At 41.2% G+C, this 72,089-nt stretch overlaps 1 pseudogene; it reads right to left on the reverse strand.

Moving 5' to 3' along the window:
* Positions 1-19,759: 19,759 nt before the first annotated feature.
* LOC103218298 (heat shock protein HSP 90-beta pseudogene) lies at positions 19,760-42,706 on the reverse strand (annotated as a pseudogene).
* Positions 42,707-72,089: the final 29,383 nt, after the last annotated feature.

Genomic DNA, 72,089 nt, shown 5'->3' on the forward strand with positions numbered 1-72,089 from the left:
GGTGAAGAATTATGGAATTTTTGAGTTATTTCTGTGACAAGAAAAAGAGAAAAATCTTCCATCCCACTACTTAAATAACACTTCATGGAATTTCATCATTCAGAAACATTTAAAATACAAGTATTTGGCAAACCTTCTATACCCAGTCTTTTTTTGATTCAGACTGCAATCTGATGAGTGATCAAAGCTTGCAAAATGTGAATTCAGGTTTCCAAATCTGGCTGCATCTTACCTGAGGTAAACCCTATTCTGAGACAGCTTTTTTAAACTGTCAGAAGAATGCATGTCTTCAGTAATGGGAGGGTCTCCTTCAACCAAAGAGAGAACTCAGGCAGGAGAATGCATTTGCAAGGTTCTACATTAGAATTCTGCAGATGTGGTGGGATTCAGTGCCATTCTCTATCAGGGATGTTGCTCCGTTAGACGGGGATAATTCTGTAATAGCTCACCCACATGGATTATCTATTCCTCTAACATCTTAGGTAATTTAAGCACTACTTCTATTTTAAAAGAAATCATTCACTTTATCAGCAACACACAGGTGACTTGACCTTAAACTTAGGTAATTATAATAATGAAAGAGCTAATACCACATTCACAAGCATGTGCAGACCCTCTCTCATTGCCTATTGTCTAGAAACCATTATGCTGCGTGTAGCTCTCTTTCTGTTCCCCGTTTCCTTGGCTCCCTTCCAAGATTCAGTCTGTTATTATTGAAACTCTCTTTGAATGTTGGTATGTTGGTATTTTTGTGCTCTGCCTTGTATGACTTATGGATTTTTTTCCCTTCTTGGTAAGATATTTTCCATATCCATTCACAGCCATTATTCATTCCACATGCTGCAAATATAATGCCCACCTAATCAATCACCACTTCTGCATTTGAAAATAAAACCATCCTTTCTTTATTATATTAGGCAAATTAGTCAAATGAGTGTTTTCTAAAACTTGCTGCCTTTTTAGGGCCCTTGGCTCTCAGCCTGCCTTTCTCTACTGCCTCCTCCCCCTTCCTCCTCCTCCTGTTTGCAAACAGTATCAATTCCCATTTGCTGGTGTTCAGGGTGGATTCTGATCCTCCTGACTTTGTCATTGGCTTTGAAGATCAGACGTCCTTCCTTTGGAGGACCCCTGAGTGGGTGGTGAAACTGTCAGGGAGAGAGGCTCATCTCCTTCTCCCCCGGTGATGCAGCAGTGAAGTCCCTTGAATGAAAAAAGAAACTGTCTCCTGTCTGGCTAGTTTTACTTTCAGAAAACACAGCAACCATATAATCAATATTAATCACTGAAAATGACAAAATGCCATTGTTGATGGTTTGTTTGAAATCTAATAAAGAAAAGAAAAAACTCCAAAGAATGAAGCAGCTTATGAACTTAATTCTTTCCTTACTAGTTCTCCCCAAGTCCACATTTTCCTTGGTTTTTCCATTTTAGCTTAAATTTAAGAGGGATTTCTTTGTTTTAAGAAACGAGGGTCCTTTTGTGCCAATCCTAACATTTTTGTCAATTAAGCCTCTTTAAGGGAGAGAGAGAGCATAGTGAAGCATCTGCTACCACAAGAAGTCTTTTGGCCAAAGCTTGTTACAGGAAACTCTGTCTAACTATTGTCCTGGCAAAGCAAATGGCTCTTAGAATCGTGGTTCTTTCTAATGTATGTGTTTATGAGCAATTAAACTCCAGTTTTAGGGAAGACTTGCTAACAGCATACATTATTTTAATAGACATACAGTACTACTTTAAACCGTCTTCGCCATCTGCTCATCATGATTATAAATGCAAAATGAACATATTTTACATTAGCATCAGAAACTAGTGCGATATTAGGGATTGAAATGCCCATATATGCTCTTTGTACAATACCGAATGCATCTGTGCTATTTTCCTTTTCTTTCCACAATGCAAATTAGAGAAAGAAGATGCTTGTTCCTTGTGGACTATTTCCTGACATGGAAGATAATTTCCAGGATGGAAATTCATTAGGAGGGGATTTTGACTTACTATTCAACAAAATATGCCTTTAAAACTATATGAGCTGATGTGTCTGGCTCTTGCTGGGCCTATTTGGCTATCTTAGCTCCTAGGCAATGAGGGAGAAAAAACAATACATCAAGGGCAGTGAATCTACTGTAATCTTCTTTAATGTCCATCAGGGATACAATGTATAATGTATAATGGGGCAAGTGTTTCCTCTCTATAAATAAAATTTAAAATACATGGGATGCACATGCATTGGTGGAACACTTAATAGAGAGTTGGAAAAGCATCTGGATAGGCATACGCTGTCTTTTTCATCTGCGTCTTTATGGCTGGATGGTCTTTCTAAATGGAGAATAATACCATCATAATGTTGGAGGAGGCAGGGATGAAACACTCAGTTCTGTTTTCTTAGCTGGTCTAGTCAAAGCAACCATAAAAACATATTCATGTCAAAAGAAATGGTAGAGATGAATACATTAGGCTCCCCACCAAGCAGGGTTTTTAGCCAGAGTCTGGAAATGTAGGCCAAAGGAAAGGATGCTTAGAACGAGTTAAAAGACGTTTAGTAGTAGAGTCCACTTGAAATAATTTGTCCCCTCCTTCAGGAGCAAACTTGATTTATCATTTGCTTGAAGAACTCAGTTCACACTGCATTTCCAGTTCAACAGAGTTAAGATCAAAGGAGAATAACCATTCCCTCTGGGCTTATTAATTGTATTTCTGGGTTTTTGTTTTGCATTTTGGTCATGTTGGTTGGCACTGAATGATAAGGGCACGGATTGTAGGATGAGAAATGTTACGTACAAGGAAAGATGAGCTGTATGTGTTCGCTGACAACCAGTGATTATAGCTGTGATCAACTCTATGCAACCAGGTAAACATCACCTCAGATGACTGCCCCCAGGTGACAGAACCAAGACCTGCACTGGTCACAGATAGAGTTCCCAGAGGCAGAAAGCCATCACTGTTCTCTCTCCTCAATTCTAGGTTAAAAAATGTAATGCTTAAAATATGAGATGCTACAAGGAAATATTTGGTTTCCCTTGGAGTAGCCCAATCTTGTAATTCTGTGGAAGACTGCCTCCTGGCCTTGGCTGATGTTTTTTGTGTAAGGGCTCAATTTTCGAGACTCTGCCTCTTAAGTGTGTATAATGAACTAACACAATGTTAAGACCAGCTTCTCTCAAGTACCACATTCTCCCCATTACTCTGATCAGAAGTACTCAGGGGTATCCACAGCTCATGTTTGAGGTCCCTGCTGAGGTCTCTGTTCACAAGACCCACCACCTTTTCATTCTAATCCCAAGACTTGTCTGATCTATTCCATCTCTCAGCCCTCCCATGCTTCCCATGGGATCATAAGAGGTCTTCTGGATCTCCACATGCAGCCTGTGAGGATGTGAGAGACTCTATCTCAGACCTCCGGTGGTTACCAGTACAGTTACATGCCACACCATTGTATTCTCCTGCAGCAATGCTTGTTGGTTTAGGGACCTGCAAGGTGGTCTCTTCCCTTAATTTCAATGGAAAACAAGACCCAAGCCCTCATTAGTGTATCTTGGGTTTCTGTCATCTTGCATGCTCTCTAGCCCAGGGCCAAGAATGAGACACCCAGGTCTTTCTTATAGGTGTAATTAGTGCTCTAACCCCAGGGTTGTCTCCTCCGTACTCCTCCCTCTCCTCTGCCCTCCCCCTCCTTGTCATTTTTGAAAGGACTTTTCTTCTTCCAGGGTTTTAAGAATTTTCCTTACACCGTACACTGCATGCCATCCTCCCACTGTGGCAAATTGTAAAAACTCTGCTCCTCTCACTTAGGATCCTTGAAATCCACCAATCCTTTCTTCCTTCGGCAAAGGTTGGCTCTCACAAATGAAAGCCTGGGCTTTCACAATTTTTAGACCTGAAACAGGAAGGAGGAAATAGCATCCTCCCCAAATTCAGGGCTGTATTATTCCCTTCCCTAGAAGAAGGATGATTTCAGCTTCAATGGATGGAGAATTGCAAAGTAGAATTTGGGTGAATAAAAATTACCTAAAATAACACTTTAAAGTAGTATTTTCCTACAAAATTAGCCAGGTGTGATGGCACATGCCTGCAATCCCAGCTACTTGGGAGGCTGAGGCAGGAGAATTGCTTGAACCCAGGAGGTGGAGGTTGCAGTGAGCTAAGATTGCACCATTGCACTCCAGCATGGGTAACAAGAATGAAACTCCATCTCAAAAAATAAATGAATAGAGGTGGCTGGCAAGATGGCCAAATAGGAACAGCTCTGATCTGCAGCTCCCAGTGAGATCAGTGAAGAAGGCAGGTGATTTCTGCATTTTCAGCTGAGGTACCTGGCTCATCTCATTGGGACTGGTTAGACAGTGGGTGCAGCCCACGGAGGGCGAGCAGAAGCAGGGCGGGGCGTTGCCTCACCCGGGAAGCACAAGGGATTGGGGAACTCCCTCCCCTAGCCAAGGAAAGCTGTGAGGGACTGTGCCATGAGGGATGGTGCATTCTGGCCCAGATACTATGCTTTTCTTACAGTCTCTGCAACCCACAGACCAGGAGATTCCCATAGGTGCCTATACCACCAGGGCCCTGGGTTTCAGGCACAAAACTGGGTGGCCATTTGGGCAGACACCGAGCTAGCTGCAGGAGTTTTTTTTTTTTTTAATACCCTAGAGATGCCTGGAAAGCCAGCAAGATAAAACCATGCACTCCCCCGGAAAGGGGGGCCAAAGCCAGGGAGCCGAGTGGTCTAGCTTAGCGGATCCTGTCCCCACAGTCCCAGCAAGCTAAGATCCACTGGCTTGAGATACTCGCTGCCAGCACAGCAGTCTGAAGTTGACCTGGGATGCTCACACTTTGTAGGGGAAGGGGCATCTGCCATTACTGAGGCTTGAGTAGGCGATTTTCCCCTCACATTGTAAGCAAAGCTGCCGGGAAGTTTGAACTGGGTGGAGCCCACAACAGCTTGGCAAAGCCTCTGTAGCCAGACAGCCTCTCTAGATTCCTCCTCTCTGGGCAGGGCATCTCTGAAAGAAAGACTGCAGCCCCAGTCAGGGGCTTATAGATAAAATTCCCATCTCCCTGGGACAGAGCATCTGGCGGAAGGGGCGGCTGTGGGCACGGCTTCAGCAGACTTAAATGTTCCTGCCTGCTGGCTCTGAAGAGAGCAACAGAACTCCCAGCACAGCGCTCGAGCTCTACTAGGGGACAGACTGCCTCCTCAAGTGGGTCCCTGACCCCTGTGCCTCCTGATGGGGAGACACCTCCCAGCAGGAGTCAACAGACACCTCATACAGGAGAGCTCTGGTGGCATCTGGTGGGTGCCCCTCTGAGACGAAGCTTCCAGAGGAAGGAGCAGGCAGCAATCTTTGCTGTTCCACAGCCTCCCCTGGTGATGTCCAGGCAAACAGAGTCTGGAGGGAACCTCTAGGAAACTCCAGCAGTCCTGCAGAAGAGGGGCCTAACTGTTAGAAGAAAACTAACAAATAGAAAGCAATAGCATCAACATCAACAAAAAGGATGTCCACGTAAAAATCCCATCCAAAAGTCACCATCATCAAAGACCAAAGGTAGATAAATCCATGAATATGAGGAAAAGCCAGTGCAAAATGGCTGAAAATTCCAAAATCCAGAATGCTGCTTCTCCTCCAAAAGATCACAACTCCTCGCCAGTAAGGGAGCAAAACTGGATGGAGAATGAATCTGATGAATTGACAGAAGTAGGCTTCAGAAGGTGAGTAATAACAAACTCCTCTGAGCTAAAGGAGCATGTTCTAACCCAATGCAAGGAAGCTAAGAACCTTGATAAAAGGTTGCAGGAACTGCTAAATAGAATAACTAGCTTAGAGAAGAACACAAATGACCTGATGGAGCTGAAAAACACAGCACGAGAACTTCGTGAAGCATACACAAGTATCAATAGCTGAATCGATCAAGCGGAAGAAAGGATATCAGATATTGAAGAATAATTTAATTTAATAAAGAGTGAGACAAGATTAGAGAAAAAAGAATAAAAAGGAATGAACAAAGCCTCCAAGAAATATGGGACTATGTGAAAAGACCAAACCTATTTTTGATTAGTGTACCTGAAAGTGATGGGGAGAATGAAACCAAGTTGGAAAACACTCTTCAGGATATTATCCTGGAGAACTCCCCCAACCTAGCAAGGTAGGCCAATATTCAAATTCAGAAATACAGAGAACACCATAAAGATACTCCCTGAGAAGAGCAACCCCAAGACACATACTTGTCAGATTCATGAAGGTTGAAAAGAAGGAAAAAATGTTAAGGGCAGCCAGAGAGAAAGGTCGGGTTACACACAAAGGGAAGCCCATCAGACTAACAGCAGATCTCTCTGCAGAAACCCTACAAGCCAGAAGAGAGTGGGGGCCAATATTCAACATTCTTAAAGGAAAGAATTTTTAACCCAGAATTTCATACCCAGCCAAACTAAGCTTCATAAGTGAAGGAGAAACAAAATCCTTTACAGACAAGCAAATGGTGAGAGATTCTGTCACCAACAGGCCTGCCTTACGAGAGCTCCTGAAGGAAGTACTAAACATGGAAAGGAACAACTGGTACCAGCCACTGCAAAAACATACCAAATTGTAAAGGCCATCAACACTATGAAAAAACTACATCGACTAATGGGCAAAATAACCAGCTAACATCATAATGACAAGATCAAATTCACACAAAACAATATTAACCTTAAGTGTAAATGGGCTAAATGCCCTAATTAAAAGACGTAGACTGGCAAATTGGATGAAGAGTCAAGACCCATCGGTGTGCTATATTCAGGAGACCCATCTCATGTGCAAAAATACATATAGGCTCAAAATAAAGGGATGGAGGAATATTTACCAAGCAAATGGAAAGTAAAAAGAAGCAAGGGTTTCAATCCTAGTCTCTGATAAAACAGAGTTTAAATCAACAAAGATCAAAGAGGAAAAGAAAGGCATTACATAATGGTAAAGGGATCAATGCAACAAGAGCAACTAACTATTCTAAATATATATGCACCCAATACAGGAGCACCCAGATTTATAAAGCAAGTTCTTAGAGACCTACAAAGAGACTTAGACTCCCACACAATAATAGTGGGAGACTTTAACACTCCACTGTCAATAGCAGACAGATCAACAAGACAGAAAATTAACAAAGATATTCAGGACTTGAACTCAGCTCTGGACCAAGTGGACTTAATAGACATCTGCAGAACTCTCCACCCCAAATCAACAGAATATACATTCTTCTCAGCACCACATCACACTTATTCAAAAATTGACCACATAATTGGAAGTAAAACACTCCTCAGCAAATGCAAAAGAATGGAAATCATAACAAACTGCCTCTCAGGCCACAGTGCAATCAAATTAGAACTCAGGATTAAGAAACTCACTCAAAACTGCACAACTACATGGCAACTAAACAACCTGCTCCTGAATGACTACCGAGCAAATAATGAACTTAAGGCAGAAATAAAGAAGTTATTTGAAATCAATGAGAATGAAGACACAACATATCAGAATCTCTGGTACACATTTAAAGCAGTGTGTAGAGGGAAATTTATAGCACTAAGTGCCCACAAGAGAAAGCAGGAAAGATCTAAAATTGACATCCTAACATCACAATTAAAAGAACTAGAGAAGCAAGAGCAAACAAATTCAAAAGTTAGCAGAAGACAAGAAATAACTAAGATCAGAGCAGAACTGAAGGAGATAGAGACATGAAAAACCCTTCAAAAAATCAATGTAGCCAGGAGCTGGCTTTTTGAGAAGATCAACAAAATAAGTAGACCACTAGCAAGACTAATAAAGAAGAAAAGAGAGAAGAATCAAATAAACTCAATAAAAAATGATAAAGGGATGTCACCACTGATCCCACAGAAATACAAACTACCATCAGAGAATACTATAAACACCTCTATGCAAACAAACTAGAAAATCTAGAGGAAATGAATAAATTCCTGGACGCACACACCCTCCCAAGACTAAACCAAGAAGAAGTTGAATCCCTGAATAGACAAATAACAAGTTCTGAAGTTAAGGCAGTGATTAATAGCCTACCAACCATAAAAAGTCCAGGACTGAGTGTATTCACAGCCAAATTCTACCAGAGGTACAAGATGAGTTGGTACCATTCCTTCTGAAACTATTCCAAACAGTAGAAAAAGACAGACTCCTCCCTAACTCATTTTATGAGGCCAGCATCATCCTAATACCAAAACCTGGCAGAGACACAACCAAAAAAGAAAATTTCAGGCCAATATCCCTGATAAACATCGATGCAAAAATCCTCAGTAAAATACTGGCCAACCGAATCCAGCAGCACATCAAAAAGCTTATCCACCACGATCCAATCGGCTTCATCTCTGGGATGCAAGGCTGTTTCAACATACGCAAATAAATAAATATAATCCATCACATAAACAGAACCAACGACAAAAACCACATAATTATCTCAATAGACGCAGAAAAGGCCTTTGATAAAATTCAGCACCCCTTCATGCTAAAAACACTCAATAAACTAGGTATTGATAAAATGTATCTCAAAATAATAAAAGCTGTTTATGACAAACCCACAGCCAACAACATATTGAATGGGCAAAAACTGAAGTATTCCCTTTGAAAACTGGCACAAGACAAAGATGCCCTGTCTCACCACTCCTGTTCAACATAGTATTGGAAGTTCTGGCCAGGGCAATCAGGCAAGAGAAAGAAATAAAGGGTATTCAAAAAGAAAGAGAGGAAGTCAAATTGTCTCTGTTTACAGATGATATGATTGTATATTTAGAAAACCCTGTCTTCTCAGCCCAAAAACTCCTTAAGCTGATAAGCAACTTCAGCAAAGTCTCAGGATGCAAAATCAATGTGCAAAAATCACAAGCATTCCTGTACACCAATAATAGAGAAACAGAGAGCCAAGTCATGAGTGAACTCCCATTCACAATTGCTATAATGAGAATAAAATACCTAGGAATCCAACTTACAAGGGATGGGAGGGACCTCATCAAGGAGAAATACAAACCACTGCTCAAGGAAATAAGAGAGGACACAAACAAATGGAAAAACGTTCCATGATCATGGATATGAAGAATCAATAATGTGAAAATGGCCATACTGCCAAAAGTAATTTTTAGATTCAATGCTATCCCCATCAAGACACCATTAACTTTCTTCACAGAATTAGAAAAAACAACTTTAAATTTCATATGGAACCAAAAAAGAACCCACATAGCCAAGACAATCCTAAGCGAAAAGAAAAAAGCTGGAGTATCATGCTACCTGGCTTCAAATTATACTACAAGGCTACAGTACCCAAAACAGCATGGCACTTGTACCAAAACAGATATATAGACCAACGGAACAGAACAGAGGCCTCAGAAATAACACCACACATCTACAACCATCTGATCTTTGACAAACCTGACAAAAACAAGCAATGGGGAAAGGATTCCCTATTTAATAATGGTGCTGGGAAAACTGGCTAGCCATATGCAGAAAACTGAAACTGGACCCCTTCATTACAACTTATACAAAAATTCACTCATGATGGATTAAAGAATTAAACCTAAGATCTAAAACCATAAAAACCCTAGAAGAAAACCTAGGCTATGCCATTCAGGACATAGGCATGAGCAAAGACTTCATGACTAAAATACCAAAAGCAATGGCAACAAAAGCCAAAGTTGACAAATAGGATCTAATTAAACTAAAGAGCTTCTACACAGCAAAAGAAACTATCATCAGAGTGAACAGGCAACCTACAGAATGGGAGAACATTTTTGCAATCTATCCATCTGACAAAGGACTAATATCTAGAATCTATAAGGAACTTAAACAAATTTACAAGAAAAAAAACAATGCCATTGAAAAGTGGGTGAAGGATATGAGCAGACACTTCTCAAAAGAAAACCTTTGTACGGCCAACAAACATATGAAAAAAAGCTCATCATCACTGTCATTAGAGAAATGCAAGTCAAAACCACAATGAGATACCATCACATGCTAGTTAGAATGGCAATCATTAAAAAGTCAGGAAATATCAGATGATGCTGGAGAGGATTTGGAGAAACAGGAACGCTTTTACACTGTTGGTGGGAATGTAAATTAGTTCAACCATTACAGAAGACGGTGTGGCGATTCCTCAAGGATCTAGAACCAGAAAACCATTTGACCCAGGAATGGGATTGCTGGGTATATACCCAAAGGGTTACAAACCATTCTACTATAAAGACACATGCACACATATATTTATTGCAGCACTATTCACAATGGCAAAGACTTGGAACCAACCCAAATGCCCATCAATGATAGACTGGATAAAGAAAACGTGGCACATATACACCATGGAATACTATGCAGCCATAAAAAAGGATGAGTTCATGTCTTTTGCAGGAACATGAATGAAGCTGGAAACCATCATTCTCAGCAAACTAACACAGGAACAGAAAACAAAATACTGCATGTTCTCATTCATAAGTGGGAGTTGAACAATGAGAACACATGGACACAGATAGGGGAATATCTCACACCAGTGCCTGTTGGGGGTGGGGGCCAGGGGAAGGATAGCATTAGGAGAAATACCTAATGTAGATGATGGATTGGTGGGTGCAGCAAATACCATAACACATGTATACCTATGTAAGAAACCTGCATGTTCTGCATATGTATCCCAGAACTTAAAGCATAATAAAAATAAATAAATAAAGTAATGTTTTCCTTCACATGCATTAAGATTGACCCCAAATTCTATCTTTTCTAATCAAACAGATTAGAAGCAATTTCTACTACCTTCTACTCTTACAGCATGTAGCCGTTTCTCTCTTATCTCTCTGAAGAGACTGTAATCCTATTATTCTTCACCCGCCTGATGCTAGTAGTTTTTACATCTGTTTAATTAGGGAATGGGTGACTGGTACTTTATATACAAGCAGAAAGGAGCTACACAGCAGTAAACATAGTTTCAATAAATATTGTCTCCTTGCTCCCTATAGACAGCCTTCTGGTGTCTTCCCAGCGGCAATCTCTGTCATGAAGTGAGTGGCAGGGGATGCGGATACAGCAACGAGAAACACTGGGGGTGCGTCTGTGACTGGTCCACGCTTTGCCTTTCCACTTCGCCTGGTCTTTGGACTCTTAGGTGCCTTGATATCTAGTGGCACATCAGTACCTCACTGCCAGCCAGCCTATGAACTTGATATTTGGACACTGAGTAGAATTACGCAAAGGAAAAGATTTGACGTCAAGAGAATGGACCCCTAATGAATGCAGTCTTCCAGTGCCTCCAAATTTGAAATTCAAAAGGAGGATGAAATGAATGAATACAGTTCACTGGTCACAACATAAAAGTAGGCAATCTTTTCTCTAAGAGATTTTATAGTGTTTAATATAGACATTACAAGTAAAACATTGTTTAAAACACTCTAAACTATTATTTTAATTTGAAAAATAATTCCTGCATCTGGCCATTCAAAACTGAGCAATACAAAGATGAGATGCAAAAGGCAAATCTCTCTCTCCTTCTGAAGTCCTTTCTAGTTCCTCCCCCAGAGACAATTACTCTTAACAGCTTCTTGTTCATCATTCCAGAAAATTTCTATGCATATATAAGGTGTATATATACAGGTGAATATGTATATGTGTATGATTGCCTTTTTTCCCTCACAAGTGAACCTTCTCTCTGTGCTGTTCTGAATCTTGCTTTATTCACCCAAAATGAATCTTGTCCACATACCTACGTCAATATGCACAATTCTTGCTTATTCTTATGAGTAATTACTATTGCATTGTCTGAATGTTCCATCATTTATTTGACTAATTCTCTACTGAAGAATATTTAGGTTAGTTATATAAACAAGAATCTCTTTCCTAAAATTCCTAAGCAAATCTGATTCTGAGAAACCAAGTCTCAGGTTATGCTCAATTTCAGTGGGCTCAAACCACCACACCCTTCACCTCCATAGGACCCTTGTGAGGGAGGAGTTACTCGCCCTTCCCTTCTCTGTGCAGGAGGAAACCATAGTGGAGGGGCAGCTCTTTACCCGCTAATGAGGAACATAGAAGCACTCAAGTCTTCTATGTAGCCTCATTCTATCTATGCTCACTGTCTAGAGCTTGCTTAATTGGGTTTCTAGCACTGGTTCTCTGATGCAGCCCTCCACTTGCCCGGGCCTGTTGCATGAGTGTGACCTGCCAACTCTGTCCTCAGACCATCTGATGCTGCTCGGCTCCCTGCTCAAGCCTGTCTTCTCAATCCACTTCTTGTGCCTCACATTTTTGCATCCAGAAGGCTTATTTGGCCTCTGGGAGCTGGCCACTCTCTGCTTTTGGGGACAGTATCTTCCCTAAGAGTCTGAGACTTCCCTCCCCGGTGTTTGGTCTCTATCTCTCTAACCAGCTCCTTTGCTCCTCCTCCTCTTCCCAGCCACATTGTGTTGGAAGGCCCTAAGGCACTGAAATCAGCAATAGCCACTTCTCCAGCCACGCTCCCTCCGGGGGTGACTATACCAATACCACTCTCTAACATGGTTGAACAAGGAAAAACTCAGGAATCACCCTGACTCCTCTCTTTTTCTTATATCGGGGTTCATTAGGTCCCATCAGCTCTACAATTTACTTCAGGAGTGGAAATTACACTTGTCTCTTGTCTGAGCCTTTTCATGAGCTGCATTAGCCTGAATATAAGGAAAATCAAGGAAACAACAAGCCCAAGGAATAAAAATGCGGTTGGCACTGATAACATGAAATCTGGAGTGTTTCACATGCTTTCAAGTTCTAATTTGCACAAAATCCCATTGTACCACTGGTCTTTTTGCTCCAGCTAGGGAAGAAAGGGCAAATAAGTAGAGAAGTGACCGCTCATGGCACATCCAGTCATTGCCTGTTGCTGCCCCCTGTAGTCCACCGTCAGAGGTATCAATCACAAGAAGCTACTGGCCAAGAGGGCAATGAGGTGGGCCTAGAACCTAGAACTGTGCTGCCAGTATTGGTAGCTAGTAATCATCCATGGTTGCTGAGCACATGGAATGCAGCTTCTCCAAATGAAGATGGGCTATAAGCATAAAATGCACACAAAATTTCAAAGACTTAGGACAACAGCAAAAAAGAATGTAAAAACATCAATAATTTTTTAAGTTGACTATATGTTGAAAAAAAGTTTTCGCATATATGGGTTTAGTTAAAGTTGTTAGCATTTTATCAAAGTTAATTTCACCTGTTTCATCTTTTTAAATGTGGCTACTACAAAATTTAAAATTACACAAGCAACTTGCGGTGTATTTCTATTAGAGAGCACTGATCTAGAAAGTCTGATAATTGGGGTTTTAAGAAATCTGACAAAGTTTTACAATTTCAATGACATGTTGTCCTGTGAACACTAATTCCTGAGAAGTTTCCATTGTCCAAGAAATGTTCAAGGAATGAAAACCCTACATTCGAATAGTCTTCCAAGTCCAGAGACCTCATGGGGGAACATCTTTGTCCTCTAAGAGTGAATTTAGGCCGGGCGCGGTGGCTCAAGCCTGTAATCCCAGCACTTAGGGAGGCCGAGACGGGTGGATCACGAGGTCAGGATATCGAGACCATCCTGGCTAACACGGTGAAACCCCATCTGTACTAAAAATACAAAAGACTAGCAGGGCGAGGTGGCGGGCGCCTGTAGTCCCAGCTACTCCGGAGGCTGAGGCAGGAGAATGGCGGGAACCCGGGAGGCGGAGCTTGCAGTGAGCTGAGATCCGGCCACTGCACTCCAGCCCGGGCTACAGAGCAAGACTCCGTCTCAAAAAAAAAAAAAAAAAAAAAAAAAAAAAAAAAAAAAAAAAAGAGTGAATTTAATTTCCTAAACTCTTTGCTCATTTATTCAACAAACATCTATTGAGCACTTACTATGTGTCTGATGCAGTTAGACGGTGATGCATGTAGAGGGGAAAATGAAAATCTCATCTCAAGAAGTTTATTACACTGGAGAAATAGATACAGAAATAAATATCCAAAAAATTATCCAAATAGGAGGGTATACAAAGAATGAGGACTGTCCATTCATTTGGAGTTGGACTTGATGAATGAAATAGATGACGATGAATGAAACAGATGATTGATGAATGAAATAGATGATTGAGTTAACGTTCAAAGGAAGGTATGAGTAACTCTACAGGAATCACACTGATTGTCTTTTACAACTTCTAAACAAGATGGATCAAAATTGTGAGAAATGGCAGCTCTAGTGTTCCAATAAGTGTGTCATTTAGCCAGCCAAGGTGCCCACTTGGAAAGGGACAATGCTTATTTTAGCTTTTAAGTATTCCCATATTTGTACAAATAAAACCCTACAGCTTTGTTCTGCTCCAGTGCCTCCTGCTCAGCCCAGTGTTCCCATGAACCAGCTAGACTGACTCTGGGTGAGTGGGAGGGATGACCAGGGGTGGAACCTTAGGAGACAGCTGTCAGGGATTAGGACATCTTGTACAAGATCCTTAGTGGGCTGGAAGGGGAACCAGCAACGTCTGCCTCTGTACTTTCTTATTCTCCTTAGAGAAATGTGGGAATAATATCCAAGGGTCCTCTAATCTAGGCCATGGCAACCTGTCCTATTGGACAGTTAGGGAATTTCTCTTATCCCAATACTCAGTGTATGAAATTCATTCTACATAGACTTCTATTGTGTGCCTCATAATCAGTTCTATTTAAATTAAAATGTTTTGAAAGAGGAATTACTTTGGTGATTAGGACAGACTAGGGAATGCCTCTGCTAATTTTTATTCCAGTATGAGACACAGCTATAACTGAGGGCACTGACTGAATGGGTAAGAGAAAGCAGAACCAAGTTTCATGGCCTGAAATTACAGACTTGTCTGGCTGATGTTCGGTCACACAAACATTTTTTCACACCGGTAAATGTCGACATCACCCAGAGGGTGCCTGGTCAACTCCAGTGCAAACCGTTAACCACATTAGAGAAAATAGCCCTGGAGAGGTATCCCTCAATGGTTTTAACTTCAAAAGATGTCACGAGAAGAGCCACAAATTATTATTGCTGACAATTTGTACAATTTGTCCCTGGTGAAATGTGTGTGTCCCTACACTGCACCATTTTACATAACAATATGAAATATTAAAAGGGAAAAACGTTTTGTAATAAACAGCAGTTTTGCTGATTGCGGCTGATTATGTTAAGCAGCTTGTACTGTGGGTGTCAGAGGAGACTTAATAGCTCCTATAACTAATTTCCACGACTGACCTCTCCCCTCCGCTGATGAAGCCTATTCAAAAACCTGCTGCCCTTTGCTCATTTTCAGATCTTATATTTCTGAACTGTTTGGATCGTGCATATATTTGCTAAAGTTGTTGTGTACAGGATGTGTGTGTGTGTGTGTGTTTTTAAAAATATACAATCCGTGAAGAAAGATTCCTGCCAGGGCTGTCTTATGTATTATTTAAAAAAGGAACAAACTACACAAACAGTAAGAACAATGCATATTTACAACATTCATATCAGATGCCATGTTATTAATTACAGCTTAAGACTGTTCCCGTATTGAGAGAAAGTGTGTGAGGAAATATAGGGCCAACATTTTTTACTCCAACTTTAAAATAAAGGGTAAAGGATGTCTTTCTGGGGAAGAGCATCATCTGGGCCATTTCATCAGCCTCGATGGCTGGTACTTAGAAGCAAAGTGCTGTTCAATCATGAAGCAATTTCATTTTTCTGATAAAAGTTTTTGATTTAAATGGAATTTCATAGAGAACATTTCAGAGTATAGAGAAATCCTCCATCAGTAAGTGCAGATAAACATGTAAATGCATATGTGTAAGTGTCTATAATTCACAGTTTGCTCTTCCTCTGTTCCCCAAATCCAAAGATGTTTACAAAGCCACAGGGGAAATGTGGAGGTTGGTAAGAGCAGCGCTTTAAAGAGCAGAGACGTCAATCCTCCCCACACTATTCAAATGCAGCCATCCTGGGGAAATAAAACCAAATAAAGACAAAAGAGGGAGGGAAAAAATCAACAATTCAAAAAGTAAAGTGTATGAATCTGACTTGCTAGAGAAAGGGGTGGACTCACTACAACAAGGTCACAAAAAGGTGCAGCCTTTGATGAGACAAATACTGGCTGAAGCCGGCTGATAAATATTTCCTGTAGGATTTGAAGCAGGTTGCCACCAGCAAAACAAAAATCCCTAGGGGGCAGTACATAATTAACAATTTGAAGATGTGACCGCGTGTCATTGTCTCAAAAGGAGCCAGGGAATCCTGCCCCCAAAAGCACAAAACCCGAGTTCCCATATTAATCTTACTATTTCCCTATAAAAACAACATCAGTGTTTCCCCAGAGGCTCAGAAGATGCCTTTGCTCTGGGCTGGCAAATGTCTCCTGACTCATAGTGTCATTTTCCTGTGATTTTATATCAGCACCACCAAACCTGTTCCTCTAGTCTGAGCAAAATCACACATCATGTTTAGGAAAGCAAACAAGTATTTTTTTCTATTAACAAAGACATGAATAAAATCGGTACTGAGAGAAGGAAGCTGTTTAGACAGGGTGCCTGAACGTGTGTTTAAAAACCTTTAGAACAGGGACTCTCTGAAAACAACTGACCTTCAATTAAATTGCACCCACACACCATAACAAAAACTCGGGAAAGATTAACAGAAGTCATAAAGAAGTTTTGGCGTGGCTTAAAAATTTCTTCGGTTTATTTCAAGACAGGTTGGAGTTTGGAGGGAGGAAGAAGTTAATTGCCAAAGGGAAAGGATAGAACAAAGAAATACTGAACTTAATCTTGGGGTGGTTCTGGCATTCACTTAAGAGAAGTCAGCAATATTTCCCAAGGGGTAGATCCAGGACAATGCCAATTTTGAGTTTGTTGTGCTGCTGAACCTTGGAAGCAGTGTGGACTACTGCTCAGAGCAACGAATTTGGAAAATGGAGACCTGGGCCACATTCCCACCTGTGACTGAAAGTGGGTGCTTCTTGGGAAGTTTCTCAGATTCTCTGTGTCTTGGTTCCTTCAATTGGTAACTGAGTTCAGATCACTTGCCACCTGCCTACCTAATCAGAATATTGTGAGTGTTAATGAGATTGCACTTGCAAAGTGATTGCCTCATCATATAACTCCAAAGTATTATTATTCATCATAAAGACACAGCTGCAATATTGTATATTGTTATGTACCAGACACCATGCTTCTATTTTTAGCAACCTAGAAATGAGAGTGTCTTAGAATTATACAGTGGGAGGGGCCTGGCAATGTTACCTGCCCCAAGCTCTGTTCTGGGTCAGGTGGGTGTCTAACCAACCAAAGATGACTGCTGGCTGTTTAGTCTCACTATATGTCTAAAGGAGGAAACTTTTCAGCTCACCTTTCAGAGAAAATTCCAATGTTCTCATTCTGATGGTCAAGAGTTATTGCTTAAGTCTGAATTCTCCCTGTTTCAATTAAAATAACCTTTTTCATGTATTAATATGTATGTGGGTCTCCTTCATGTAGTGATCTTGAGGGGCAGAAACCATGTCCTATGCATTTTTATATTCTTTAAGTCACCTCCTGGTAAGGCAGTACATAGTAAACACTCAAGAAATGCATCTTGGATTGAATTCAGTTGTTTGTAACTATGTGGGCAGAAAGAAAAACATTGATAATACATTTCATACTAAGAGCATGGGTCCTGCAGTCCTAGTCCCCTGGAGGCTCAGGCTGGAGGATGACATAAATACAGTTCTGGGATAACAGGTGGTTTAGCTATGGTGTGTGTGCTCACATTTGGAAAGGAAGTTGTGCTTCAACTTTCTTTTCCCTAGGACTTTCAGAAAGCCCTATGGTTTTGCTATGACCTGAGTGTTTGTGTCACCTCAAAATTGATATGTTAGAATGCTAACCCCCAAGGTGATGGTAGTAGCAGGTGGGGCCTCTGGGAAGTAATTAGGTCACGACGTTGGAGGCTCCATAAATGGAATCAGTGCCCTTATAAGAAGACATGAGAGAGCTTGCTTCCGCTCTTTCTCTGCTTTCTGCCCATATGAGGATGGCAAGAGAAGACAGCCATCTGCAAACCAGGAGGCAGGCCCTCACCAAACACCAGATCTGCTGGAGCCTTGATTTTGGACTTCCCAGTCTCCAGACTGTGAGAAATAAGTTTCTACTGTTTATAAGCCATCTGGTTTATGGTATTTTGTTACAGTAGTCCAAACAGACTAAGACAGTTTACCTACTAATGTTTTATGCTCTTTGATACAGTGACTAATGAATGTTTCAATCAAATTTTCCTGGTTTTCAATGCTGTCTGGTCTATAATTACTACACTAATTCATCCCTATCTCCCATTCTCCCCTCTTCTTTTAAACATTTATTTTAGATTCGGGGTCTATCTGCAGGCTTGTTATATAGGTAAGTTGTGTGTCACAGGGGATCAGGTAATAAGCATAGTATCTGATAGGTAATTTTTCAATCTTCACCCTCCTCCCACCCTTCCACCCTCAAGTAGCCCTAGTGTCTATTATCCTCTTCTTTGTGTACATGTGTACTCAATGTTTAGCTACTACTTATTAGTGAGAACATGTGGTATTTGGTTTTCTGTTCCTGTGTTAGTTTGCTTAGGATAATGGCCTCCAGTTCCATCCATGTTGCTGCAAAGGACATAACTTTGTTCTTTTTTATGGCTGTGTAGTTTTCAATGTTGTATACGTGCCATATTTTCTTTATCCTGTCTACCATTGATAGGCATTCAGGTTGATTCCACGTCTTTGTTATTGTGAATAGGGCTGCAATAAACATACATATGCTGTGTCTTTATGGTAGAATGATTTATATTCCTTTGGGTATATACCAACTAATGGGATTGCTGGGTAGAATGGTAGTTCTGTTTTAAGTTCTTTGAGAAATCTCCCAAATGCTTTCCACAATGCCAGTGCCCTTTTTTTTTTTTAAAGATGGGTATAACATTTGCTCACTTTTCAACTGAAAGGAACTTCTGTCCTTCAGAGTTTAAAAAAAAAATTCCAAAGCTCGAGTTCTACCTGCATGCCATTAGGACTGACTCCCTTACACGCAACTGGCTTTCACAGATTCTCTGTAGGCTTTTGGCCCCTGCTCTAGGCTGGCTTTAACTTTTCCTATACAAATGGATCTTGATTGTTTTACAGTTCACAGCTGATATTTTTCTGGAGAGACTCGTAGACACATGATGACCTCACTTTTATTGTCCTTTGGAGCATTCCTTCCTGTGGTGGAAATTGACTTGGGCCTCCCTCTCCACCAGTGCTGGGTCCAGGCCTTGCTCTGCTGCTGCTGAAGCAGCTTCTGTAACACTTGGACCCCAAGAGGCAAGAGGCCCAAAGAGCTGGGCAAAGGCATCGGTGCTCAGAATATTAAGGTCTGGGTTTGAAGGATGCTTTTGTTTGTTTTGATACCTTCTGCATTCCTTGCCAGTTCCATCCTCCTTTCAGCAGTAGTACTCTTCATTTCCATCATACACTCTGCCATTTCTTTATAAACATCTTGAGTACCCTGACTTAATTTCCTCCATTTTAAACATTTCCATTTGCCCTTCAGCTCTCAGTGAAGTCCTAAGATGACTCAGCTTGTTTCCTGACTAATTGGCTTCCACCCTGCTGGAGTTTTTTTATTAACTTGCAAAACTACCCTTTTGAATGGCAGTGCTGGATTACTTGGTGTGATGGCAAACTTTATGTGTCAACCTAGCTAGGTCATGGTACCCATACATTAGATTGGCCAAACACCAGTCTACATGTTGGCATGAAGACATTCTGTAGATGTGATTAACATTTAAATCAGTAGACTAGATTTTTACAGACTGCCTCATGGAATTTCTTGTAGTTCTCCTTGTCTTTTGCCAGCTCAGAGAATAACCCAAGGCACTCATTAACAATGTTTCTTCGATTGACTTTTAAGATTTTGCTCTGCTTAAGCATTTCTCAAGAGATGTTGAGGGGGCAGATACTGAGAGTCAACCAAACCATGAATAAAGTTAAGAAACTCTTGTGTCAACTCATCACAGCTGTCCATGATGAACACATGATGAACAGTTTGATGTTGTTCTTTTTCTTCTTCTCAAAGAGGTTAAAGGGAGCCCATTGAGGGATGAGTAGCAATGCTCTGAATTCCAACTGACCATCTACAGAGAAATGCTTGACTGCCAAGTGGTCTTCCCAGTTATTGATGAGACTCTTGTAAAATTCTCCACATTCCTCCTGGGTGACATCATGAAGGTTTCTGGTCCAAATGAACTTGGCCTTGTTTACCTCTTCCTGATCAATGTATTTCTCTTTAATTTTCTGGTCTTCTTTTTCTTACTCTTACTGCTGTTATCTGAGCCCACATTTTCAATCTTGAGCCTTTCCTCAGCACCTTTATTTTTCTCTTCTTTCTCACCTTTCTCTTCTTTTGCCTCGTCATCACTGGTTTCCTTCTCATTCCTTCCCCCAGATAAAAAGTGATGGGATAGCTTATGAACTATGAGTACTTCTTCACTACTTCTTTGACTTGTCTCTCTTCTAAGTACTCTATCTGGTCTTCCTTAAGGTGAAGAATCATTTTGGTACCCCTGATGGTGGGCTCACTGGGGTCAGTGGAGGAAGACTCTCAGGCATACTGTTCATCAGCATTGTGATGTGTGATCACAGTCACCTTCTCTGCCACCAGGTAGGCAGACTAAAAACCAAACTGCTCAATCTTGGAGACTTGGCAATGGTTCCCAAATTATTTACGACATCCTCCTTGGTCAAGGCAATGCCTGTGTCCACCAAAGTCAGGGTGCATTCCTGAGAGTTGAAGATGATGTCAATTTTCATCTCTTTACTGCTGTTCAACTCAAGAAAGTCTGTCAGGCTCTCAGCAAATTTTGTTTAATGCATTAAATCCATTAGAGATTGACTCCTGAAGAAAAATTTTCTGGTTGGCATAGAAGGTATTGATGTTGAGATACATGAATTGGGCAACTTATGCCTGAAAAGCAAACTTCTCCACCTTTTCCTTTCCATGGTACACTTCCTCAGGCACCTTGAAAGGAAAGGGCCGCAAGTACTAGAGAGCAGAGTGGGCCAGGACTGTCCAACTTGCACGTGGCATCAAGCCTGAGCAGGGATAATTGTTAATTCCCAAGCCATAAGGTTCCAGATCTTCAATTGACCTCATGATGGATCAGCCTGTTATACCTTACAATTTGAGCTATGGGATCTTACAGCAGAGTCCACCAGTGCCCACCCCTTCCCTGGGGCTAAGTCTTCAACATGCCTGAGTTTTGCTTGGAAACTTGAGGCTGATGAATATTACCAGGCCGACCATCCCTGATGTTCTTAGTCACTATCTGGAAGCCTCCCTAAGATGGGAGAAAAGGGAGGAGGTGCTTGAAGGGGCACTCTGCGTGCTCGGCTGAGAAGTCTGAGCTCTATCCCAGGAGATGTTCAGGTATCACTGAGGGTTTTCATCACAGTGTCATCATCTCTGGCTTTTATAACTACTGTGACCCAAGTTAAGGTCTACAAACACCTTGTTCATACATTCCTTGAATTCTCATTGCAATATTTCAATAAGGAATAATGTCATTAGATATTTTTCTTTTTTACAAACAGTCACTATCTAACAAGAATTTAACTTAGAATGACCGAATCTGAGTCAGAGGTTGCTTAAGTTACTTCCTTATTTCTTGGAGCTGAGTCCTGTGAACATGTCCTCAGCCTGCTGGAAGGAGCATGGCCAGAGGGGTGGGCATGAGGAGGGAGATACACATCCCAGTGCTGGTTGACAAGGGCTCAGAAAAGCTTGTCTCTGGAAGTTCCAGATCTGCAAGTGGGAAAAAAGAATGCCTACAAGAAATACAATTGCTTTCACTCATAAACCTTCATTCTTGGGAAACCCGTCAGAGTTCTGAAAACAACTTCATCCTGGTTCAGTAAAACTCATTTTCTCTACAGCAGAGAAAGAGTAAACAAATTTGCTCATCACCTCTTCCTTCTTTTCCATTCTAAGGTAGCCTGGATAGGAAAGCTTTTCTTCCATGGCCTGAAGATTCTGATGCCACAACACTAGAGGAGCCACAAGTTCCTAAATTCCAGACTCCCTTGCCAAAGCTTCTCTATCCACTTATGGCATCAGTGCCAAACAGGCATGTGACAAGTGGAGATCCATCTAAAATTGGTCCAACTGTTTTAATAATATCAATATTGTGTAATATGAATAACAACAAGAATAATAGTAACTACTTAGAGAGTGGTTTCTCAGAACCAGGCATGGTGCTGGCACTAAGCTTTTGACTTGCATTATTCCATCAGCGATATATTATTATTTAAATTTTCCAGATGAAAAACTGAAGCTCAGAAAGGTTAACAACTGTTCAAGGATCCACACCTAGTAGTACATGGTTGGAGAAATGGTTCTTAAGCCTATTGAAAAGCACTGTGGTCTCCAGCAGGAGCTATGGCTGCCAAAGGATGAAAGTCGCTGGGGTGAACCCAGAGGATAAAGCAGTTGGCTCCTATGCACCAGGTCTAGATAGGCGTCTTCCAGAATAGCAGTGGCTCTAGACACTCAGTATCTCCAAGGTCACCCCAGTGTGGGCCTAAACTTCCTGAGACTTGAGGTATCCTTGGCCTTATCTCAGAGTTTCCTGGGTCATAGGCTGCTTCTGAAACTCAGTCCTTGCAACTGTTACCTCAGTTCACCTTAGTGATGCTCATCAGATATAGCGTTCCCAACACATCTCTTCACTCTGACAATGTAAGTCTAGGGCTGTTTAAGAATGGTAAGCATGGGAGGGGTGGTAAGGAACTGCTTCTTAATCCTCTTGTCCTTTATTTTTGATGTTTCTCCACATCTTTAACTGTGATCCAATGAGATGTCTAGATAGCCTGGTGTCCACAACCCTAGACCTCTAGGGGAAAATGGTTTGCTCTGAATGCCTAGGACAGGAACCATTCACAATTGCAGGTCAAATCAATGCATGGCCAGTGAAGGCACACTTTTCTGGCACATTCCTGTGCAATGTGTACTTTTGTGAAAAGAAGAGGTGGGAAGATGTACTGTTAGGTGAAGTTTGCTCCCACACCCTTTTAGTACTACTGTTTCAGTGACACCAGTGGGGAGAATGTGACAACAACTTCAGAACAAAAGCAGACAGTGCTGTCTTGCCCTGGCAAGACATAGACATAGAGTCCCTGCCTGGAGTTACTGGCAGAAAGAAACAGTAGGATCTGAGACCTATGGCCGTGGAGATACAAGGAAAACCAGAGGTTTACCCAGGAACAAAATGATTCATCGCAGGAACATTGTCCATTTGCTCAGCTTCCTGCTTCTATCCCTTATCCCTCAACAGCCCTAGACTTACTTTGCCAGAGTGAAGAGGATGGGTTGGGAACGCTACGTCTGATGAGCATCCCTAAGGTGAACTGGGGTAGCAGTTGCAAGGACTGAGTTTCAGAAGTAGTCTATGGCCTAGGAAACCTGAGAGGAGGTCAAGGATACCACGGGGCTTAGGAAGTTTGGGCCCACTCTGGGGAGTGCTGCAGGTGCTAATGGAGGTTATCAGTGCATGGATCAAAAGGGAGATGCCATGAAAAGGAAACACACGCAGGGCATCTGAGGACAGAGTGCGCTTCTCTGTTCTTTGGCTCTCTGTTCTTTGGCTCTTTGCATTCCTTTGCAGCCTTTCAGAGCTCTGCAGCCTGGCAGGTGTGCTAGGCCTCCTGTCTAGGCCAAGAGGTTGCTGAATTCATGCTTCATTTTCCTGCTGCAGGTAAGATTATTGTGAGAGAGGGTCTTTTTGTCTTTTTGGTCATTAGGTTTAAAATCCAAGTGAATCACAATGTTTGTTAGGTCTTTAGATTATGTTGGTTTTGGGAAAGACCCATTTCAATGAGGGTATTTGAGTGGAATTATCCTTTCTGCCTATGTGCTATGAAAATTTTCTACTTTCAGAATCTGTGTTTAGAACTCAGTGTGAAAAACCAGCCAACACACATACCACACAGTGCTCAGTGAGTTTTCCGACAGAACAATAAATGGCCCAGAGCTAAGTTGAAAGCAGTGTGGTGCTATGAAACAAGCAAAACTAGAAATCACCATTTGATTCAAAGTTGGAAGTCACAGTATGATTTGGTTACAGGTGGCACCAGCTATTGTGATGTTAGCATGGTTGAGAAATTACCATAGCATTCCTACCCAATTTCATGAATAATGCAACCACTCTTTTGGGCCACTTGGAAGACTTCCAGCAAAAATACAGCCCTTGTCAATTCCTAGGAGCATGATTGTGCTCATAAAGAGATTAAAATTCAGCCAATAAAACATCTAGAGAAAATAAATCAAGTCAAATCCTTCTTTTCATTCATTTGTAAATGTTTGACTCGAAGTCAGGGTTTTCAGAAATGTGGTTTGCAGACCTCCTGCATCAGAATCACCTTGTGAATCTTCTGGGCTTCACTACAGTTGAGAATCTGAATCCCCATTGAGAGTCTGGAGTGTGATAGGTCATAGATTGCTCAGGTGATCTGGGGACATCTTCAAGTTTGAGAACAGCCCCTAGAGTAGTTGATCACTGCACAGCCCAAACATCTGTGCCTCACAAAACTTGCCAGTGGACTCAAGCTTTCTTCCTGGCCTGAAATTTATAGAGTTAGAGCCATTAATCTCAGTTAATTCAATTCATCAAGCGTTTATTGAGGAATATCTCTGTGCTGTCAAGGATGCAAGCATAGATAGGGCCCAGTTCTTGTCCTCACTAATCTTATAATCTAAGAAGAAGAATCAGACAAATGCAGAAATAAACACAGTCCCAGGCAGAAAATGATGTGCTCTTTCAGAAGAGAGATCTCTACCAAGTACCAGAAGTTCGGAGAAAGGGGCCCCACTCTACAGAGAAGACTAGGAAAGTTGTGGATTTTGAGACAGGCCTTCAATGATGGGTAGAATTTCACAAGCGGAGATGCAGGGTACATTGGGATTACGTGAAGAAAGAATGATGAGAGAACAGGTATGGAACCACAGATTAGCAGATTTGAGCTAGTTCAGGGCTATCTCATGACTGCCTGGAATACTGGGTAGAGTCTTTTTTTTATCAAGATATAATTCATTTATAAAACTCATCTTTTTTAAGTGTACAATTCAGTAGTTTTAGTGTATTCACAGACTGTGCAACTATCAACACTAATTCAGAACATTTTTATGATCCCTAAAACAAATCCAGCCCTACTGGCAATCATTCCCTATTCTCCCCTCCCCCAGGCCCTGGCAATCACTAATCGACTTTCTCACTACATGGATTGGGCAGATGATTTGTACATAATTAAATAGGGAGTAGAGAACTATTATGATTTTAATTGAGGTAAAATTTGCATACAGTTAAATGCACAGATTTTAAGGGTACAATTCAATGAGTTTTGACAACATATACACTCATCTTACTGATTCTCCAAAATAAAGAACGTTTTCTTCACCCTAGAAAGTTCTCTTGTGGGCCCCTCTAGCCAATTCATGCTCCACAGGCAATGATTATCCTGATTTTTGTCAACACAAATTAGTTTTGTTTTTTCTCAAACTTTATATAAATGGAAGCGCACAGTATATGCTCTTTTGTGTCTGGCTTCTGTTTCTCAGAATATTATTTGGAGATTCATTCATGTTGTGTGTGTCAATGGTTCATTCTTTTTTGTTGCTAAACAGTATGAGTGCGCCGCATTTTACCTCTGTTTCTGTTGATGGACATTTGAATTGTTTCCAGTTTATGAACACTTGTGAACCAAGCAGCTGTAAACTTTCTCATGCATGTCTCTTTGTGGACATATGCTTTCCTTTGGGGGTAAATACCTAGGAATGGAATTGTTGATCTGCAAGCTACTGCTTTTGTCTTGTTTTTTGGCAAGAATATGATCCACCGGACGGAACTTTGAGAAAATGAATGCAACAGCAGTATACAGTGAAAATTAGGATTGGAAGTTAGGAAAATCAGGAGGAATGATGTCCTTTGTGATTGGGAGTCAGCTTATATGGAACTTGGAAAATGAGTGGGTATGAGCAGGCAGTGGAAACAGAAGTTTCAACAGCAGCTATTTATTTGGTCTGTACTCTCCAAGGGATTCTTAGGTTCTAGGCAGTCTGGCGGGTGGCATGATAGACTCATTTTTATTGGTGAGAAAGATAAATATTCTGGTTTTGGACAAGAAGATGGATCACTGTCCCCAAAAGGCCATTTCTCAGCACTTTCCCAAGTGCCTGGCACAGAGTGTTAGTGGGATGAATGAACTACTAACAGTCATTTGATACTTAGGAAGAACGAAAGGGCATCGGGGAGAGTGGGTGGGCTGAGGCAGCAGCTCATACACCAGAAATTAGCCCACTTAATGGGACTGGTTGATTAGATTAGTTACTTGTGTAATGAGGTGGAGAATTTTATTCATCAGAAATTCTCCTCTAGAATTGCTCCCAAGAAAATCAGTCGGAGTGTGCCTCGTGGTTCTCCCTTCTTCCCCCGGCCCTTCCCTGGGAATCTTTTGGAGCTCTTGAGACATGTTTATTTTAAAAGTGTATTTATGGACACCACAGAACACAAGAAAGGTGTTGAATTCAAATTTAAGAAATGTGGAGTGGGTTTTCTTCATTACTGTGCTGACTGTGAACAACTTTGATAATCTATTTCTCAGTTTTCTTATCTGTAGAATGGGAATAATCATAATAAAATCTGTTTCTTTTCTCATAAATAAGTAGATTTACAATCAGAAGAAATTTTAAATACTAAAATGTTTTGAAAAAGGTAGGCTCCCCGTCACTTTCCAAATAATGAAACAACCTACAACATTTTCAGCTTGTCTTTCAAGGTTTTCTTTGCCCAGTGGTCCAAACTAGTTTATTCTCTCACTATTCTCTCCACTGACAACTGGCTGGACATTAGCTGTGGCCAGACATGTCCTGGTGCTCACCCACAGAGACATGCTCCATTGTAGGCTCTGCTCCATTGTAGCGTCTGCCTGGACCCATGAAATCCTTCCCAAGCTCCATCATTCACATTAACTCTTTCATGGAGTCTCCTTACAATACCTTCCTCTTCTGCTTTGGCACCCAGATTATAGCAGAAGTCACCTGTCCCTGAGGTTGAAATAAAATTGACTCAACCCAGTCCCACAAGAAGTGCAACACATCCTCTCTCCATTTCATTGCGTTCTGGGGAACTGCAGACTCATGGGCACTTAGGCTCCAAGTTATTGCTCTCTCTAAAACTGTAAACTCTCTGTGTCTCACCTTCTGTGGCCCTTTCTTCTCTCAGCAGATATGGGAGTCATCCCACCTCCCTTTTGTGTAATTCCCACCACACAAACCACTCAGAGGAGGAGACATTTGTGTGTAAAGTTTACTAACAAGTTGGCGCAGTGAAGGGAGGTTTACAGTAGTACACTACAACATGGATGCATAATATTAAATCTTATACATCCTTCATCTTAAAAGTTCTTTAGCTGCCCTGCTACAAGACTATCTCATGGCTATTCTTCCCCATGGCCAGAGCCTCTGCCCTGTCCCCACTCCCCATCTTTCTTCCTCCGTCCCTCTCTTCTTTGCTTTCTGTTTCTTAACCCCAAATCCTCTAGCTCGTTCTTTGTTTCATTGTCTCCTTCCAGATGTCAGTTTTAGGGTCTCGCCTTCACTCCTGGAAGGGTTTGTCAAGGCTTTTGGTATTTTTTTTTCCTAAAGAGAAATGGTTCTCTCTTTAAAATGTATTTGCTAGATTTTAAAATATTTTTTTCCATTTATATTGAATGATGCTATTTATGATTATGTCTTACAGCTCCTTCTGGTTGTATGCTCCCCTCAGGGCAGATTGATCTGTGATTTGTCTCAGAGTTTAAACCCAATGCCTTGTATGTAGTACAGCCTCGGTGTTAAATGAATGAATAAAAAGATGGTATTTTCTATATAACCCCAGAAAAAGCAAAGCGGAAGAAACAGAAGCACCAGGTTTCCATGTTAGAATACTAATACGATTCAATCACCACTGGAAGAGATCAATACAGGGTCCAGAGGGCTGCTCCTGAACTCACCCTGACCCTAACGAGCAGGTGAATGCTGGGGCTAAGGTCGATGCAGGCTTTGTGCTGTGCCTGTTCCCCGGGAAATGAATTTGCAGCACTGATTCTTTTCAGAGAGGCTGCTGACCTTCAGTTGAATGATAACAATTTATGACCATTATCAATGAGAACTAGAACTGTTCCTGTGACCTGCGGCATTTGTCCTCCCCATGCCATATGTAACCCTTCAGATCAGATTTCCTTCAGTGAAATCAGAATCGTCACCAAGAGGACAAATTCAAGGCAGAATTACAAAAACCAGCTGATTGGAAGCATGAAACATGAATTTTATTATGAATGCTCTGCCATTCATCTGACTAAAATATGGGAAAGAGAAGACTATGGCTTGGGCGTCAATGAAAGAGGCTATCCAACAAGTAAAATGCTCTTGAAATTGTCATTGAACATAGCGGTTCTTTAGATCCTGAAATTAAACATAACATTAATATTTGTAGGGCTTTATAGTTCACTAGAGAATTCAAAAGATGCATGATCTCATTAAATCCTCACAATAAGCTCATAAAGATCATTACCACTCCCATTCCACAGGTAAAGGAACCAAGACCCACAGGGGCCAATTTTCCCAATGTTTAGGAACATACCTAGGAAATGGCAGAGCTAAAATTGGAAGCTTGTCTTCTGACTTCAATTTTTATTTATTTTTCCATCACATCATGCTACCTTGCCTGTAACATAGCTGCAGAACCTTGTCCATATATTGCATGCTTATAGTTCTGGGACATAAGACTCTATAATGTATAAAATCATTCACTTAAATCAGTGATGCAATGGGCTTAGTTACCAGTAATAAAGTTGTATGCTTAAAAGTAATGGTTTGAGTCAATAAATAATTTTGCTATTCTGTACATCAGTTTTGACTCATTACTTGGAGTGAGCAAACCTGGAGTGTATAACATCTGATTCAAGAGATGCACACAGGATTTTAGAAAGCTGGAAGAGAAAAAAGTGGGATATACTTTCTCTTCCAGCTCCAGGCACTTCTTCCCTACTTCACCAGGCTGGAATGGTCAGCATGGCATGACGGGTAAGGTCCTATGTTTTGAAGTCTAACTGGTGTGGGTGTCCTGCCTCTTCCATCCACTTTGCACAAGTTGCTTATCCTCTCTAAGTTTCAGTTTCCTTTTCCTCATCTGAAGAACGGAATCTGTTAGGATTCTTTGATTACAAGCAACAGAAACAGATTCACTTTTGCCAAAAAGAGTAATGTATTAGGATGATCTTAGTTCTTTCCCAGAAATAAAGGAAAAGGCCTTGCAAAGAATGGAAACTAAGCAACTCCATGGATCAAGACGACAGAAGAAATATATTCTCCTCAGCATTCTGACACCAGAATGACTCCACCCTAACCATTTGTCATCCTGGGTTCTCACAGGGTAAGCTTGATTGGCCTACCTTGAGTCATGTGTCCCCACTTTGGTAGGAAGGAGGGGTAGGGGATTTTGCCTGACAGGCTCCAGAGCCACAGGGACTGGGGCAGAGGCAACTACTTAAAGAAAAATTGGAGTGCTGCTTTGAAAAAAGAGGAAGACAAAAGCAAAAAAAAAAAAAACAAAAAATATCCCAGAGATTTAAATGGGAATTTTAAAAAATAATACTTTATAGGACTGTTCTTAGGATTAAAGATGTGATAAATTTAAAGTGCTTAGCACAATGTCTGACACATGGTGGGCACTTGATAAATATTTAGCAATAAATAGTTGTTGTTCAACTGGAACAGAGGTGAGCTGAGAAGGAATATGAATAATGAAGGAGAAAATAAATAAAAGGATTCACAGGTGGCTTGGCAGGGCAAAGAACAGACCTCCTCCTTCCCCTGATACCATGACCACCCCTAAAATGCCATGAAATCTGTAGTGAATGCTTTTAATTATTTGAACATTCTGTTTTGTATAAAGAATGCCAAGAACGCTAACTGCACAGACACCAGTAAATGATCACAACCAGAGGCTGTTTTACCCACTAAACTGAATAACAGATACATAGATATATCTGTATAGAAACAAATGACAATAAAGATGAAGTATAAATGATTCATTTTCAGAAAATTCAGTTTTAACCATCTAAGGAGTGGAAATAATATTTTATAATTATTATGATGAAATCATTTAAAAATTACAGTAAACTAGTTTTCACTTATTCCTGTGCAACATGAGTGAAATGTATTGGCAATAAACAATTATACTGCGATATTTCTGCATACCACACTAACTTCAATGAACGTTAATATTTATATGTTACCAATATTCTCACTGACCAGGCCAGATTTGGTCCCTCCATCCTCATTTCTCAATTCCTAGGGACATAAATGGCAGTTGCAAGTGAGTATCTGAAGACACATTTTCAACTGCCGTAGTTTGTCATTCTTATAGTTTATATCCCGAAAGCTTCATAACCGTGGCAAATCAGCTCTCACTCTGGGAATGGTCTTAAACAAGTTGGAAGCCACAAACCTATAGATAGTGCCAAATGTATCTGAACAATCACTCACCTTAACGGTGAAAACGTGGCTCTATTATTTCTAAAATCACGAAGTATTTAAATTATGATTTGAACAAAACAATGATACCTATGTATATATCAAATCAAACGGACACAGCTTCAGACGTTTACATTGGGACTACTTTGTGTGATACTAGGGAATACAGGTCTCTTTTGGTTCTCGTGTGTGTATGTAAATCTTGACATTTCTTTAGAATCTTAAAACAGAATAGACTTAAGGCATCTCAGTTATAAGCCTTTTCCCTCCAAGTGTCTCATCTTCTACTAAGAGAACCTGCCTTTTGGGGATTAGGTAATGCCTACAAAATTTTAAACGACTTAGACTTCAGAAATGTATTCTTCATCCGTGCTCACTTCATTTACAGGAATAACGGCTAGGAACTTTACAAATCTGTTTTTTTTTTTTTTTTTTTTTTTTTTTTTTTTTAACAGTCCTTGAATGTTCTCAATGAGTGGAGGACTTCTATTTTTAATTTTAACAGGCCAGGTGCTGTGGCTTATGCCTGTAATGTCAGCACTTTGGGAGGCCAAGGTAGGTGGACCTCTTGAGGCCAGGAGTTCGAGACCACCCTGGCCAACATGGTGAAACCCCATCTCCACTAAAAATACAAAAATCATCCAGGCATGGTGGCAGAAGCCTGTAATCTCAGCTACTTGGGAGGCTGAGGCAGGAGAATTGCTTGAACCTGAGAAGCAGAGGTTGCAGTGAGCCTAGATTGCGCCACTTCACTCCAGCCTGGGTGACAGAGAGAGGCTCTGACGCAAAAAGAAAGAAAGAAAGAAAAAGAATACGTGTTGTTAACTTGAAGTACTTTTTATAATTGATATTACATGGTATCTCTCTAAATTAGTAAATTGCATTATTTTATTTAGGGAAAGGCAGGACCGCAGTATGTGGTTTTAGAGAACTAAAAACAGGAAAATATGTTTACTTGTTATTGAAGTTTGAACATGTGTCTTGGTGCTAATATTATATTTCTAAAGTGGTGAGGATTTAAAAAACTCATTCCTGTTGAGTGATTTTTAATGAATTTGCAATTGAGTATTTTTGTTGGGGTCCACAACATACTTGCTGTATGGGACACTTACATGTGCCACCTAGCATCCTCAGAGAGAATAAAATTCCCAAAATATTGAGCCCATTGCACTGCTCCAGCCCAGCTCTTAAAATTCTGGTCAGCATCTCCCAATCAGATATGGGAAAGTATCAAGGAGTCTTGGCAAAGTGACAGCAAATTAGTGGCTTATAGATAAATACATGCTCGTCATTACCTGCAAGTAATAACATACGGTGTAAACAAACAGTACATCAAACCCTTTGAACCGTTATTTGAGATTTTGCATGTCCAATATTGTCTTTTGAAATCAATCTTTTTTCCTCTTGTCTATGGAGAATAAACATATAGAATATCTAAAAATAAATAGATATATAAAATTGTATCTTTTTTTTTTTTTTTTTTTTACTATAAGTTCTGGGATACACGTGCAGAATGCGCAGGTTCGTCACATAGGTATACATGTGCTATGGTGGTTTGCTGCACCCATCAACCCATCATCTAGGTTTTAAGTCCCACGTGCAATAGGCATTTGCCCTAATGCTGTCCCTCCCCTTGTCCCCCACCCCTCGACAGGCTCTGGTATGTGATGTTCCCCTCCCTGTGTCCATGTGTTCTCATTGTTCAACTCCCACTTATGAGTGAGAACAAATTTTATCTCCTTTTTAAAAAAGAAAGTATCTGAGGAGCTAAAATATCTCTTCTGAAAAATCACGGTCATATTCTTAATGGAGCCTGCCTCCTTATATTTTTCCACATTTAACATTTTCGATGGCCAATGTCACAGTACCAAATGGCCCAATTGATAGGAAGTAAATATGCTCCCTTTATCTTATGTAGTATTAACATTTGATGTCATATTTAGCAAAAGGTAGCACTGAGTATGCGCTCCATTGTCCTACTGTTAAGTGATGCTTGCCTATTCTAAGAAAAGTTTATAGTAGAACAACATAAAGTAGAAGCAGAGTGAGAGAGGAGAACTAAAAATTTCAAACCATTGTTTCCCAGACTTGAGTCATGCTTGGACGCACATGAAATAATTTTTAGAAACGATCATCAAAATGAAAACACACAATTTTAAAATTCCTCTACAATTTCCAGATCCCATAGACTTTACTTTGATAACTACATATTTAAACTATTCCAAGTGGATTAATTGAGCCCTATCATTATCTTTATTTTTCAACCTAGAAAGAAACATCACAAGAATATCTAGGTAACCCATTCGAAAGTTAAAGTATTCTTACAATTCGAAATTGTTTCCTAATTCTCATATTGCAATTTCCCTCCTTTTGATATGCCTTTGGTGGCTATTTATGGTTTTCACTTTCTAGTTAGTAATAAATAGATATATAAAATTGTATCTTTTTATATATCTATAAATATATATTATATATATTTATATATAAAAATATATATTATTTGTATATTTATATATAAAATATATATAATATATATTATATATATATAATATATATATTATATATATTGCTTATTCCTGGTAATAGTATCAATCCCATTATCTTATTTAGGCTTCTATTCTTCTAAAATACCATCTCCCTTCCTTTCATTGAAACTCTCTTCCTAGTTTCCATTTCCCACCTTCCAGGTTGAAGAGTCCTAAACTAGAAGCAAGGTCTGCAGAGCAGGCAACCATCCAGGCTACTGTAATGCAGCCCTAGTGTTCTTCGCATGATCTTTATTGTGATTCTTTTAATGGCAGAAAAGTGATCCCACAAAATATTTGTGTGAAGAATCAATAAAGCTACATGAAAACATCACTTTCTTTGTAGGTGTAAGGTTGTCCACATAGTTGTGGGATGGTTCCTGGAGCTGTGGGTAAACCAAGTAAGTAGGGCGCTCTAGGGCCGGGCACCCAGAGCCCTGTCTCGTGCATTCTGTGCTATCCCATTTTTATTTTTCATTGTGTAACTGACCTTTCCTGAGCAACTTACTGCCATGGTCTGGTTATGAGAAGATGTGTCACAGAAGTTAAAGATTGCTTGATTCCTAAAAACCTGCGTGTTTTGCCTTCTTTTCTGGTATAGTTAATGACTGACAGAACAGAAAACTTTATATAATGAGGCAGCATTACTGCCTAGGAAACATCCATCTCTTTCTGACTCATTGTGTAAAGTTTTCCTGACATTTAAAAACGTCATTTCCTGTGCTCCCTATCTTCTTCAGCTGTGCGTCAGCCCACCCTGCCTGTCCTCATCATGTCTACTAATGGGTCCATGCGCCTCTGCTCCATGGGTCACATCTCTGCTCTACGTCAAGCATACATTTTTACACGTTGTGAGGCCTGTTGATTATGCTCTTCAATCTCATGGGTCTCTGTGCAATCTTTTAGCAGTCTGGACCAGCCACTGGCTTTTGCCCCACCTCTCTTGTGAGCACTCCGGACAGAGGACATATTCCTGGCTCAGCTATCTAACAGAACTTTTAACCCTTCAAACCAGCATGACTTCAACTTTGTGGCATTCTGCATTTTCAAAACTGGTTTCAGATCCGTGCCAGTGTCAAAATAAGCATTTCATTTCTGACGTTCCAGTGTTATTCTCCTCCAATGTATAGTCATTAGCGTGGCTTGGTTGTGCTCCATGTTCAAAGCACTGTGTGTATGTGATCAAAACAAGTTTCCACACGCATAACATAGTATAGTCTCTGTACTTAAGTGTCAATCCGAAGTTTCCTTGGAAAAATACCCAACTTTGAATAGTTGACTTTGCTGTTAGCGTATCTGAGTTCAGATTGTGGCTCCACCACTGACTAACTCAGTGGCTTTTGCCAAATGTCTTAGGTGCCATCTCTGCCAGCCAGGTGCAATGAGTACCTGCCCTCAGGCTATCAGGAGGATTACATGAGCTAATCATGACATTTGTCTCTGAGTAAGCACTCAGTGATGCGGGTGGTTACCAGACAGTATTTTTCTATCTACCTCATGAGATGTTGATTTCTGCATCAGAGGAGTGGCCTATACAGGTTTATGTAGAAAAAAATATTTTTTCATCAGGGACACAATCTTGAAAAATGCACATTGCCTGCCGGTTTCATGGGAGAGCCTGTTGCTTGCTTGGAGCTGTCCTGTATTCACGGCCCTGAAGACTGACTTCCAGCTCACCCTGCATCTGAATGAACAGGACAGCTGTCCAGAAGTAAAGTCTGTATCAGATTCCCCTGTCAATATAGTTTTTCAAAACATAGGACAGTGGTTTTTAAAATACATGGCAAGTTTGGCTTCTCACTCTGGGTGGGGTTTCTTCTTTAAACTGAGCATTTCTCTATCAACAGCATGCTTTGCAGCTGCCATTTCTGACTCCCTATGGATCCACATCCCATCCAAACATAAAACCAGTGGGCCAATTTCTGGCCTGGGAGGGCTGTTCTAGTGGGTGAGGGAACTGTTCTTTTAAGGGCGGCTGCCACTTGAGAGTGCAAGTTCATTGTTGGCAGCCCCAGCTGTCCTTCATTAGGGTAATGACTGCAGACTGAGGGGAAGGCTCCCTGCCAAAGGTGACTCAGTGGAGAGTCAGATGCCGCCCGCTCTCAAGAATGCAGCTTCACAAAGGGCTGCTTAACCTGGACCCTGGCTTTCACAAGCCCAGGAGGGGAATTTTAGTTTCAAGTACTGTGATTGTTTTCACAGGCCCATAAAAGGGATCTTTGTCAGAGCCTAATCATTATCATAACATTTGAGTGGCCACATAATTCCATTCCGTTCTACAAATAACCAATGGTGTCAATTATGTACAGGACACGGAGCTGGGTCTTCAGGGAATTCAGAGAAACAAGACACGGTTCAAGCCCTCTAGTAGCTTACAATTTAGTAAGGAAGCTAAGACGAGTATAATCACCAATTATACAAACAAGTGTTCATTGGTTTTCTCTTACGTGCCTGGAAATAGGCCAGACAAGGAAAAGCAGATGCATAAAGCCAAGTCTCTGCCCTGCCAGAATGAAAGTAAAATAGGTGCCATGGTGATTTCTTTTATCGTTTAAGACTTTTTATTTTGAAATAATTTTAAACTTAGAGAAAAAGTAGAAGAGTACTCTTTGTTTACCTTTTACACAGATTTCCAGTTGTTAAGATTTTACCACAGTTGCTTTATCATTATTTTCCTGTAAACTATACATATATGTATATTTTTCTTTCCCATCTGAACCAGCTGAGAGTAAGCTGACAACTTCTAAACATTTCACTGTGTATTTCCTAAAAGACAAGGACACTTTCCCACCTAATCACAGAACAACCATCAAAATCAGTAAATTAACATAATAAATATTACTCTGTAATCCCAGGACCCCACTTAAATTTTACTAACTATTCCAATAATGTCTTTAAAGTGGGAAAAATTTCCTTTTTAACTCATTATCCAATCCAGGATAACATACTACATTTTGTTGTCATCTTTTTGGACACTTCTTCAGTCTTTTCTTGTCTTTTGTGACCTTGATATTATTGAAGCATATTCAAGAGTTATTTTGTAGAGTGCCCCTCAGTTGAGTCTGTCTGATGCTTTCTCAGGATTAGATTCAGGTTGTGTGTGTTTGACAGGAATACGTAAGGTAGTGTTGTATCCTTCTCAGTCTATCATGGTAGAAAGGACATGATATCAATAAGTCCCACCCCTGGTTATGTTAACTCTGATCACTTGGGGAAGGTGGTCTTTGCCAGCGTTCTCCACTGTGGAGTTATTATTTTTTTCTTTTGTAATTCATCTGTATTTTGTGAGGAGCTACCTTGCAATCATGTAGATATCTCATTCCATAAAACCTCTCAACTTGTTTTATCATCCTTGGATGATTCTTGCCTGAATAAAATACTACTATGATAGCTGCCAATTTTGATTTTTCTAATTTCATCATTGCTTCGACATTCACTAGTTGGCATCCTACTGAAAGGAAGTGCTTTCTCTTTTCCCTCACATATATTTATTCATTTTTATCAACAAGATGCATGGATTTCCATTTTATTCAGTGGGTTATAATTCATTACACCATAATTTATTCTGATGCTCAAATTGTTCCACATTTGGCTAGTGGTAGCCCCTTAAAGCTGCAAACAACCATCACCAGAAAAGAAAAGAAGTTTAACTGGCTCACAGTTCTGTGAGCTATATAGGCTTCTAGTTCTGAGGAGGACTCAGGAATCTCACAATTATGGTGGAAGGGTAGCAAACACATCTTCGCATGGTAGCAGAAGAGAGAGCAAAGGCGGAGGTGCTGCACACTTCCCCACAGCTAGATTTTGTGAAAACTGTATCACGAAAACAGCATCATGAAAACAGCAAGGAGGAAGTCTGCTCCTGTGATTCTGTCACCTCCCGCCAGGCCCCCACTTCAATGCTGGGGATTACAATTTGACACGAGATTTGGGTGGGGACACAGAGGCAAACCATATCATTCTACCCCTGGTCCCTCCCAAACCTCATGTCCTTGTCGCATTTCAAAACACATTCATACCTTCCCAACAGATCCCCAAAGTCTTAACTCATTCCATCACTAACTCTAAAGTCCAAGTCCAAAGTCTCATCTAAGACAAGGAAGTCCCTTCTGCCTATGAGCCTGTAAAATAAAAAACAAGTTGCTTAGTTACTTTTAAGATATAATGGGGGTACAGGCATTGGGTAAATGCTCCCCTTCCAGAAGGGAGAAATTGGCAAAAACAGAGGGGCTACAGGCCCCATGCAAGTCTGAAATCCAGCAGGGCAGTCATTAAGTCTCAAAACTCCAAAATAATCTCCTTTGACTCCATGTCTCACATCCAGGCCACACTGATGCAAGGGGTGGGCACCCAAGGCCTTGGGTGGCTCTGCCCCTGTGACTACTTTCATGGACTGGCATTGAGTACCTACAGCTTTTGCAGGTGCATAGTGAAAGCTATAGGTGGATCTACCATTTTGGGGTCTGGAGGTTGGTGGCTGCCTTTTCACAGCTCCCTTGTGGGGACTCTGTGTGGGGGCTCCAACCCCACATTTCCACTTGCATTGCCTAGAGGTTCTCCACGAGGGCTCTGTCACTGCAGCAGACTTTTGCCTGGACATTCAGGATATTTTTTCCATACATCCTCTGAAATCTAGGCAGAGAGGCTCGCAAGCCTCAACTCTCACCTTCTGTGTACCTGCAGTCTTAACACCACATGGAAGTTGCCAAGGCTTGAGGCTTGCACCCTCTGAAGCAACAGCCTGAGCTATACCTTGGCCCATTTTAGCCATGGCTGGAGCTGGAGCAGCCAGGATGCAGGGTGCCATGCCCCCAACCTGCAAAGAACAGTGGGGCCCTGGGCCTGGCATATGAAGTCATTTTTCCTTCCTAGATCTCCAGGCCTGTGATGGGAGGGGCCACCATGAAGGTCCCTGAAATGCCTTGGAGGCATTTTCCCATTGTCTTGGCTATGAGCATTTGGCTCCTATTTGCTTATGCAAATTTAAGCAGCAGGCTTGAATTCCTCCCCCAGAAGGCCTATTTCTACCAAATAGGCTGAAAATTTTCCTAACTTTTATGCTCTGCTTCCCTTCTAAATATAAGTTCCAGTTTCAGATAATCTCTTTGTGCATACATATGAGTGTATGCTGTTAGAAACAGCCAGACCACAACTTGAATACTTCGTTGCTGAGAAATTTCTTCTGCCAGATGCTCTAAATCATCTCTCTCAAGTTCAAAGTTCCACAAATCCCTAGAGCAGGGACACAATGCCGCCAGTCTCTTTGTTAAAGCATAGCAAGAGTGACCTTTACTCCAGTTCCCAGTAAGTTCCCCATCTCCATCTGAGACCTCTTCAGCCTGGACTTCATTATCCATATCACTATCAGCATTTCGGTCACAACCATTCAACAAGTCTCTCGGAAGTTCCAAATTTTCCTTTATCTTCCTGTTTTCTTCTGAACCCTCCAAACTGTTTCAGCCTCTGTCCACTACCCAGTTCCAAAGCTGCTTCCACATCTACTGGTATCTTTATAGTAATGCCCCACTTCTCTGGTACCAATTTTCTATATTAGTCTATTCACACACTGCTGTAAAGACATATCTGAGCCTGGGTAATTTATAAAGAAAAAAGTTTAATTGGCTCACAGTTCTGTGGGCTGTACAGGCTTCTGCTTCTGAAGAGTATGTAGGTAACTTACAATCATGGTAGTAGATGAAGGGGAGGCAGGCACGGTCTTCACGTGGTGGCAGGAGAGAGAGAGCAAAGGGGTAGGTGCCACACACTTTGAAACAACCAGATATTGTGAGAACTCTATCATGAGAACAGCAAGGGGGAGGTGTGCTCCCATGACTCAGTCACCTCCCACCAAGGAGGGCCTCCAACACTGAGGATTACAATTCGTCATGAGATTTGGGTGGGGATGCAGAGCCAAACCATATCAGTGTCTTTACCCACGAACGTGAAATAATAAGATTGATGTGACAGGATTGCTGTGAAGCCTAAATGAGATGATGCACATAGGTGCCTAGAACTGCCTGACACTCTCGAGGACCTCACTAAATGCAAGTTCTTTATAGTCCTTCCTCACAGTCAGCATCTGGCCTGGTGGTGCACGCACTAACAGGTGCTCAATGATTACTTTCCAGTTCTAGTACTGTCTCAGTATTGCCAGAAACAACCTACTCAAGCTACTTTGAATGAAAGGGGGGTTTCTTATGAGGACACAGGACAATCTCATGAATTGGCTTCATGCATGTGGCTACTGGTTTGTTCTTCCCTATAATGGAGGCCCGTCCGTGACGTCATCTTGCAATGGTGCTCACTCCAGCTCTGATGTTACACGCTCTTGCATCTCAGCTCTCTAAAGTTATCCTGGTCATTTTCACAGAAATAAGAAAATTCTAAAATTTGTGTAAAAACACAAAGGTTCCTGAATAGGCAAAGAAATCTTTGGTAAAAAGAGCAAAGCTGAAGGCATCACACTACCTAACTCCAAAATGTATTACAAAGCTATAGAAACCAAAACAGCAAAACACTGGCATAAAAACAGACAAAAACCAATGAAACAGGATAGAGAGCCCAGAAATAAACCCACATGTTTATGGTCAATTGATTTTCAACAAGGCTACCAAGAATATAAGAATAGAGAAAGGACGATCTCTTTAGTAAATGACGTTGGGAACACTGGATACGCATGTAGAAGAATGAAATTGAACCCTTACCTCACATGATACACAGAAATTAACTCAAATGAATTAAAGACTTAAATGTGACACTTGAAACTGTGAAATTACTAGAAGAAAATGTAAAGGGAATGCTCCACAATATTGTTCTATGGCAAACATTTCTTGGATGTGACCCCAAAGCACAGGCAACAAAAGCAAAAAATGAACAAAAAGTATGTCATCAAACTGAGAAGCTTCTGCATGGCACAAGAAACAATAGAATGAAGAGACAACCCATGGGTTGGGAGAAAATATTTGCAAACCACATATCTGAGAAGGGGCTAATATCCAAAATATATAAGAAACTCAAACAACTCAATAGCAAGAAAATAAAGAACTCAATTTAAAAAATGGACAAAAGACCTAAATAGACATTTCTTTAAAAAAAAAAAAAAACATGTAAAAGGTCATCAGATATATGAAAAATCATCATCATCACTAATTATCAGGGAAACACAAATTAAAGCCACAATGAGATATCACCTCATACCTGTTAGAATGGCTATTTTAGTAAAAAGATGAAAGATAACTTTTATTGGCAAGGATGTGGAGGAAAGGGAACCCTTGTGCACTGTTGGTGGGAATGTAAATTAGTACAGCTACTATGGAAAACAGTATGGAGGTTCCTCAGAAAAATAAAAATAGAATTACCATATGATCCAGCAAACCCATTTCGGGGTATGTATCCAAAAGAAAGGACATCAGTATGTTAAGAGATACCTGCACTCCCATCATATTCATCGCAATGTTACTAGCAATAACAAAGATATGCAATCAGCCTAAGCATCTACCATCAGATGAATGGATAAGGAAAATGTGGTATATACACAATGGAAGAGTTTTCACCCTTAAAAAGAAGGAAATCCTGGTATTTGCCGCAATATGAATGAACCTGGAGCACATTATGCTAAGTGAAATAAGCCAGGCACAGAAAGGCAAGGAATGTATGTGATCTCACTTACTTGTGGAATCTAAAAACGTTGACCCCCATAGAAATAGGGAGTAGAATGGTGATTACCAGAGGCTGGGGGTTGGGGGTGGAGGGAGTAACGAGGCGATGTTTGTCAAAGGACACAAAATTTCAGTTAGACAGGAGGAATAGCTTTAGTGATCTATTGCACTGAAAGGTGGCTGTAATAAATAATAACACATTGCATATTTTTTAAAAAGCACTAAAGTTAGCTCAGCCAATGTTTCAGTTCTCCCATTTGAAATTTCTTGGTGGGATAATATTTTTGTCCAGATTTAGTCAGGATTTTTTCTCTGGTCTAATCAGCTGTGGTCAGAGCTGTAAACATGAGCGAGAGTAAATTGCCCTAGTCAAGGGTGTGGCTGGCCAGGGCAGAACTCTCCAGTGCAAGCACTGTGATTCAAAAGGATTCATTCCATTTTCTGTAACTAAGGAGGCCTCTCAGTGGATGAGTCTCTAGAGTAGCTAATGTTGGCCCTAAAAAAATGCCACATATACATTGTTATAATCAATTAAGTATTTTGAAAAACTATGTATCATTGACTATGTGCCCACACTGTCCCAAAAGTTTTATAAATATTTACTCATTCAGAACTTACAATCAGCTGAAGAAAGGTACAATGAGTGTCTTCTGCATTTTACAAATTAAGAAATTAAGGCACAGAGAGGCAGGATGATTTGCCCAAGGACAAACAGCTAGTCAGCAGCACTGCCAGGATTTGAATTCAGGCAGTTTGGCTTGTAGAGTTCATGCTCCAGACCACTCCATTACGCTGCAACTCGGAGTGAGACCCACATAACTACTACACTAGGCTGCCTCTCAGACCAGAGATGCCAGCCTATTTACTTATGACCTAACGACATGAGGATGTTACAACGTGCAATGGCTCTCTCCAGTGCTTTCAGAGATAACCCACAAGCAGCTAATGCTCACCTCCCCACTTTCTTCTATCCTTGTCCAGGTTGATGGGTGGTGGTAGAAGGTCTACTGCAGGATTTATATTACCTTGAAAGGGTTACATGTGCTAATGGTTTGGTTTTGGATTCATGTTTTTAAAGTCTTTTCACCTCAGTAACATTTTCCATTTTCTAACAACACTTTAAATTCCATTTCTATTACTTGAACATCAGGCACAATTATGCCATTTTGAGTTTCTTCTTTGCAATTAATGCAATCATATGACGCATCACTAATGCCAACCAGGAATCTTATCACAAAATAGTATAAATTATCATATTTCTATATACATTTGCAAATGTCTTATCAACATTCCAATCCTGTATACATTTTTATTAAAAAACACTCTGTTGGATTTCCAGAACTGTTACTATCAGCTGAACTACATCAGTTTACATGACTGCCTGTCTCACAAAGGAAAACTCTGATTGAAATTGGCAACTTAAATCAAGCCACCCAGGATTTCTTATCCAATCAAAGAAGCGATTTCAGCTGCCAAAATTGTTCTTAGGACCGCAAGACCATTTCATAATATAGATATATGGATAAATATAGATACAGGTTTTCTACATGGATATATAGAGGTATATAGAGTGTAACATCTATAAGACATTTTCTCATATAGTATTATACACCAATACATAGACGTATATAATGAACAATTTTTATGTATAAAATTCTGGTACAAAGTAATAAGAATATTGGATTAATTCTTTAGATAATGATCTGGAAAAGGCATTGGTCAAAAGTTGCCCAAGTATATCAGATAATTGGTGGTACTGTGGTTTGATTTCTACAAAAATGGGTGTATCATCATAAAGTTTGTTCCAAAGGATCAATGTGGTTTTAACTTTGGTAAGCCACAAGTCCTCTGCTTCACATCTTCTGTCTGTTAAATAAGTATAAAAATGCCTCCTTATACACAAGATGTTGAGAAAGTGACACAAAAATAGAGGCTGTCCTGATTCTTACCTGAAAGACAAGAAGACGTTAGCATTGCTGGAGCTATCCATTGCTATGGTCAATATGGGAGAACTTGAAGGAATACTACATATAAAGTCATGTGCATATTTGAATTTAAGGTCTACCATTTATATATTAACTTAGAAGCAAAAACTATAGCTATCTTTTAAAAAAATCTGCTTTATAGTGGTACATTAATTTGTAATAAAATTAACCAATATTGAGTATGAAATTTGGTGAGTTTCACCAAGTATATAGAGTCATGTAACCACCACTGCAATCATAATATAGGTATTTTTTATCATCTCCACTATTTTCTTCCATTTTCTTTGTAATCAGTCCCCTTCATTCCCCACTGGTTCCTGGAAACCACTGATCTGCTTTCTAACTTACAGCTTTGGCTTTTCTAGAATCTTTAAATAAATGGAATTATACAGTGTGCAGCATTTTGGGTCTGCTTCTTTCACTAAGGATAATACTTTTGAGATTCATCAACAATGGTGGGTATATCAGTAGTCCATGCTTTTTTATTACTGAGTACTATTCCACTGTATGGACATACCATAATTTGTGCATTTACCAGTTGATAGACATCTGGGTTCTTTCCAGCTATTATGAGTAAAGATGGTATGAACATTTAAGTACAAATCTTACATGGCCACAAATCTTACATGGCTATATGTTTTCATTTCTCTTGGATAAATATATAGGAGGGGAATTGCTGAGTCATTTAGTAAGTACATGTTTAACTTTCAAAGAAATTCCTAAACTATTCCAAAGTGGCTATACTGTATTAGATTGCCATCAGCAGCAGATGAGAGCTCCAGTTACTCCACATCCTTGTCAACACATAGTACTGTCAACCTTTTAAAAATGTCAGTCATTCCTGTGGGAGTCTAATGGAATCTTTATGTGGTTTTAGTTTGGATTTCCCTAACAACTAATGATAATGAGCATTTTTTCACGTGCATATTTGCCATTTGTTTACTTTCTTTGGTGAAGCATTTATTCACATCTTTTGCCCATTAGAAAAAAGTTTATCTTCATATTATTAAGTTGGAAGAGTTATTTACATATCCTGGATACTAGTCCTTTGTCAGATTTATGTTTTACAAACATTTTCTCCCAGCCTGAGGCTTATCTTTTTATTTTCTCAACAGAATTTTTTAAGTGCAGAAAGTCCAATTAATCTTTTTGTATTTTGTCGTTTGTGTTCTCTGTATCCTACTTGAATCACATCTTTGTCAATCCCAAGACTGTTAATATTTTCTTCTATATTTTCATCAGAAAATTTGTATTTCTAGCCCTCAAATTTAGGTCCAGATACACTTCAATGAATTATTTTATATGTTATGAGGTAATGGCTCAGGGTCTTTTTATGCACAGATACACAATTTTTAAAGCACCATTTGTTGGAAATATTATCCTCTTCCCCATTGAATTACCTTGGAACCTTTATTGAAATGCAGTTGACCACATATATGTGGGTTTATTTCTAGATTCTCTGGTATGTCTCATTTATTCATCAACAAGGTAATTGCCAATTCCAGATCCTAATTTACCCACAAAAATTTGACCCAGATGGATAGCCATGGAACATTAGAAGCTTTGGCTAAGAAAACATGGGAGAATTTCCAGAGTCACCTAAAGGTAGTGGTTGTGGTGGGTTAGGGTAAGGCGAAAAGTATTCAAGACCTTAAGAAGGAAAAAAAACCCACGTTTTTCCCTGGATGAAGCTGTACAATCCCTACAAAAGAGGAGCCTGCTTGGCACCTGAGGAAGGGTCTTCAACATCCACTATCTGGATGCCCACCTAATCCTGCTTGCTTCCTTAGTTGCAAACTTATCCTCACTTAGGACATTACCTTTTTATTCCCTTTCTGGTCCACATTTTACATTTCAAATCAGACAGCTCCAACTTTACACTGTAGAAAAATAAGCTGTAGCTTATAGAATTCCACTTCCCTGGGGCAAAACCCCAAATTTTCTGTGTATGAGAAGAGGGCTTAAGACATATTGCACTTAGTTTCCTATTCAGCTCTGTCTCAGCGTCCTCTCTTTCCCTGTGATGAAACACTCCTTCTTTAACTCTGATCCTACATATATCTAGGTGATCTGGCAAGCATTTTAAGAACGGGGTGACCTGCCAAACACTTAATTTGTGATTTATTATTTGACATTTTGCAAGAAGATACCAGTCAGCAACTCCTGCTTAGCCTTTGGGGAGGAATGGTAGGTATTTCCAAAAATTCCAACTATCTTCCCCTGCTCTCCCTCAGCAATGGAGAGTGAACAGGACTTTTGGTTTCTAAGGTCTAGATCCTTCCTCTAGGCCACTGAGGCTCTTGGAAATGGACCCAGTCTTCTTAGAGGACTTATAATTTAACCCCTCTATTAAGCCCTGCGTATGGGAAGAGGGCTATTCTTTTTAAAAAAAATTTATTTATTTTTATTATACTTTAAGTTCTGGGATACATGTGCAGAATGTACAGGTTTGTTATATAGGTATACACATGCCATGGTGGTTTGCTGCACCCATCAACCCGTCATCTAGGTTTTAAGCCCCACATGCACTAAGTATTTGTCCTAACGCTCTCCCTCCCCTTGTCCCCCACCCTCCGACAGGCCATGGTGTGTGATGTTCCCCCTGCTGTGTCCATGTGTTCTCATTGTTCAACTCCCACTTATGAATGAGAACATACAGTGTTTAGTTGTCTGTTCCTGTGTTAGTTTGCTGAGAATGATGGTTTCCAGCTTCATCCATGCAAAGGACATGAGTTCATGTTCTTTTTTTATGGCTGCATAGTATTCCATAGTGTATATGAGCCATATTTTCTTTATCCAGTCTATCATTGATGGGCATTTGGGTTGGTTCCAAGTTTTTGCTATTGTACATAGTGCTGCAATAAACATACATGTGCATGTGTCATTATAGTAGAATGATTTATAATCCTTTGGGTATATACCCAGTAATGGGATTGCTGGGTCAAATGGTATTTCTGGTTCTAGATCCTTGAGGAATCGCCACACTGTCTTCCACAATGGTTGAACTAATTTACACTCCCACCAACAATGTAAAAGCGTTCCTATTTCTCCACATTGGAAGAGGGCTATTCTATTCTATTCTTGTAAAAAGAGGCAGCAGAATGTGAGTGTAGTTCAGAAAATAAAAAGGAGGGAAAGGAGAAGTATAAGAGAGGAGCTTCGTGTCTACTGACTGTCTAAGTCATATTGGAATCATTTCTAGGGTTGTTACATGGTCTGGGATGTGCTAGAACTCGAAGATTGCTGAGACAGCATTGGACAAGTGTACCAGAGCACTGGTCAGATCAGTGGATCCATCCCAGCACTGAAGCCCAGGAATACTCACCAGGAATTCTGTCCCATTCTGTCAGTAGGATTCTTGCTGTCCCTGTACTGTGGGATCTTTGTTTACTACCTTCTAGTGACAGTAGTGTAGGTTCCTACATTTCGGAATACCACCAGGTAATGTCCTAGTTGCATAGGGCATGCAGCCAGGCAGGGCCAATGTTATGGGTGTACCACCTGGGCAGCTGCACAGTATTCCCGCTCAGAAGGGTCCCGTGCTTGGTTTAGTGCTCTGCTGTTTGCCGTCTTTGAATCCTTCATGACTTTACCATTGAACTTGTGTTTTGTATTGAAGTCCAATGAAGCATGTGTGTGAGCAGAGGCAATATTGCAATATACACGTGCACTGTTTCTTGGTGCCCTATTTGCATATAGCATTCATCATGTTCAAGAGCATAGAATTCCTACAGACCCATGATATGAGGGAGTTCATCAAGACCCAAAAGAGAGTGCCTGGTAAGCCCATTTACATCTACTACTGATTAAGTGGGAGTGCTGGAACCCTTGAGAGGTCACATTTCGTTTGTTTCTTTCTTTTTTCTTTTTTTTTTTTTTTTTTGTTGAAATGGAGTCTCGCTCTGTCGTACAGGCTGGAGTGCCGTGGTATGATCTCGGTTCACGGCAACCTCTGCTTCCTGGGTTCAAGTGATTATCTTGCCTCAGCCTCCTGAGTAGTTGGGACTACAGGCACCTGCCACCACACCCAGCTAATTTTTGTATTTTTGGTAGAGATGTGGTTTCGCCATTTGGGTTAGGTTGGTCTCGAACTCCTGACCTCAAGTGATCTGCCCACCTCGAGCTCCCAAAGTGCTGGGATTACAGGTATGAGTAACTGCGCCCGGCTACACTTTCTATTTGAACCAGAGCTTGTATCTAACACAGAATGAAGGAAATAGTGTTCTAAGAAACATGAACCAAGGGACACTGTTATATTCTAACCTACTCACATCACTTTCCTATATTAGCCAACCACTTATGCTAAAAAAGATGACACCAAAGGAAAGAGAAAGATAGAGTAACCCATAATTATTTTTCCTTTCAGTTCTTTCTTACTCATCAGTAAGCTGAAGATAGAAAGTGTTGGTAGAATGCATGTGTATCAAACAAGATGCAAAATAAAAAGGGTTGAGGTAGTTTTGTGTGTGTGCATGTAGCATTTCCACTGTTCTGGTAAGAACAAAATACATATGCATGTATAAACTACAAAATACAAATTGTATAATTTCAGTGATTCTGCAAACAAGTTAAATGTTCTTATATTTGCATTTAAAAGTGGCATTGCACAATATAAAGTTGAACAGTAAAATTTATGCCAATAATTTGAAATGTAAATTTTGTTTCTGAGAATGACATTAGATACATTTTTTTAAAAAACACAGACTATAACAAGTTGAGAGAGAGAGAGAAAGAGAGAGAGATCATGGAAGAAGGGAAAAAAACTGCACTGTAGTATATTTAACAGTATTTGCATTTTGAACTGGGCCCCACAAATTATGGACAAGCAGCCCCACATTTTCATTTTGTACTTGGACCTGCAAATTATGTCAGCATCCTTGAGCCCGGAGTCTCTCCAGAGCACCCAAGTGGGTTGAGAGGCCTGTGAGTACTGGCATTTTGGGGACAGGCTGGCGTGCCAGGGTACTCTGAGCTCGGATCAAAGGGAAGTAGACACAGACCTCAGTCAACAGGTCCAGCCTTCCTGTCCAAGACAAAGGATTTGAACAAGAGGGTGAACTGGATGTAGCGAATAGGGTAGAGATTCAGTGATCTTTACCCAATGCCAAACATGACCATGCTGAGATGTTTGTGCTCTGAGAGACTTGAGAATGATCTACCTAGGCTATAAGGTTAAGGCTTCGATGGTCAAGCTGCTATGCCTTTGCAACTCTGAACTGAATGTAAGCATGTGAGGCCTAGGAAAATCAGGGCATTTGAAAGTTGGGAGGGACCTCCCTAAGGATTGATTCCCTAGCTCAGCTCTTTAATTTTATATGTGAGGAAACTAAGGCTCTCAGTTTAATGTGAGAAGAAACCTAAGCTCCCACCTAATCCCAACTTTCTTCCTGAGGAGTTGTGAATCTTAGACAAGCCACACATTTTGCAAGCCTCCATTACCTTAAATTTAAATTAAGAGGCTAAAGTATAAATCCTCTAAGGAGACTGGTTCATTTTCAAAGGCCTAATATTTAAACATCTCACACTGACCTCAGGAATTTATATTCATTTGTCATACTCTAAATGGCATATTATGCCATTGAAATTAGACATCAACATCTATGCTGCTGCTTTAATAAAATCTTGTTTAAATAAAAGCATCATTGACAGGATGTGTGCTGTAAATTCTGAAACTGTGCTCTATTTTGGGGAGAAGTCAGGAATAATCCAAGTTCACTTACTGGGATTTTGTCTATAATTTGGGCAGTTCTCTAGGACCAAATAATGAAAAACTAACTGTTAACATGGCCTTGTAAATATAAACATATAAGATTAGATCAATGTTTCATGCAGATAGTATTTATATTTATTTCTATGCTTCCTTATCTCTTGGGAGAATAGGAAACCATTAACCCTAATTTCTACAGGAAGTAATGTGATTACAGTGATTTTGGTCAAATACTAGAGCATTGTCAGGGATCCTGTTGGTTTATGTGAGAAATAATGATGTTTATAGACCAATTCACCTGATATGCTATGGTGAAGGTGAAGGGACAGATCTGGAACTGATAGCTAATTTGTGTAACTGGCCAATTAATAAATATCACTTTTAAGGTCAAAAAAAGGAGAGAAGGAAATAGGCTGGAGGTGTGAAAGAGCTTTGTCAGAGAGTTGCTATTGCCAAAGCTCCCAACTTTGTTCCAAGAAGACAAGTGTTTTCATGCTGCTAATAAAGACACACTCAAAAACTGGGTAATTTATAAAGAAAAAGAGGTTTAATGAACTCACACTTCTACGTGGCTAGGGAGACCTCATGATCATGGTGGAAGGTGAAAGTCATGTCTTACATGACGGCAGGCAAGGAGAAAATGAGAATCAAGTGAAAGGGGTTTCACTTTATAAAACCATCAGATCTCATGGGACTTATCCACCACCATGAGAACTGTATGGGGGAAACTGCCTCCATGATTCAATTATCTCCCATTAGATCCCTTCCCACAACACGTGGAAATTATGGGAGCTACAATCAAGATGAGATTTGGGTGGGGACACAGCCAAAGCTATCCTCATTGATACGGTATGGCAAAACCATATCAACAAGGAAAGCTTTGGCAGTAAATCCTGCCACCAAATCTCATTCTGGGAAATAACCATTTGTCTCAGTTCTTGGATTTGGCTTTGTCCTAAGGTCATGGCTTTCTGAACTGGGGGCTCTTGGCACTTTATTTGGATGCTGTGTTGGCCTCTCTCTTGCATAGGTACGACCATGCCTTTATCCAACCGTGGGTTCCATCACAATTGAGCTGATGTCATCCAGAGCAGAGAGAATGACCATCTTTAGAGTTCTTGCCAACCCTAGACACATAAGTTTATAAATATGGAGCTCTCAAATTTTATTATCCCTCTCTAATGATTCTCATGGAAAAAATAAATTGACAAAAGTTTAATTTGTTTTTTTGAAGCTTTTTCACATTCTTAAACATTTATTTTTGTTTTTTTTTTCTTGCAATAGGGTCTGGGCCATCTACCAGGTTCAGCAGATTAAGCCTCATGAATGGAAGGGGACACTAGAAAAATAAAGAGCTTGAGGTCTCTGGAAGAGGTCCCACTCTAGGTACCGAAGTCTGCATGGGTTGACGGAGAATCATGGCTTCTTTACCTTCATTTCCTGACCTAGACTCACTGTCAACTCTTGTGTCCTTTATCCTTGGACTTGTTTGCAAAATCTGTTTCTTGCATTAATCCCTGTTCCTTCCATCTTAACTTCTCCTCCTGCTGCTGAGCTGACCTGATGTTTTGCTTTGACTGTTTCTAACTCCACTTTTTACTTGACACACTCAATTTTAGCATCAACCACTCATCCAGCCTGCAAGACTGGCCCATCACTAGTTTGGATTTTCATCACTTCCTGCTTGTCATGTGATATTCTAGTCACTAGAAATGGAGAAAGTTTCAATTTTTTCCTCTATTGACAGCCTTTTCTCCCCAAATCATAGATGGTGGTGGTAGTGGTAGCATGGTATATTGGAGGCAAAACACCATGTTTTGGTTTCCTGGTCTCATTTTCCCTGGAACGAACTTCTTAGATGAGCTTTAGTTGCCAGGAGAATTGCCTATGTCCCCCATGAAGATCTCGTAAGTGTGTTCTATTTAGGTTTAATTAACAAATGCATTTTCGTTGGCTCTTTCTACGTGAAATGAGTGAAGATTAGAGGCACATCAAGTCAAATAGTTCTAAAGAAATAAATTAATAAACCAATGAAAAAGCACTTTATTTTAAGCACAGAAATGTTAAACTATCAAAGCTACAGTTAAATATATAAATAATACTGTCTATTGTGTCAAATCTTATAAATCATAAACATAATTGAATCTAATGAGTATTAGCAGGAAATTCTTCTTTTTTTTGCAAATGAGTTGCTGTTTGTATAGGTAGGAAAAGAGACCAGTATCTCCCAGTGTGGAAAATGTATATTTATAGTCCACTGTAGTGGTTAACAGCATGATGTTAGGAATTGAAAATCCTAGGTCCTGAACCTGGCTCTGCCACTTATTAGCTGTGGACCTCGGGCAAACATCCTTATCTGGAAAATGGAAATAATAGCAGTACTGACCTCATGGGGCTGTTGAGAATTTTAAATGAATTAATATGTGTAAAGTGCTTGGTTCCATGCCCTGCATATAGTAATTACTTAATAAATATCAACTATCATCATCATTATTATTATGTGCAGGATGAAAAAGAAACTAGAGTAGAAACTCAGGAACTCTGAAAAAGACTTTAAAAAGTAATAAGAAGGCTTTGAGGTAGATTAACAAGAGGAAAACAACAAAGTAAGTTGGAAGAAATAAATGTACTTTTATTTGCTTTTTAAACATTAATAAATTAAGAGACTGAAATTATTTCAAGTGCTTTTCCTTGGCCAAGCATAGAGCACTGTCACATTCACTGTCTTACTCCATAAAGATTGTAATTACTATCAAGCTGGTATGAAACCAATCAAATGAGCCTGACCCAACAGCCATGCATGGCTCTTCAATGTCAAGTTCTTAAAAAAAAAAAGAAAAATAAATCCCTTTAATTGATGATAATCTAATATGTGCATAGTGCTTCAAATGTTCTAGTAAACCAATGTAGTCAAAATTCTAAAATTTTAAGCACTCTGAGACACAAGTTGCATCAGCCAGCCTAGGGCAGTGGCTTGAAAGGTGGAGGAGGGCCGGAACGAAAAAGAAGAGAATGCTTTATAATAGTGGGCCATTATTTCCTTTGTCATATTTTGGTTTCTTTAAAATTGTTCACTTGCATTTAAGTCCCCAAGAACCACGAAAATTATGCTGAACAATAGCAGGGATTTGTGAAAAGATTCCTTAGATAACATTTGAAAAACACAAGCAGCCCTTGAACCTTTTTGCATCCAGTAACATCTGACAGGCTTTGTGAGCTGCAGCCACCTGCAAGAGTTCTAAAATAGATGCTTTCACACAACAGAGAATTCTCAGAATTGATGTGTTAATATCATTCTCTTAATTACTTGACATCTGACCTAAGTAGTGGTAACAGGATGATTTCGGCCGAAGTGAAAGGGAGAGTTGAGGCTGTCATTCACATATTTTTGGCCACAAAATAAAGAAAGAAAAAGGACAGCTACTGAGAAAAAACTTTATGTTATAAAAAAACATTTTATGGTATCAGTTAGACAGATTGTCTACCCAGCTGAAGTTCACTAAATAATTACTTCATCTGTCACTTATTTTTTTCTGTGTATATCAGCTTAGCTTTTCAACAGCATGAAGAGTTTACTTACTATTTGGGGGTGGTGAGAAGAGAGTAGTTGGGGTAGAGGGTATGGAATCCTCAATGGAAAATGTATATTACAGTGATTTTGTTTATGGAGATTTCTCAAAGCATGGAATAAAATATATAGAAATAAGTACTGGTTTTAAAAAAATACTTAGAAGCCCCAGGGGAAAGAAAAACTCTAAATAATGGAAAATTCATTAAAAGATAAAAATTACAGGTCTGAAATTCAAGTTAAATCAATAACTTCTACTAATCAAAGCAAGCCTCCCTGGGTGGGTCACATCCCAGCTGCTTATTTCCCAGCCCAAGACAAGGTTTTATTTCCTATTTGTCTTCCTCTTTTTTCAAACTGTCAACACTGCAAAGCCAATACAGCTGCGGGTAAAGCAGCTGTGTGATATTCCGCCTCCCACGTTGCCAACCAAATTGCCTGCTCAGTTTTCCTTTATTACTGGTACTGGAGGGATCCCATGGCAGGGCTGGGGACTGGCTGATGTCAATTACCTCTGCATCTACCAGGGATCTCTCTCTTTAGGAACTCTCTTTCTACTCATCTTTCCCTCCCCTGTATTATTTTAGCCTTTTATTGTTAGTTACAGAAAGATCATGCTCACAAGACAGTTCCGACTCCCTGATACCTGATTATTTCCTTAACATTTGGCCTTAAGCACAACCATGTACTTAAAAACTCCCTTTTTTGATGGCTGTATAGTACTCCTATGTGGGAGAATCACAGTTCATTTAACCATTTTCATACTTAAGCATGAACAATCACATAATGAATATCTATATATAAATGCCTACGTTCACTTTCTATTATTTTCATCAGGATGCCTACAAGTGAAAAAAAGAAAGAAAGAAAAGGAAAAGTGCATTGCTTGATAAAAGCTTATGCACTTTTAAGAGGTTTTTGATGTCTAGTGCCAAATTGCTTTCCTTTCTGGATCTATGAGTGTATGAGAATCTAAGCTGTTATTAATACCTCGCACATGGGAGATAAATGTGTTTCTTTCTCTCCTTGGTATAATGCAGGGGCCATGTCACATCTCAGAGTTGTGGTTCCTAACTGGACCTGACATAACCATCACCTGAGGTGCTGGTTACAAATCGGACTCCTGGTGCCCTCACCTAGAGATTCTGATGCAGTGGCTGTACATAGGGTCTCAGAACTTAGTAAGTAAGTAGGCTCCCCAGGGATTCTTATGGCAGAGAAATAGGAGGTAGGAGAGATGCCCCTTGAGGGCTGAGCTGAGTGATGTGGGGAGAGAAATAACAAATCTTGTAAGGTGCTAGGGCTTGTGCCTCCAAGGTACAAACTTTGAATGAAATCTTATGTCAGTGTCTATTTCAGGGATCTATAAAGCTGGACCACAAAGACACCCTGGGAGGAGGAAGAGGTGTGGTGAGGTGAGAGATGATATTGAAAGTAGACATTAAGAAGGGCAAGGTCAATGGCAGTGTAATAGTTAGAAAAAGCTTCCTGGAGGAGTTGAGCCGAGCTTTCTGACTGTGACAGCTGTTGAGTGTTCACATGTTTGACATTTCTCCAATTACAACACAAATTCCTATTTTGGGCAAAGCTGTTGTGTGTGTGTTTGCACATACATATATACACACAGATAAATATGTAGGCTTTGCCCTTAAATCTCATATGTATAAATTGTATGATTTCATTTGATAAGAAATACATGAATGGATTTCTTCCTCTACCACATTAAAGTATCACAGGTGAGTCTAAAATTATCTTTCACCATCATCGCCCAGCATATACCTTGTACTTTCTGAAGTAATCAACACTGTCAAGTGGTGTGTATATTTTCATAGCTTTTTCTGTGTACGTACATTCATGTATATGCCTATATATGCAAATGTGTGGAATAGTGGTGTGAGCACATTTTAAATAAATAATACCAGACTGTATGCATTACTTTGCAACTTGCTAGGATGGGGTGCACATTTGGGCTCATTCTAAATTTTTTTTTAATGCAGATACATCTAAAATCCACCTGTCCACTATCTGAATACTAGTCCACTCCTCTTTCCAGAAGCAAGCCCTGTCATCATTTTGGAGGGCATCCTAGGCAATGGCTATATTTTATACCTCATCCGTCTCTCCATTAATTCTTTGACATCTATCTGCAGTCACAGAATCTTAGAACCAAAAGGATTTTTATAGATCATCTGCTCTAGCCCCTTTATTGTATAGATGCAGAAATAGATCAAACGCCTGATCTCGGGTCACACTTAGTACGTTGGCCTTGGTTTTTGTGACCCTTAACTAGGTGTGTTCTTCCCTTTCCCAATCTGTGTTACTCTTAGCAACTTCCACTCAAATGGTTTAAATTGAAAGCATCCTTAGTAACAACTTCATTCACAAAGAGTCTCTGAAATTCTCTCTTTTACCAAGATGTAGGCTTTGGGGAGGAAAGAATTAGACAAGTAATGTCAAGCGTGAGCTGTGTCAGGAGCCGTACTTCCTGTGACTTTAAGCAACTGAGAGCACCAGGAAGAGTGTGGTCCTTTGGTTTGACCTCCTGATACTGCAGGTGAGAGGAGAGCTTGGCTCCAACTCTCTGAATCCCTCAGTGGGGTAAGATTTTCATTTTGAGGCCAATCGTTTGAAGGCCAGCTCCCACCTTTTGACTTTCTAACGATGTCAGAGGCAGAAAGAGCACAGCTTGACTCTTGAATTTCAGGTTCAGTCCATTTCAGGGATAAGCAGAAAGAAAAAAAGAAAGAAAGAAAGAAAAGGAAAAAAAACCCCTTTGGCTTACAAAGTAAGAATCTTTGAAATGAAAGTTGTGCCGAGAGTAAATATGGAGCCTCACAATACCGTCTCTGGAGCCGCGTTTCAGAACACAAGGGCACTTCCTCTCTGTACCAGAAAGCTAAGAGATGTCATGTTCCTTAATTAAAACGTATCTCAAGAGTCAGTGGGAGGCACCTGCACAGCCCCTACCTGAAGATGCCGATTTACAGAAAAACTTCCAGCCGTGGGATTCATACAAGGGACACGCTAGCAATTGTGAGATTCTTTTAAAATCAGCTTCTGTCTGTCATACCTATGTAGTTACAAAATCAAAGGGGATAATAAAGTTCAATTGTATATTCACAGTTTGATATTTCTATTGACAGGTCTCACACAAAAAACACCATTTCAGGAAACTCTGATTCTGTGTCCCTCTATGAAAGGCACTAAAAGGCTCTCCTGGGTTGCAAATCCCCACCCAACAATCCCTGTAAATCTGAATCTATGAAGTGGCCCCATCAAGGTTCAAAGATGTCAAATTGGGCCTCCTCTCCCCAGGTTCTGTTTGTGATTTTAAAATATCCCTCTGATGGTGAGGGAAAAAGGAAACCACCCAGACCAACCACAACTGGGTTAAAATCCCAGATCCTAAGTAGAGAAGAGCAGTTAACCCAACCATTACCATATCCCAGAGGGGAGATTAGAACCACTTCCAGGCACTGAGGTCTGTGTAGACCACAAATGACCTTTCTCTCCATCCAGCTGCCTCTCTTCTTCTGCAGAGAGTCTGTATCAACCCTCAATGTCCTCGCGTTTAAAAAATGTCAATATGTTTTGCTACTGTGGGAATATTCTTCAGGGCCACTAGAAAACCAATATGCAGGTGCCTCTAATTTTTAGTGAAGACTTTTTTCTTGAAAAATTGGGGTGTGTGTACGGCTGGATTCAAAACCAGCAAGTCTGTTCTTGTAATAGTGCATGGGAGTAGGCTTATGCAAGCGCAGAGCACATCTGAATGCAAAAATTAAATGGAGGAATTGGGGAGGGGGGAGAACAGGTGCTCTTTTATAAAGGCTAAATTCCATATTTACCAAACTGATTTGCATGAGGCATGTTTTCAATGAAAATATTGCTACTCATTTTGCTGCATTTGTGCAACAGAAACATAAGGATGGAGCAGAAGAAGGATGCGGTTCTCAAGCTGTCTTCTTGTACCTACCCTTCAGCCAGCACATACATGGCACATTTGGGAGATTAGCTCATAAAACCCTGGCTTCCTACTACCAAAAGAGCAGGACTCTGGGTTTTTTCTGACCCCACGATGCAGCCTCTGGGTCAAGGTTATTTGTTCTATTGACTATCACCAAGTTAAAACACCTAAATTATCTCAAGAGAAGAATTATATTCCAAGTTAATTCCATGCCTTCTCTTAGTAATCTAAGCCAATGCTAATTCTTACTATCAAGAATGCCTTCCTCGTGTTTTAAATCTTTTACTTATGCTTTAATTCCTCTTGTGTAAATCCAAAGTGAAGAAAATGCTGTCGACTATATACATTCTCTCATTTACATTCTTAAATCAACCCTATGATGTAGGTACTGTTACATCTCCATTTTACAGATTAAAAAAGAGAGGCAGAGAGAGATTAAGAAAATGTATCTGGGTCACCCAACTGGTACATGAGACGGCTTTAAACTCGATCATCTGACTCCAGAGTCTATATTCACTTCACCACAAGAAGCTACCTGGCAGTCTCAGATACGATCAGCTATAAATAGAGTTAATGACACCCACCAGGGAAGCTCCAGAGAAATGGAACCCACACCAGAAACAAGAGGCAGAATAAGGTTGGATGAGCAAGTGGCTGACGGAAGGTGCTGGAGCAATGGCTGGTGGATTGCCATGCAAATATACACATACTCACTTGCAGGAGGGAAGGTGCCAAAGCCAGTATCCTCGGTATTTATAACTTATGTATCCCCAGACTCCAGGGAGGGCTCTGACAGGGCAAATCGAGTGGCCTTATGTCTTTAGGCAACTCCCCAAGAAATTGAAAAGTTCCAGGTCACCATGGAGTTTCTGATGACCTCTGAGAATTTGCTCTGAAAAGGTCTTTGAGAAGTGAAGCTCCAGAATGCTTCCTTCTTTCTTTGTTGGAGTTAGACAAACTCAGAACCAGTTCAGGCCTCAGGGGTTTTCCCTCTCCTTAGAGACTTAGAGGCTCCGGACAGAGCTTTCATTTTCAGGATAAGAGTTGGGGCCACACACTGTGGTGTCCAGTATTTTGGGACAGCAACTGATATAATGCCCCTTCTTGGCTTGCAGCTTAAGTAGAAAACACACCGGAGAGCTATACACACAGCACACCCTTGAGGAGGCTGACAGCGTCAGTGTTTATGTCTGAGGCTGGTGAACACTGGCACTCCTTCGCAACCCACAGGTTTCAAACAACCAGCTCTTCTTTTCCAATGATTGTTGACTCATCTGGTTTGCCCCACCATTTTCTTTGTGTAGCTGTGGAAACTCCATACCGGCTTGCGTTTGCTTTGGTCCATGGCTCTTTAATCTTACATCTCTCCCTCTCTAGTATTTCTGTTTATACAAGCACCAAAAGTTAAAATGGTTACAATGGACATTGGACAAAATTAGAGCTTCCAAAATCACCCCAAATTGGCCTCTAACATTTCCCATAAATGTCCATGGACCTTCACTACATTGCCCTCTGGGATTTCCACCCAGAACCTCAGATCCACCTGGGGAAGACTATTAGGAATATGTTCTATGCTTGGAAATAAACGGTTTCAGGGAAGACTTAATTCTTCACTGGGGAAAAACCAAGCAGATAAAATCAGGGTCCTCTAGCTGTCCACAATCTGTGACAAGTACAATTTTAATTCTCTGCATAAGATGTTTTATTTTTGAAAAAGCAGGGCTTCATGTGTGGAGATGTGGAATTCCTCAATCCCTGCAGCCCACCTTAGAGACACCCATTTCTGTGACCTACACAGCACAGGTTGTGACCTGTTAATGTTGCTATCTGTATGCTTCTTAGTGGGAACTGGTAGATGGAGGAATATTATATACGACCAAGTAAAAAATTTGAAGAGTGAAACATAATTAAAGTATTTCCTTCTCACTACCTGACCTGCAGACATGAATTCATCATTCTAAAGGCAACCCCAGTGATTGCCTTCACATTTGTCTTTCAGGAGAGATTCTCTGAATGTGTAAGTTTGTGATGTATGTGCATATGCTGAGATAAGCGAGGAGCGAGGTTTTTTTTGTTTTTTGTTTTTGTTTTTTTTCCCACTAATAGCAGCATACTATATACGTTTCAGTGGTTAAAGCACAAGCTTTGGACTCTGGAGTTTGGGTTGGAATCCTGGTTCTGCTGTATAGTAGCTGTGTGACCTTGAGCAAGTTACTTAACCTCTCTGGGCTTTAGTGTCCTCATCACAAAAACTGAGATGTACCATTAGTATGGTACTACTTCATATGACTTCATGATTAAATTAGTTTAAAAGTGTAAAGGATTTAGAACAGTGCCTGCAACATAAATGGTAGCTTTTTTTGTACACTATAGATCTTGGAATTTTCTCTATGCTCGTTTGTTGAGATGTAGCTCTTTGTTTTTAGTGGCTGAATACTGCTCTATCATACGGAAATACCAAAGTGTATTTAACCAGTAGCCCATTGATGGACATCTAGATTGTTTCAGACATTTACTATTATAAACAATGCTAGTGCTACTGTGCATACATTCTAAAAGAATAAAGAATTCATAGAAGTGAAATTGCTGAGTCTATTTCCTTACACTTAAATTTTTGATAGACATTGTCAACCTTCCTTCCAAAACCTGTCTGTTAATTTATATTCTCAGCAACGATGTACAGGACTCTTGCCCATCACAATTTCTTGATCTTTATCAATCTGACAGGTAAAAGTAGTTTCTTGAAGTTTGCATTTATTTTATTAGAAGTGAAGCTGAGCATTTTTTCCCAAGTGCTATATTCGTTTTTCTATTGGGTTGTTGGTCTTTTTCTCATTGAGCAGTTTGTTTCTTAAACCGGAGAGCCCTGAGTTACATATGAAGGCTTATGTGAGTGATTGGATCTGCCTCCTGGTTGATCTCACTTAAAGTCTCATTAGCCTGTGCAAAAAGGTTTTCACCATGGTAATTTTATTTGAAATGTTCAACAGTACAAATTTGATCACTGCAAGGATCCCTTAGCACTCATGCAACCTTATCTGCCATGCTGAGGAATGAGAGTTTATTGCATCATAAAAATGTTACCCTCTGCTTGTGTTAGGGAAGTATCGAAATTTTTATGAGCTCTTCTTAACTAAAGTTATCAATAAATAACACACAATTCTTAACGGGGCTAATCTTAGATTGATGTGACTTATTTGATAAATCAACACCATAAAGAAACTCTTGGCTCAGTGGTCTGATTGCTCAAGGAGGAAAGAAAGATTCTAACTCTGAGTTACTAAGTCAGACTCCAACAGTGAAAAATAGACTAGCGTTTCAACCTTCTGAGAACCGACCCCTGTTGGCCAAGGAATTGCTAGAATCGGGTTCCCTCTGCATCCAGGTTGTTATGGTGTTATGGCACAATGCCTCTTTGTAACCGTGTTACCTAGTTAATCTGCCCCCAGAGGAGGCCAAGTTTGCAAGGTCTTTTCCAGTGGTTCTCACACATGAATGTTTATCAGGATTGTCTAGGAAGCTACACTTTTTTTTTTTTTTTTTTTTTTTTTTTTTTTTTTTTTAAGATGGAATCTTGCTCTGTTGCCCAGGCTAGAGTGCAGTAGCAAGCACTCACTGCAACCTCCACCTCCCAGGTTCAAGCAATTCTCCTGACTCAGTCTCCCCAGTAGCTGGGCATGTACCACCACACCCGGCTAATTTTTGTACTTATAGTAGAGATGAGGTTTCACCTTGTTGGCCAGGCTGGTCTCAAACTCCTGACATCAAGTGATCTGCCTGCCTCAGCCTCTCCAAGTGCTGGGATTACAGGCATGAGCCACTGCACCTGGCCAGGAAGCTACCCTTTTAAACAAAGCCACAGCCGATTCTGAAGCAGGTAGTCCAAAGGCACACCAGGACACTCAGTGTGCAAAAGCCATGCTAACTGAATTTCAAGGGATACAACCTAGGAATTTCAAAATTTCAAGGGATACAACCCAGGAGTCTTCATTGTACAGGCATGCCTGCTGACCCACATGCACCCTGAAGTCAGAGAACCTCTGTGCTAGGGAGGCATGCGATTGTCACAGCTATGAGGAGGCTGACGGAGTTGGAAGGATTTGTTGGAATGTACCCTCCAATAAATTTAGAATCCTTAATTGTGATTAAATTAAAGTTTTCCTCATCCCTGCAGCTACTCTTTGGGCTTTCAGCATCTATTTTACCTTGCTCCCCTACCCCCAGCACCCCATGAAATTATAAGATGAATGAGTGACAAGAGATCTGTCCACAAGGGGAACTGGCCATCATGGGACATGGAGAGTAGTGACGGGTTTCTCCCTGACATGTTCCTCTTTGATGTCTTGCCCTTAATTGGGAAAACACAGCCTGAAACTTCATCTGAGTAAACGTTCCCTGGCACTCTCCATTTCCTCATGGAGAGTTCCTGTTTTGGAATAAGTAGCTCCACACCTAAAAAGGAGACCCTCTTATGAGAATCATCCAGTAAGGAGAATAACAGCTAACATCAAATTGTGCCAGGCACAGAGCTCAGTGCTTTTACACACATTATTACAATAATCCTAAGAAGTGATATTGTTATGATTCTAATCCCATTTTATAGACCAGACACTGAGACTTGGGTAGGTTAAACAACTTGGCACAAGTCACACAGCAGGTAAGTGGTAAAAGTATTTGAACCTGGTCATCTGACTCCAGAGTCCCTACTCTACTATTCAAGGGAGTGTTGCCCAGTAGTAGTTTCTGATCCTGATTAATTGTATTTTGGAGCTACTACTCAAAATACAACTGGAACAGGCAGCGTAATTTTGTATAACAAAAGGAGTTCAAAAATCAAAGTAGTAGTTTCTGATCCTGATTAATTGTGTTTTAGAGCTACTACTCAAAATACAACTGGAACAGGCAGCATGATTTTGTAGAACAAAAGGAGCTCAAAAATAAAAAATGCTTCTGACCTTGATATCCTATGGAAACCAGTTTCTTTTACTATCTCTTTCTGACCATATGTAGGAAGTGATGATGGTTTGTTAGGATACTTGTAAAATGATTTGGCCTATGTAACTGTATGTCATGTGCAAACATAATGCAACTTAATAATTTAAAATGGATCTGGCAGAAGGATCAACCCAAAAGGTAGTGGAGATCCCTTTAAACCAGCTGTGAGTGCACAAGGGAACTAGAATAAGCGTGGGGGTAGGATGCAGAAGACTTGCTTGTCATCTCACCTCTGCCAATAATATGTGTGATTCAGACAATTAGGTCACATTTCTGAAACCCATTTTGTCAATTGTAAAATAAGAAGAATCGATTAGATCAATAGTTTAAAATTTTCAACACAATAATATCCAATATATTCTCATTATTTGAAAGACCCAAACAACATGGCTGACAAGAAAGTCCTCACTGATTCCCACCCAATTCCTCCGATCCTGTGAGTGGTAACTACTCTAAACAACATGTTGCAGTGCATAGTTCCAGTTATTTTTATCAAACATGTACATTCCTTTACGAATATATAAACATTTCCTCATTGTTATTTTATATAAATGACATCAGATTAGTAGCTCCTATTCACTTTTTGAATTTCAAGAACCCAGTGAAAGCTAAGGATCTTCTCTCCACTACAGTGTACATATATACAGCATTTTGTGTAGAAAATCTTTTAAGGATATTCGTGGATCCCTTAAAGCTCATCCATGGATTTCCTATCCATGCATTCTAGACTAAGAAACATGGACTAGGGTTATCTTAGTCCATTTTTTGCTGCTATAACAGAACACTACAGACCAGGTAATGTATAAAGAATGGAATTTTATTCAGCTAATGGTTCTGGAGGCTGGGAAGTCCAAGACATGGTACTGGCATCTGGAGAGAGTCTCACGGCAGAAGGGCAGAAGGTAGAAATAAGTGTGTGAGACAGAGAGAAAATAGGGCTGAACTTGCCCTTTTTATCAGGAACCCACTCCTGAGATAACTAACCCCCTCCCTCAATAACAGTATTAGTCCATTTATGAGGGCAAAGACTTCCTAAAGGCCCCACCTCTTACTACAGTCATATTGGCAATTACATTTCAACATGAGTTTTGGAGGGAATATTCAAACCATAGCAAGGGCTATCCAGTTCAAAAATTATGTTCTATAATTGTAAGTACAGAGCCATTCCACTTTATGCTATGCTGACCTCCCCTCCCCCATTCCTTTTCACACAAGAACATATGCTTTATGGATGAAGACAAGGATGATCTGTTACAGATGAACTCCCCTATAATACAGTAAGTAGCTCTTTTCTTTGCCTGCTGCTTTACTGGCCTGAGAAGCCCAAAGTAACTGGTGGCAGTACAACTTCAAGTTTCCAGGAGCCCTTACTGCACTACCTGGCAGCAGGATGACTGAGAACAGAGCTGGCTGATATTCACATGAAGAGTCATACTGTCCACCTGGTTGTTGAAAGCCTCCTTTGTGAGGAGTGCTTTTTAATGAGCACAAAGATCCCATAGACTCAGTCATGGAGCTCTTCTGCAGCACTCCCTCTCTCCAATGTTGCAGTCTTATTCCTTATGGGCTACAGGCTATCCAGCCCAGTCATTGCCATTGACCAGGAGTTCCTTCATAAACTTCCCTCATTTGAAGTGAACAGCCATGTGTACTGCTCGAATCTCTGCAGGCTGAGAGAATATCCCTTCACTGCTGTCCTTCAGAACCACCTTGGAGTGAGCCTGCAATACAGCAGAAGTCCACTCTCAGCCAGCACAAACATATAATGCCAACATGCCAGCAAATTTGGCCTAAGTTCTTTCCTTTTCATTCATTTGGACAAAGGAGGTTCCCAAGAGCACTTAAGTGTGGGCTGAGGGTAAGGGTTTCATGCAACAAGGTATGCAATGTGGGAGTCTGGGCTATCTTTCCCTGTAATTTACTTGTGCTTTCCAGACCTGCCTGAGCTAGATCCTGAATGTATCAGATGTGTTTCACAATAGATGGCTGCTGTGCTCCATTTTCCATGTCATCTTTCATTAACTCTCCCAATTATCAGTTTTATTAAAAGCATAACATGGGGCAAATACTCTTGTAGGAAATTTATGCAAGAAGTTTATGCCAGAGAAAACACCTAGACTGAACACTCCATGTGAGAACTGCACTGTAGGATCTGGCAAATTCTGGGCAATTTCAGCCTGCAAAGTTCATTCATTTATCCCACAACCACTGACACTTTTCCCCTTTTCCTACATGAATGTGAAACCTTGGGGTGCATGGGCCTCTGTGTTTGTCTTCAGCCTGGAACTTCATTCATATCTGGAATGTAAAGTTACTCCAGAATTTGTCCTTTGGTTATATCAAACCATAGTTTCTTGTCCTTTCAGATCTGTGAAAGCCACTGCCTTGGACCTGGCTTTTGCTGGTCACCCAATCTCCCCCAAAGGCAGGAAGTTGGTCCAAGAGTCCCAGGACACCTCCCCAGTGCCAAACTTGAGCTTTCAGTGGCAGCCCCAGGCTGGTTTCTGTTTTGCCCCATCACTAATTCCTCTTGACCAGGGAGGCACTTTCCTTCCCCAGATGGATTCTCCACTGAGTCTTTCCTTTTCAGTCCTACATCACTTCTCTATAGCATGTCTTGCTAGTACAATCATATTAGAAGTACTGTAAGCATTTGCCCCGTTGATCATGCTATTAAAAGATGTTGCCATCTAATTCTCTCTCTCTCTGTGTGTGTGTGTGTGTGTGTGTGTGTGTGTGTGTGTGTGTGTGACGGAGTTTCGCTCTTGTTGCCCAGGCTGGAGTGCAATGGTGCGATCTCAGCTCACCTCAATCTCCGCCTCCCAGGTTTAAGTGATTCTCCTGCCTCAGCCTTCCGAGTAGCTGAGATTACAGGCATGCACTATCACTCCTGGCTAATTTTGTATTTTTAGTAGAGACAGGGTTTCTCCATGATGGTCAGGCTGGTCTTGAGCTCCCGACCTCAGGTCATCTGCCCACCTCGGCCTCCCAAAGTGCTGGGATAACAGGCGTGAATCACCACGCCTGGCCATTGCCATCTAATTCTTAAAAAGCAGAAAGCCAGCATGTAGGATTCTTCTGACACTTCCTGCTCTTAATGTTTCTCTTCTCCTGCTCTGACTTGGGACACTGAGTGGTGACTATAATTACTTTATCACACAATGGAATGGATTGTTATAGCAGAATAAAATGTTCCAAAGGAGTACTTAATTCCATCAAAGCATCCCTTATCCAAGTTTGCTAACTTAAATGAAGAATTGTTAACAACGTATTCTCTTTCATTTGTCAAATGTCCTTCCTGACCTTTCATTGTTTCACGTTTAGAAAGGAAATGATGGTAAAATTGTCTGAGCTACCCTCCTCTGGATCCAGTGTCTTACCTAGTTTTGTATTTTGGGCTTACCGTGGGAGAAAACTATCTACACGACCCAGATCCTCTTTCACCTAGGACCTGCCAGAGCACATGCAGGGGCAGCAGATGTGTGTAAGGGCCCCCATGAATCTGTTCATTTTCTCATTGACTCTGTGACGACCTCGAGGGGGCTTGCTCTGCTGTGTGGTCCCCTGGGCGCCTGGTACTGCGTGCCTCTCCTGCTGTGCTCACAGACTCTTTGTTAGACTTTTCAAATATAAAAAGTCACAAACTGGTAAGTATAAGAAAAGAGGAAACTAGAGTGGGAGAAACGGGTTCTGTAGAAAAGCATCTACAGAATTTTAGGGTCTATCTTCAGGAAAGGGTAAAACTCCAAGCGACGGCGTAGTTCCAAGGATCTGCCTTTTCTCTGGCATGAGGCGGTCAGAGAGGCTTCCCTGCAAAGGCAGGGCTTAGAAGGGTCTCTGAATGATGGAAAGGAATCAGAAGCAGAAGCAAACTAAGCTTTCTAGATCAGGAAAATGGGAGCAAGTGCACAGGGACCGGAATATTATAGTTTTGTTTTGTTTTTTGAGATGGAGTCTTGCTCTGTCACCCAGGCTAGAGTACAGTGGTGCCATCTTGGCTCACTGCAACCTCCACCTTCTGGGTTCAAGCGATTTTCCTGCCTCAGTCTCCTGAGTAGCTGGGATTACAGGTGCCCATCACCGCACCTGGCTAATTTTCATATTTTTAGTGGAGACAGGGTTTCACCATCTTGGCCAGGCTGGTCTCGAACTCCTGACCTCGTGATCCATCCTCCTCAGCCTCCTAAATTTCTGGGATTACAGGTGTGAGCCACCACGCCCAGCAAAATTATAGTTTTGTGAGAGTGAAGTAGATCATTGGGGCTCTAGGACAGGAGTGGGAGGGGAGGTGGGGCAGATTTGAGCAGTGTATGGAGGTCCTAGAATGTCACACGGGGTGGGTGGGATTGTATCCTGGAGAGGTGGGGGCTCGGGGGTTCTCAGACGAGTTCTAAGAAGAGTAGCAGCATGACAAAGCGAAGTTCTGAGGAGCTGAATCCGCTGATGAGATATGGTGTGAACCTAGAGTTAGGGGAGACCTGAGGTAGAAAAGCCCGCCCAGGCATCAGGGCCATAGTGACTGGAACAGAAGGAAAGAAGTGAGTCTGAGGGCCAGTGTTGTAGGCATGTTCTTTGCACAGCACCCTCCCTTCCTGCATGGATGCTTCCGTCCCCATTTCAATGGCCTCAGGGATTGGCTCCAGGGTGATGGCATTGGATACAAGCAGAACCAATTGAATTTTGAGTCTAGAACAGGAGGAAGCCTGGCATTTAGGTCACAGAGGTGGAAGATACGGGCCATCTTCAGTGCCAGGGAGGTCAGATGGGAATGAAGCCACCCCACAGGAAGGAGCAGAGCCAAGAGCCCAGGGGACAGGGAGAAGGATGACAACCTACCAACCTCATGTGGGGTCCTGGGTTCAGTGGTGCCACTCAGTTATCGAAGTTAAGCAAGCCAATACATTCTGACACCCGCAGTTTAAGACTCCAAATTAATACAGACTTTTTTTTTTTTCTTTTTCCTTTTTTTTTTTTCAGGATTGGGAGTGCTGGGAGGGAACATCTGTGTTTATTGGAAGCAGCAGGAGGGCTTACTTCAGTGTGGGGGGTGGAAGAGGTGGGGTGGACTGGCTGGATTTGGGGGTAGGGGCCTAGACCTGGAATCAGTGAAACCCTGTTCCCCAGAGGCTGACCATACACTGAGTGCAGCGTGGGTGCAGCAGCACCCAGGAAAGGGCCTCTGGTGGCCTCAGGGCTGTCCAGGCTGCTGGCACTCCTCCTTCCTGACACACAGCATGGGATCTGGCCTCACACACCTGCACAGCACACCCACCCACGCAGCTGAGGGTGCCCACCCCTCCAGACCATTCCCCCAACACACTCATAGGCACAACCCCTCCCGCACTGGGCGCTGCTGCAGGCTTAGGTGCCCCTCTCAGTGTGTCCATGGGACTCAGTCCTGATGCTGGACCCTAAGACTCTGGGGGATCCTCATCCTTTCCCCAGTCCCCCTAGGAAGGTCACATCATTGACCCCAGAAGTGAGGGCAGCTGGCTCCACTTGAGGGAGGGTCTGGGACAGGTGTGAGTGCAGGAGGTGAGCCTGACCTGGGGCCCTGGGGTGGAGGACCTGCTCAAGCACATGAGGAGTTTGGGGGATGTTCCATAGGCTCAGGGGTTCTGGGTGGGGCCAGGCTTTCCTTCCTGAGCTGGGCGCAGAGGGTCAGGGTCTGGGTGGTCAGGGGCCAGCCATAAGCCCAGCAGCAGCCTGAGGCCCACAGGGTGGCCCCGAGCAGCTGGCCAGCCATGCTCAGGTTGCGTGGGAAGCTCCGGACCGGACCGTCGTGGCAGCAGCCCTGGTTCAGGGTGTGGCCAATGTCCACGACACTCCCAATGCCTGCGGGGGACATGTTCACACAGGGGCGGTCCTCGTCGGAGCAGATAGTCGACTTCAGGCAGCACAGATTGCTGTTCTGGTTTGTGCAGCAGCAGTGCACCAGCAAGCAGGCCAACCCACACCCAGAAAGGTAGCCAGTAGAGCTGGCAAGAAGACCTTCATTCTGGAGGGGACAGCTGTCCCGTCTAGGGGCTCCCAAGACCAAAGATCCCGTCCTGCTCATCGGGCAGACATGGGCGCCAGTAGCCTCACCTAGCTCCCCATGCCTCACGCTCCAGACCATGGCAGCCTTGTCCTATGTTAGATTTTAGAGCCTCAGTAGGATTTTCAGAGAAAGGAGAAAATCGGAAATGAGACAACTGCAACAATTTTATCCTAGGCATCAGGCGTGTTGAGCACAGTGACTAGCACACAGATGCATCTATATTTTTGATAAATGGATGGATGGATGGATGGATGGATGGATGGATGGATGGATGGATGATGCAGGATAGAGGGGGAAGTGTCAGAGTATTGATATTAGTTGTTTTCAAATACGACACGTTGGCCAGACATGATGGCTCATGCCTGTAATCCCAGCACTTTGGGAGGCTGAGGAGGAAGGATAACTTTAGTGAGTGAGTTTCATACCAACCTGATCAACATAGTGAGACCCCCTTCTCTACAAAAAAATTTAAAAAAATTACCTAGGTGGCCCTGGCCTGTAATCCTAGCTACTCGGGAGGCTGAAGTGGGAGAATCACTTGAGCCTCCGTGGTCAATGCTGCAGTGAGCTATGATCGTGTCCCTGCATTCCAGCCTGGGCAACAGAGCGAGATCCTGTCTCCAAAAATAAAAAAAACAAAAATATGCACACAAATATAACATATTTGATTTTTACATACTTTATGAGTAAATTTCTGTCTAATCCTACCACACAATTACATCTATTCACTGCTGTGAAATTTTTACCAATATTCATACAGGAAATAACTGAAAATACATTTCAGCCCCATTAAAAGATGGCACTGCACCGTGTCATCTGTGATCACTTATATTAGCACAGCATTACAGCCTTTTACCAAAGATTGTCAGCTGCTTGAGGGCCTCTTCTTTAGAAGTTTGCTTTCTTTTTTTTTTTGGATGTGTACAAAACTTCAGTTGGGCTAGAGCAGCAGAAGCAAAACTTGCAGCTTTGTGAAAACACAGCCTCCAGAGGGCTGCATGGGTGGAGGAGGAGTGTGATCAAGGCACCAAAGCACACAGTCCATGTCCTCTCTTGCCGTGTGTCACTGACACTTTTCCTATGCAGAACTGTGGTTTACACCCCTCCCGTTAAACATAGGTCGGCTTTGACTTAGTTACAACCAAGAGAAGGAGGTGAAAGTGACTTCGTGAGATTTCTGAGGCCAGGTTGGAAAAAGCAGGCAGCTTCTGCCTCATTCCTGCAACACTGACACATGAACCTCCTGCTGCCATAAAAGCAGTCTAACTGTCCCAAGGTCACCATGCTGTGAGGAAGCCCAATCTAGTCCACAGGGGGAGAGCACATGAAGAAGCCTAGGGCCACAAGACGAGAAGGAGAGAAATGCCTGCCCAGCCCCTGGCTGTTCCAGATCCCTCACTGGGAGTGGGTGGTTCTGGCCACTGTCTCACTGCACCTGTAGAGAGAACTGCCTGATCAAGCCCTTCCTGAATTCCTGACCCACAGAAACCATGAGGTAATTTATTACTCAGAGGTAATGACCAGAACATTCATATAGTCATTGGAAGGGGGTTTTGGTCACTGTAGGATTTTCTGATATTCTGGAAAATTTGCCAGACCACAGATCTATTTTACCAACTCTGGAATGGACCCTTCCTCAGCATAATCGACTTCGTCTGTGCCAAGGAGCAAATGCTTAGGATATCTCATATAGACAGTTTAAGCTGCCTGGAGTATGGCCCTCTGCCTCCAAAAAGAGATATGAGAACGTATATTAAACCTCCATTGAAAGATATGCTTCTGTGCAATTAGGAGGACTCAAATACTAATGTAAATTGCCTAGATTTGTTTTTCATCATTACTCTAACAAAGACAGAAAAAAATGAATTATTTATTACGTTAGCTTTAACTACTATAAATGTAAAACAGTTACACATATACCAATGTGAGGCTTGTTATAGTCTTAATTTTCCAATAACAATGAAAAATTTTTGACAGTGCACAGATTAGGCACAGAATAAATGTTCCAGTAAGATTACATTATGTAGCTTTTGTAACTCAATGTGGTGGAATATTGCACTTTCCTGCCACTGAAAATAGAGTGAAATGCGGTTATTAGAATTATTGCAATATCTATATGCACATTTTCAAATATAAATGGCATACCATAAACATAAATCATTCAACTCCACTGTGATTATGTTGAAATAATACAACATGGACATAAATGAAGAGAAATGATGTTGAACTGCCTTTACAGCTGCAAGATTTAAACTTCTACCATGAAGATCAGAATTACAATTGGAAAACTGAGTAAATACTGTGGCGGCAGTTTTAACATGAGAAAAGCACCAATTTCTACGAAACTGAAATTGTAGATATACATTCCTATTTATCTCACCAGGCACTTCCTTTACACTCGGAAAATAGTCATATCACTAGCAGAAATGAGGTAGGATGTTAGCTTAAGTGGAAGATAAAATTTAAATCTGGCAAGGTGGGTAAAAACTAAAAAGAAGGAATGGTTTTGTTTGAAAGGCTCCAAATAAAAAGCAAAATACAGGGGTCCCTTAATGCACCATCATCTATATCAGCCCACAGGAAATCAGGAGGCAGTGGTACTTACATGTCAAATATATAGATTTTCTACATTTTTCAAAATGAGTGAACTTTGTGTCCTCAGCTGCACTCCAGCTGTCTGACCCCACATGGCCACCACAACACAAGAGGGTGAAATAAAGACTAGGAAAGCGTGAAAATTGCTTCTTGTCATGAAGAGACCGAGGCAGGAAACCAGCAAGGCCTGCTGATTGATTCCAACAAGGCCATTTACGGAGTCGCCAAGGCTCTTGTCCCATTTTGCAACAGTGGGCAGCAATGAACATTCGGGGGTAGGGAGGGACGACAAGAGGACAGGCAGGAAACCCAAGACAAAGGGTAAAAGCCATTCTGTGACCCTCTTGGCCTCACTGATAAGGCAAATCACTTACAGCCATAAAGAGACCTGCTGAGCCTTCTAGAGCTTCTAGGCCAGCGGCTCTCAGTCCTGTCAAGCCAGCGCCAATGCCTGTTCATAGGATGGATCTCTTATAATGCGCCCTTTACTATCTTAACATGAAATTCAACCTACCTAGACAAAGAATTTTTTAAAGCCCATAAAATGGATGAACCATAATATGAAGGCATATAAAAGGCAGTAATGAATAATAACATGAGATGTATTTCAATAGACAGATGCTCAGGCCTGGAGACTCCTGTCAACTACATGTAGAATCAACCTGAATGTGAGAGCTGCGAACAGACTTAGAGTGCTGGATTGTATTGGTGCATTCAATACTGTCAGCTGTGTTGGAATTGGTGGTGCGATTTTCTAACTGGGAACAACTTCTGGTCAAGTTCCAAACGAAACAAAATGCAGCCTCCCTTGGTTTACACAATATCTCTAAAAAAAAGAGCATTTCTAAATCTATACAAAATACTTCATGCTTATGCATAAAAGGGTATATGTATTTTTTAAAAGGTTGTCCATCATAGTTTCAGGTGATCGTAGATGGTTTTTTTTACCAGTGTGAATGTCCAGTGGGGAATATTTGAAAACTGAGCAGAAGGTGAGGCAATTTTTCATTGCACAGGGCTAAAACCTCCAGTTCACCACTCTCACTAAACGCCAGTAGCACACATACACCTCATCCCTGTGGTCATTTTAGGGATGAATTTGTCCCCACGATTTTCCATAAGATCATTGTTTTGGATGAATCAAAGCTCTGGCTTTTATTTCAATGGGTCACGCTTTCCCAACCAATGAGAGTCTATCTTTGTTGATTTTGGAGAAAGAAGAATTGGCATGGAAGAGGTGGCCTGGAAACCAAGCCAGAACAGGAACCCGAACACCACAGACTCTGAAGCTGGAGTAGAGGCGCGGCGGGCCCCAGCAGAGTGTCCTGCCAGAGTTTGCTGGGAAGGAATGCCCCTCCCAACAAAGCTGTGAGATGGGAAGGCAGAGTTGAAAGTCTCAGGCCTGCCTGAGCCGCTCTCCTTAGCTTTGTAGAGTTAAGAATGTTCATAAAAAGCTATTCAAAACTGTTGTTCTTGAACCTCCACATTACTTTGGAACCGTGTGGCCATGGTAAACCCAGAGAAGGGAAAGAAAGATACTGTTTATAAGAATCTGATCATGTCCTTGTCTTCCACCTGCAGTGTATATTCTGTCTCTGACGCTCCTATGAGGTACAGTGAGGAAGAAAACAGGATTCCAGGCCCTCGGCAGTCTTGTCCTCAGAGTACTCTGCCCCCTCAGCAAGGAGAAAAGTTTGTCATTGAGCCGATTTTTTCAGAGGCTCGGGAAGGCTCTGGCATTGTTCTCATTTTTTCACCCTTTCTAGGGACTTTGTTGTTTTTTCATGAACTGTGTTAGATTCTCAGCATGGATGCTGTTTGCCAAGAAAAATGTCTCTTTTCCACCCACACAAAAACAAAAGCTTGGGGTTTCTGTGTCATGGGGTCCAAAGGTATTTCCACCAGCATTCCTCCCTGAACATTCACTTCTGAAGCTGGGTGGGGCCCTGGCCAGAGAGGCGGGCCTGCCTGGGTATCCGGAAACAAGCTCAGTCTCCTCCCACTGAAGACAACGGTGATGGGGACTGTCAGGCTGGTGATCCCACATGAGTAGCAAACGTGTGGGCAGAGTCACTGACCAAGTTCCTCAGCGGGTGATGGCGGCAGGCGTGGCCTGCTGGGCCACTCTTTCCCACAGCAAAGCAGCTCACGGCAACTCTGAACCTTGGGCTCATTCTGGGTTACTCTGTGAGAAGAAGTGTTTCCTTCTACTTTGCCGTCTCCTCCTTCCTCTTCCGAGTTAACCTTTCTAACAGTAGGAAGACCATGGTCCTCCATGTCCCTCAAGCAACCCGAGTCTTTGCAGGGACATCCAATCTTTTGGCTTCCCTGGGCCACACTGAAGAAGAAGAATTGTCTTGGGTAAGACATAAAATATAGTAACACTAACAATAGCTGATGATCTTTAAAAAATTGCAAAAAAATCTCATAATGTTTTAAGAAAGTTTACCAATTTATGTTGGACCACATTCAAAGCCATCCTAGGCTGCAGGTTAGACAAGTTTGCTCTAGAACAT

This window comes from Chlorocebus sabaeus, chromosome 10 (assembly GCF_047675955.1).
Source record: "Chlorocebus sabaeus isolate Y175 chromosome 10, mChlSab1.0.hap1, whole genome shotgun sequence".
NCBI lineage: Eukaryota > Metazoa > Chordata > Mammalia > Primates > Cercopithecidae > Chlorocebus > Chlorocebus sabaeus.